The sequence below is a fragment of the Pinus tabuliformis genome, chromosome 1_2 (assembly GCF_031772625.1).
Source record: "Pinus tabuliformis cultivar Carrire ecotype Pingquan chromosome 1_2, CPIR1, whole genome shotgun sequence".
Classification (NCBI taxonomy): domain Eukaryota; kingdom Viridiplantae; phylum Streptophyta; class Pinopsida; order Pinales; family Pinaceae; genus Pinus; species Pinus tabuliformis.
In genome coordinates, this window is record NC_142298.1 from 515664883 (window position 1) to 515736971 (window position 72089).

Below are 72089 nucleotides of genomic sequence, written 5' to 3' on the forward strand. Positions count from 1 at the left end.
AGTCAAGTATCTAGCCCAAGATTGGATTATGATGTAGGTTTTCTACCACATGAATCTTGAGGGTCATCGTTGGGAATATCGGTAAGCAATAAGATGGGTTGAGATGTGCTCCCCTATATCACCTATTTCTCGATATGGAGTCAAATATATTTATCTCCCCCCCCCCCCCCCCATGAAATTTTGGGTTGATATGTACTCCCTGATGTTGTTTTGGATTGAGATGTGCTCTTTGACGATGTATGTAGAAATTAGGTTGTATATTTACAACTTCTCATGAAGTTTTAATCAAAATCACAAGAAACAAACCTACTCTACTTCTCTACAGAAGTTAATTCACAATTTAGAACAAAAATCTTAGACATGCAATAAGAAATAACACACATGAAAATAGTATTTTTCTCGAGGAAATAAAACTGCTAAAAACCCCAATGCCTACTTTCATTAATATGATGAATAGAGATGTATTACAATTTCTTTGCCCAACTGAGCACACCCTGCAATAGCATAACCTATCTCTATGCTCACTGAGAATATCTGACCCAGATTTAGTCAATTTCATCCTTTGCTTGAGCCCCTATTTTCTTGCGCAATTCCTAAGGAAAGAAGCCCCTATTAATTAGGAATTTCCTCCAAAATGCTTACACAATTCCTTAGGGTTGATCACTTGAACTCATGCAACACTTGTACACTCAACTTGTTTACAACCACTGGTTAACTACCTTGGAAACTCCACCATAACTCGCAAACTTGTATTATTTGCACGCATGAGCTAATTATTAGTTGATTGATTAGTTAACTAGATGATATATGAGTTAGACTAATGCCCCACTATTTGACTGACCACCAACTAGTTCTATTAACAATCATAACTGCTTTAACTAATTATAATTGAAATTAGCTCAACCTCTAAAATCTAGGAATTACTACATACAAATGAACTTCATGCCCGTAACTCGAATTAACTAAGCTAGACTCCCATTTTTTAGGAATCAACACAAGAAAATTAAACTTCAACTCATTAACTCGAACTGAGTGACAAGAGCCATGTCACCTCAGTGAACTCCTCCAAGTTGTCTGTTGATGTGGAATTTCAAATTTCCTCAATTTGATTAATGCAAAATCAAAATTGAGACTTTATTGTTGCATTTTCAATAATTCCTCTTAGAAAGAAAGTGATTATCAACCCACCCTATCCTGCACCTGTAGAATGTACTTCATGCAACACCTCTCATTTTTTTTTTTGCTACTACTCCATCTTCAACTGATAAGCATACAAAAAAACAAATTGAACCAATTGTGTCTGCCACTGTTTACTAAGAAAATTGTGTTGCTTCTGACTCAACAATTAAGACTCCTACTCTGCTTTCAACACTCCTATGCACGCCTTGGTATCTGAATAACACTGATCCTCATTCTACTAAATATTGTGGGCCCTTGCAGCAAGGTAATGATCCACGAGGAAAATGCCTAAATGGACCCTGCCCAAATTTTTGCAATTCTGAGACTAGGGATTCACATCGCCCCACCTCACACTAGAGGTATGGTTTCATGTTCTCCCTCTGCCCACTTGGCTCAAACTATCCCCTTACTAGCATTGTTTTCTTTAGTGGATGTCTCCACACTTCCTCCTCTTTGCCTTTCCATTTATGGCTGCTCCATAACTTTCTGAGGCTCCTTCTTAGGCTGCATGTTGATAGGTCTAACATGCTCCCTCTCAACCACCATATATCTAGTATCTACCTTGCTCCTTAAGGATGTGCGTGCATCTTGTACCTCAAGTGCATACAAGGTCTTGACTCGAACCCCAATCTACTTCACCTGTCCCATGGATATATGTCTCAGGAATGCTTTCCCTTTGCTGAAGATCACATCGTAACCACGGTCTTCCAAAACTACAACAAAGATGAGATTTTTATTTAGGCTTGGAATGAACATGAAATCCTTGAGTCTGAGAGGGGATCCTGACTCCCTATGAAAGGTGACTATACCAATCTTGGTCATGTTGTACCTTCTGTTGTCTCCAAAATCAATGTTCATCTGGAGATATTTCTCCTCCAAGTCACTGAAAAATGATTTATTCCCCGTCATGTGGAATGAGGCACCACTGTCCAAGTACCACATGCTCCCCATCACTATTCTTGCCATGCATGTGATGACTATTAAGTCAAGATCGAACTGTGAAGCCAAAGCTTCACCTACTGCTACTACTGCAGGGTCCTTCTTACTTGCCTTCTTGTGTGGACACTTTGTGGCATAGTGCCCAAAATAATGACAATTGAAGCATTTAATTTTGGAGAAGTATTTATTTTTTCCCTCTTGGCTAGATTCAACCTCACCTTGGGACTTCTTTCCCTTGACCTTCATTCCTTTATTGACTAGAGTAAATTCCTCTTCCTCTTCTTTGGATGAGGTCCCATCTTTAGTATTCCACCTTATTTCCTCATGTACCAAATCACACCATAATTGCTCCCAATTCAGTAGTTTCTCCCTCTCATTCACCGAATATTGATAGTTATGCCAGCTCTTTGGAAGGCCCAGAAGGGCTAGGCTTACCAAGTCATCTTCAGGGACAATAACACCAACTCTTCCCAATTCATCACAACATTGTGTGAACTTTCTCATGTACTACGAATTTATGTTGTTCTTCTGAATCTTGATACTTCAAAGTTTACCCTTGAGTGTTAGATTCTTGTGGTCACTACTATTCTCAAAAAAATTGTTAATTGATTTCCACATCATGAATGAATTTATTTTCCATGGAGATTCGAGACAATATGATCTCGCACTCCCTCCAATATGATTATCCTCACCTTTGTTACATCTTTCTTCCACTGAGAATGGTTCTAGGCATCAGATGTTTGAGTTTTTGCAACATTTTTCTTTATGTACTCTAGAAACTCATTTTCATCCAATACTGCCTCCATGCGAACCTTCCATGCAATAAAATTAGAGGTGCCTTCCAAGGCATACTCTAGCCTTAGTCTGTTAAAGGCCATCTTCTCAGCTATTAAGAAATCCTTCTGCACTAGTCTCAAAAATCAAACCTCCTTATAACAACTTTGAATTCCTAATCTATTGTGAATCCTGATCTGATACCATGTAGAAATCAGGCTATATATTTGAAATTTCTCATGAAGTTTTAATAAAAATCACAAGACACAAACCTATTCTACTGCTCTGTGGAAGTTAATTCACAATTTAGAACAAAAATCTCACACATGCAATAAGAAATCACACACATGAAAATAGTATATTTCACGGGGAAAGTAAATTGTTAAATGTCCTAATTCCTTCTTGCATTAATATGATGAATAAAGATGTATTGCAATTTCTTTGCTCAACTGAGCACACACTGCAAGTGCATAACCTATCTCTCTTCTCACTAAGAAGCTCTAACCCATACTTAGTCAATTTCAAACTTTGATTGAGACCTTGTTTTATTGTGCAATTCCTGAGGAAATATTCCTCTATTAATTAGGAATCTCCTCCAAAATCCTTGTGCCATTCCTCAGGGTTGATCACCTGACCTCATGCAACACCTCTACACTCAACTAATTTAGAATTGTTGGTTAACTACCTTGGAAACTCCACCACAATTGGGAAACTCATATTCTTTGCATGCATGAGCTAATTATTAGTTGATTGATCAATTAACTAGATGATCTCTAAGTCAGACTAATGTTCCACTACTTAAATGACCACCAACCAGCTCTATTAACAATCTTAACTAGTTTAACTGATACAACTGAAATTAACTCAACCTAAGCTCCAAAAACTTAGAAATCACTACATACAACTGAACTTCATGCCCTTAACTCGTATTAATTAAGCTAGACTCATATTTTTTATGAATCAACACAAGAAAAATGAACTTAAACTCATTAAATCGAATTGAGTGTTCTTAACTGAGTGACAAGAGCCATGTCACCTTAGTTAACTCCTCCAAGTTGTCTGATGATGTGGAATTTCAAATTTCCTCAATTTGATTAAGGCAAAATCAAAATTATGACTTTCTTGCTGAATTTTCAACAATGTAGAGGGTGGTAGTGTTAGCTCCCCAATTATTCTTCTTCTTTAGATTTGAGAATGTTTCAACAGATAGAGTTGAGCATAGATGGGACATGTTATGATGATAGGATGACATGTTGATCGATGGTCAGATATTGACAGGTGGAATTCTCCTTAGTTGAGAGGGAGTGTTAAATTATGCAACTAGGGTCAAATTCCACTTTGTATAACTCATTTTATGGAGATGATGATTGCATTGAATTTCTCTTTTCAATAGGACCAAAATCAACCTAAAGATCATCAAATTTGGACAAGGGAAAGTGTACTTATGAAGAAATGCCTATATATGCACATTTGGACATATCGACCCTAATGGTAAATTGGTCACCCTTGGAAGCCTATAAATACAAGTGAACTCAAGCTTATTTGGATATCACCGAGGTCTGAGGCTGGGATGACATAAGAAGTTCGCAAAGGTCCAAAATTATAGAGTTTGAGGCTCACATATGTTTTTAGGGTTTTGGGTTACAGTCACTGGCTCATCCAGGACAAATTTGACCGTAGTCGTTGGCTTTCAGGCTCAAGGGAGTGACTAGAAACCTTTAGTCACTCACATAGCTCCTCCTCCATGTGACCTAAAAGTTTGACTAAAGTTTGACTGTTGACCGAAGTTAACTGTCGTTGACCACACATGGGAAAAGTTGTCTTTGATATATTTTGATGTTGGAAACTTATTTCTAAATTTTATTGGGTTATTTTGATGGATGATATTGTATTCGACTCATTGTACTCTCTGTTGAACATTTTATGACAATCTAATAAAAGAAGAAATTCAAAGGGCTTTCCCCCTTGTTGGTTTTTCCCCTATTGTTTGACCAAAACTAGTGTCTCTTGTTGATGTGTAGTTTGTCTCCTTTGTTATTGCATTTATTGTTCTATCTTCAATTAATGTTGATGATTGGAAAGACTAATTGTTATTGGAAATATTTCTAATTGAATTATTGAATTAGGCTAAAGTAATCGATACAACATAGAACAATATAAGAATTTAACAGTCATCATCTGATTGGACTGATAAGGTCAATTAAACATCATGCATTTGTGACCTCATCCATCCATGGAACTGATACAATTACCATTGAATTTCCCAAGAGATGTATGCCATTTAATAGTGTTAAATATCGCACAAATCTACATGCACAAGGCCATTGATTACTTTTTTCAATGGTGGATTTACTCCAAACATACTCACTGGATAATAAATTAAATATTTGGGTTTTTGTGCTAAAGTTTTTTCCCTTAATTAATACTGAAACTTCAACTGGCCATTACTTCTCAATCGGGAAAGGGATTTTCTGAGTAGGAGATATTGTTGGAAAGATAATAATTAGACCTACACAACCATGATATTTGTAGGATCTTTAGGATATCATAAATACATCAAAAACTCAAATAAATTCAAAAACGTTTAATTGCTCTTGATAATAACATGTAAGAGATCTAACTTTCATATTACTTCATAGAGAGTTACATTGCTTCTTTGGTTGTCATAGGTAGTATTTATAATGTCTCATACATTCGACATCAATGAGTTACATCTTGTTGTCATCATTGACAACACAATGCACAACAAAATAAAGTTCCAACTTCAAATTACATCAATTTTTTTTATATGCTACAACCTAAAAAAGGATTCAACCTTGTTTCTCTCTACAAGCACTAACTTGCTGATTTTTCAAGCACCAACATGAAGGAAATCCCAACTCCCTATTTATCAACATCAACTAAAAGGAGGCACCAAATATTGATTTGCTAAGCACCTATCTGCACATCCTTTGAGATCCCTCTTTCATATAATTTTCAAAATTATATTAAAAAGGATTTGCTGTCATATATTCATAGATAAATTATCATCTTTGCTCTTTCATTCACAACTCTCTCAAATGCAATCTATGTAATGTTTCTACTGTTTATATAGATTTAGAGTTGCATATATATTCATATGATTTCTTAATATTGGGTTTTTCAACTAGTTTACTTCAACTCTATTATTTAAATTAATTGTTGTCAACATCAATGGTCTGATTGTCTTTTCTTTTGCTTGAATTGGTTGCTCACCTCTATTTAAACTTCAGGCTCTTTAGTAAAATGATTATGCATTCCAATTTGTACTTCTTTCTTTATGTTGGGACACCAAATGTATAATTCTAAACTTATAGTGCTTGAGATCTTATTTTCTTGTGCAATTCCTGAGGAAATATGCCCCTATTAATTAGGAATTTCCTCCAAAATCCTTGTGCAATTCCTTAGGGTTGATCACCTGACCTCATGCAACACCTATACACTCAACTAGTTTCGAATTGTTGGTTAACTGACTTGGAAACTCCACCACAATTGGGCAGATCATATTCTTTGCATGCATGAGCTAATTATTAGTTGATTGATCATTTAACTAGATGATGTTTGAGTTAGACTGATGTCCTACTACTTAACTAACCACCAACCAATTCTATTAATAGTTATAACTAGTTTAACTAATTACAACTAAAATTAACTCAACGTGGGATCCTAAAATTTAGAAATCACCACATACAACTCAACTTCATGCCCTTAACTCAAATTAACTGAGCTAGACTCCTATTTTTTAGGAATCAACACAAGAAAAATAGACTTCAACTCATTAAATCGAATTGAGTGTTCTTAATTGAATGACAAGAGCCATGTCACCTCAATTAACTCCTCCAAGTTGTTCGCTGACGTGGAATTTCAAATTTGCTCAATTTGATTAAGGTAAAATCATAATTAAGACTTTCTTGCTGAATTTTCAACAATGTAGAGGGTGGTAATGTTAGCTCACCAATGATTCTTCTTCTTTAGATTAAATAATGTTTCATTAGATAGAGTTGAGCATTATGGGACATTTTATGATGATAGGATGACATGTTCATCTATGGTTAGATATTGACAGGTGGAATTCCCATTAGTTGAGAGGGAGTGTTAAATTATGCAACTAGGGTCAAATCCCACTTTGTACAACTCATTTTATGGAGATGGTGATTTCATTGAATTCCTCTTTTCGGTAGGACCAAAATCGACGTAAAGATCATCAAAATTGGACAAGGGAAAGTGTACTTCTGAAGAAACGCCCAGATATGCACATTTGGACAGGTCAGTCCTAATGGTAAATTGGTCACCTTTGGAAGCCTATAGATACAAGTGACCTCAACCTTATTTGGATATCACCAAGAATATTCTTCTCTTATTCATTGATTGGTTCTCATAGGTCTAAGGCCAGGACGACAAAATAAGTTCACAAAGGTCCAAAATTATAGGGTCTGAGGCTCTGTTGATGCCTCAAAAATCGCTGCAACAACATCGGGGATAACCACCTGGTCCGGACCTTAGTACAGCTCCTTTTCCGTTTGGAATAGTGGCTCCGACTAGGGATAATGGGACCAGTTTCCCAAAAGTGGATAAACGGGATGAATGGATGATTTATAAACTAGACTAACAGTGAGCGAATAACTAAAATATTAACAAAAATACATAGACTATGATCTATCCCGGGAACTTATTGAGCTTTAAAGTGCAGCGCTTGATGATCCATGTCTATAAACAGGCATATAGATGACTCTATTTAACGGACATAGACACTATTTCATTCATGATTACTATGCTTAAATAGTTAAGCAAAGCGATTGAAGTGATATTACCACACTTATCATTTATATCATTGACATATACATGATTAAAAGAAAGGCACATCATAAAACATCCAATAGTGGAATAAATGTAGATCTGCTGTTACAGCGCATGCATATAATCAATAATAGCAAGAATAATCACATAACAATTCATATGAAAGGAATGAATTCAGACATAGATAGAAATACCATATGAGCTGCTTGACACTCCCAATATCAATCGCTACTTGTAGTTCTTCCTTCAACGCAAAAACATTCTCAACAAAGACAATAGTGCACAATTGCATAAAAAGCTTCCTTGTCGAATTAAGAACAACTGGTCCAGTTTTATAAAAGAATATTTGACTGAAGCACAATAGTGCAAACTTCAGTCTTTTAAGTCTGGTACAAAACTTTACGACCCTTTCCAAAACAATGAAAGGGTCTATAAATACTAAATTAATCTAAATATCTATTAAACTGAAATCCTACTAAATCGGTATCAATAAATCTTGATCCTATTTTCCTCAGCGATCTGGCAATCGGCGGCATGATTCATCAAGTAGGCTGCTTGCCTTTAAATCTGAGCTGACTTATCGCAAGCATTGGCTCTACTTCAGGAGGTTTGTTGAGGCGCGAACTGAGCTAGGCGGCATAGGTGGCATCCTAAATATCGGTAATTATATACCCGATTGCATCTGTTAGGCACTTAAGGGCGGCTCTCTGTGTATGCGGCTTAATTAGGAAGAGCCAATATGCCTCCATGGTTAAACTGTTAATCCCAGCAATTAATCTCCCCTTTTCCTCTAAATCAGGATAACATGATTGCTCCAATGTGTTTGTTGTTGTCAGCTTTCCTGGTGTACATTGGGAAATCATATTTGATAAGTAGAGAGTGTTGTTAACTAGTTCAACTAGATTGCTAGAAGTTGATTTACATCTTGAAGCCTCACTCTCTGCTTTCAACATATGAGACTGCCATTCTGTGAAGAGTATATCCTTATGTGTTTCTAAGATCCTGGGCAAATTTGCTACTCTCCCTTGATCAAAATCTTGCCAGTCAAGAAATGCAGTTATGATCTCTTCGGCTTGATCCAATTCATTTCTGGCCTTCTCTACCTGTTGATTTATGGATGTTGTTAATTCACATAGTGGCTCTGCCTGAGCGATTTGTTGACAGAGGAGCTTAATTTTGGATATTAATGCAATGTTTATTTGTAATGCTTCTGCTCTGAATTCAGCCACTTGTGGAGCGCCCTTTATTTTTTCAAGCTACGATGACAATTGAGCAATTTGCTCATCCTTTGTTTTCATCATTTGCTCATTTGCTGCCCTTAATTGTGTCAATGCCTTTGATAATTCCTTCTGTTTCTGGATCGCGCTTTGGTCGATCCTTTGCTTTTCTGCCTGTAATTGCTGAGCTAGTTGACTGTTCACTTGCTGTTGTGTCAACAATTGTTGCTCTGCCTTCTGCTTTGTCTCAGCCAATTCTGCCTGTAATGAGAAAATTTCTTGATCCTTGGTTTTCAGTAGAAGACTTACCTCTGATGCCTTATCGATTGTCGCTGCCGAATAGGCTCCCGCATACTGTGACAGTTTAGTCAGGTCATCGGAGGGGTCAAATTCCTCCTTCCAAACCACGCTGCCCGTAACAGTTTGCTCTGGGAAAAGGGAAGGTTGATCAATCTTCCTTCTTTTCCTTTGTCGTTTTACCACTGCTTTATGCCTCGGGCTGTAGAAAACATCCAGGGGAGGAATATCTTCTACCTGGAGAATGATTTGGCCGGAGGGGTCTTTTGGTATTACCTCAACATCCTTAGAAATGGGTGGGCCGCTGGTTCCACTTAGAACCTGAGGTGAAGTGATGTCATGTGTATCGTTTGTCTTGGAAGTTTCTGTATCCTTGGAACATTCCAACCCACTGATGATAGAGTCAAATTGCTTCCATTCCTGGAGCAATTTAGGGTCAATACGAGTATCTATATTGACATCAATGGTGGTTTGCTTTTTCTTTTCGGCTTGGGACTCCTTCCGCACTTCTTCCTGCTCTTTCTTCTGTTGCTTCTCTTGTTCTTTCTTTTGCCTTTCCTCCTGTTCTTTCATTTGCTGTTCCTCTTTCTCTTTCCTCTGTCTCTCCTCCTGTGCTCTCTTCTGCCTTTCTTCTTTTTCTTTCCTTTGTCTCTCCTCCTGTGCTCTCTTCTGCCTTTCTTCTTTTTCTTTTCTCTGCCTTTCCTCCTGTTCCTTCTTATGATCCTTTGTTATAACCGGAGGTTCCTTTGACTGTTGCTGACCAGGCTCGCTTGATGATGTCGCTGGGGTGGTTGCTAGTAAATCTAGAGGCAGAGTTTGCAACCTCTGTTCTCTAAGTTTATTAAATTCAGTCAACCCTTCATCATTATATTTCGCTTTGGCGAATTCTTTAACCTGATATATTGACTCAGCTGAAGAGAACAGGTCGTCAAACATGTCTTCCTTATGGTCAAATCTTGTCAATTTGGCCTGTTCTAATGCATTATAGACAACTTTGTTTGGATCAAATGGCCTATTTGGGACAGTTGCCAGAGTTAAGGATTGAATCTTTGTGGCTTCCTTTTTTGCATGCTTGAGATCATGTAGAGTATAGACACCACACCTCAAGGGAAAAGAGGTCCAGCCCCTCTTCTTTTCTTTCTTGAGATTCTGTGTAACACTCTCAGCCATAATCTGGTAAGCGATTTCCCTTGCCAGCAGTTTATCAGGTATGTATAAAGGGAGGACATGGGGGTTGGCTTGGCTGCCGAAAACTCTTATGTAGGTAAATCTCTCCTCTCCAAACCATCTACCTAATGCGGTTAAATCAAATTCGGCTTGATAAGAAATCTTGGGAGCAGGTTTATCGAAAATGGAATAATAAATGGGCAACATAAAGCCATTACAGACTTGGTATAGATGATGTTTATAAGAAGATTTCCACAGTTTCTGATGATATATATGAATAGGCGTGGGGTCTTGTGCAATCCACCTCCAGCCGAGTACGGGGAATTTAGAGTTAAAACAGAGGGTATCTAGAATACAAGAACTGTAGTAAAATGGGGGAATTACCCTTTCAGAAATACGGGTCTTGCTTCTAAACTCAAGCACAGCTTGTGCTAATTTGTCAGAAAGGATAGTGGCCCAATCCATAATTATACTGTTGCATGCTGCTTCCATTAGAGGGACCATTTCTATGGTAAAATTAGCAGAGTCATGCAATCCCCATAATCTACACATCATTATTCCAGCATAGCAATAAGGAGAAGCTAGAGAATCAACTGAGTACTTACCGGAAGATTCATGTTTGTGCTTGGCCAGATTTTGTCTCCAATCTCGGATGGGTTCGGATTCAACTTCATTTTCATTTGCGAATTTCTCCAGGAACGCCTTATTATATATCTTCTCTGGCTTGGGAAAATGATACATTTGCCTTAGATCATCCGCCCTGAACGATCCGAAAATTCTTCCGTCTCTAGTGCTGAAAGTTCTATCCAAGATTGGGATTTCTTCAATCGCCCACCGCACTACGTCTGTGTATGGGAGAATTTTCTCCCTGGCCGCTATCCTGTGAAGGAAAGAGTCGGCTAAATCCTTGAGAGTACTCTCATACTTCCGAGTTGGATCCACAGTAGCTTCTACTATTGTCCTTGCTGGTTCTTCGGCTTCAATCAGGTTGTAGGTGCCTTGCCAAGTAACTCTGACGAGACCCGTACATGTAGTATCAGATATCAAGCCCTTCTTTTTGTCCACGACAGCTTGTCCTGCAGCTGGTGTAGCGGAAGCGCCTGTGGTCTTCTTGGATTTCTTCCCCATCTTGCTTGAGCTTTCTTTTATGGATGAATTATGCACAACGGCGAAAATAATCGTAACACAGAGATATGCTAATGAAAATCCAATATGGGAAAGATATATTGATCAAAGCGTGCTGAGAGATTAACTCTTAAAAATGGCTGCGGATACAATCGATGGGAAGATCTTACAATTACATTAAATGGCCGTTTAAAACCTGCCACCCCTTAAATGCTCATTATATCATTAATCGGCCGAATGACCTGTTTAAGCGTGCTGTGGATGTTTTGGCGGTTGAGCGCAGGTGAATGATTGCTTAAAAGATCAAGCTTTAAATATGAATGAATCATAATATCCCTCCATTTAACGGCTTTTTTGAAATCCGCGCTATATCGTAATCGGGCGTCGGGAACACTTAAATCCTTATGTTGACAATTTTGAAATCCTGATCGCCGATAGCGAAATCGCATCGCATCGGGGTGAATGGGCATAACAATGTGCATAAATAGTGTATCGTCGATTGCCGATTGTGATATCGCATCGCATCGGGGGTATGACCTGGGCGCCTTATTATTGTGCATGGGATACTGCCGATTGCCGATTGTGATATTCCATCGCGTCGGGGTGAAAGGGTTGGGGTGTTTTAAGACTGCGTAAAGATTATCGCCGATAACCGATCGCCGATTGCGCATCGCATCGGGGCTAATGGCATGGGGCACTTTAAAATGTGCATAGAGTATTGCCGATAGCCAATAGCGATATCACATCGACAGAGACCAATGTGCCACTTATTTGTGTTTTCTATGCCATTGCGATATGCGATATTGCGATCGCTTTATCGCAATGATAAAAGATTGTTTTATTTGACCAAAAATGGGTTTTTTAAAAGGTTTTATATAATGTATTCATTTGGTTTGCGGACCTTTTTCAAATAATGAAGTATTGATACCAACTAACTTCTAAAGGGGCCCATTTCATATAATAATTCTGTAAATAAACATGATATGAAATGGGGGGTTGTTGTAGGGCACAACAGGCTCACATATGTTTTTAAGGTTTTGGGTTATAGTTTCTCGCTCATCATAGGACAAATTTGACCATAGTCAATGGATTTTAGGTGCAAGGGAGTGACTAGAAACCTTCAGTCGCTCACATAGCTCCTCCTCCATGTGACCGAAAAGTTTCACTGAAGTTTGACTGTTGACCGAAGTTGACCGCAGTTGACCACAGATGGGGAAAGTTGTCTCTGATATATTTTGATGCTGGAAACTTATTTCTAAATTTTCTTGAGTTATTTTGCTGGATGTATTGTATTCGGCTCATTGTACTCTCTGTTGAACATTTTATGACAATCTAATAAAAGAATAATTTCAAAGGGCTTTCCCCCTTGTGGGGTTTTCCTTGGCCTTTGACCAAACTTGGTGTCTCTTGTTGATGTGTAGTTTGTCTCCTTTGTCATTGCATTTATTGTTCTATCTTCAATTAATGTTTATGATTGGAAACACTGATTTTTATTGGAAATATTGCTAATTGAAGTAATGAATTAGGCCAAAGTAATTGATATGACATGGAACAATATAATAATTTAATAGCCATCATTTGATTGGACTAATAAGGTTAATTAAACATCATGCATCTCTGACCTCATCCATCCATGGAATTGATATGAGTACCATTCAATTTCCCAAGAGATGCATTCCATTTAATAGTGTTAAATATTGCACAACTCTACATGCCCAATGCCATTGATTACTTTGTTCAATGGTGGATCTACTCCAAACATATCCACTATTTAATAAATTAAATAATTGGGGTTTTTGTGTTAAAGTTTATTCCCTTAATTAATACTGAAACTTCAACTGGCCATAACTTCTCAATCGAGAGTGGGTTTTCTTAGTAGGATATATTGTTGGAAAGGTATTAATTAGACCTACACAACCATGTTATTTGTAGGATCTTTAGGATATCATAAATACATAAAAAAAACTCAAATAAATTCGAAAATGTTTAACTGCTCTTGATAAGAACATGTAAGAGATCTAACTTTCATATTACTTCATAGAGAGGTATATTTCTTCTTTGGTCATCATAGGTATTATTTATAATGTCTCAATCATTTGAAATCAATGAGTCACATCTTGTTGTCATCATTGACAACACTATGTGCAACAAAATAAAGTTCCAACTTCAAATTACATCAAATTTTTTCATTGGCTACAACCTAAAAAAGGCTTCAACCTTGTTTCTCTCTACAAGCACCAACTTGCTGATTTTTCAAGAACCAACATGAAGGAAACCCCAATTACCTATTTATCGACACCAATTAAAAGGAGGCACAAAATACTTATTTTCTAAGCACCTACCTGCACATCCTTTCAGATCCCTCTTTCATATAATTTTCAAACTCATATAAAAAATGATTCTCTGTCATATATTCATAGATAAATTCTCATCTCTTCTCTTCCATTCAAAACTCTCTCAAATGCAATCTATGTAATGTTTCTACTGTTTATATAGATTTAGAGTTGCATATATATTCAGTTGATTTCTTAATATTGGGTTTTTCAACTAGTTTTACTTCAACTCTATTCTTTAAATTAATTATTGTCAACACCGATGCTCTGATTGTATTTTCTTTTGCTTGAGTTGGTTGCTCACCTCTATTTCAACTTCAGGCTCTCTACTGAATTGATTATGCATTCCAATTTGTAGTTCTTTATTTGTGTTGGGACACCAAATTTATAATTCTAAACTTATAGTCCTGGTTGCATGCCATTCTAATTTATTTTTGTTTTAGTTTTTTCATTGGAACACAAAATTTACTTTAATGTGTAGATCACAAAATTTCTAACTCCATATCCACTCATCAACTGGCTCCTATGTTTATGTGTCTAAAGTCACGAACCACAATCCTAACGTTTAATCTCTTTTGTAAATAATCTAGTTATTTGGGGATTTTGTTATATTTCACTTGTGCTAGATGCTTGGACCATCAGATACTCAAAATATCATCACTACACTTTTACCTTTCAACCCTCCTACAATATGAATAGGAGTTGTGACCTTGTTTTACTAGATAGGGGTTAAACTCAATTCACCCAAATCCAATATCCAAATGTTTTACTGTTTTTCACATTGTAAAGTTCCCATAGGCCCGGATTCTCAGATGCCTCTAGATGTTAGCTGCTTAAAGGTCCCACTACACAATCATCACATCTTAAAAATATCATTAACACAATTAAAAAATATAAAAAACAACCCTATAGCATGAATCCAAAGGATATGCCACATCATCAACTAATGTCATGCTTACATCATTGTGACTTCATCATGCCACATGAAATATTCTAAATGGTTCCACATGTCACTTAGCTTTGGCCCACTTGGTCACCTAATGAGGCCATTTTCACTTTCCACATGTCACTCTATCGATGTGCCACATCATCGCTATGCCATATTGCTTCCACCTATCACTTTTGCATTGATCCACGCTATATAAGTGTAGTGTCAAGGGCTAGCTAACATCCACTTCTCTATTATATAGAGGGGTCTTGAATACTGTGTTTTACGACAATTTCCTTTCTTAAGAGAAAAGTGATTAGCTCCTGAAATTCGTGTTATATTTTGGTGCCAAGATGTTTTCCCTCTTGTGGACTTTGTCTCTCATAATGCACCCTAAGCCTATGACTTGGCTTTGACCTCTATGATGGGACATGAAGTTTCACGCAACTAACAAGAATTTCTCCATCCCTCGCCTTTTTTCAATAGTGCCACTATGAACTGATTATTGAATTTCCATTGATTGCCTTCCTATAGTGCTTCTGTCTCCAATTCGTGCCCATCTTGCTAAGTGTTGGCTTGTTGGGGCCTGACCCAGGTTCAAATGTGATTTAGCCAAACAAATCCCGGTACTACAGGCCCTTTCAGAAATAGTCCGCGGAGCGCTGACTGAGGTCTCACCTGAGGTAGTATGGGAGGGTGTTAGAACCAGGTTTCCGTACCCTGGAGATGTTTGATGGTTTCAAGTGGTCCGCGGTTCAACCCTGCGTGCACGTCGCTATGCGCACTTACCCGTACCTCATAGCCTGAGATGCTGCCTATGTGCAGCCCTACTCAGGGGCCGAACAGTGTTCTTACCCAAGTCCTTACTAGCAACCCAATATTAGTTGACTAACTTAGCTTATTTGTATGCTTTTAGTTATACTTAACAATATTCACAATTCATACAAGTGCGCGTAGTAAATAAAAAGTATAATTGGAAATGATATCAAAGATGTAATACTCAAAACATATGCAAAAAATTGGTAAAAAAACCTTTCTTTATTAATCTCTTTTCTGGTTACAGACTCTACTCTACCCTGTGCACTCAGCGGTAGGGGTCCGCGCACTCAGCTGCGGACTCTACTAGGCCTCTGTGCACTTAGTTGCAAAGCCTCTTCCTACTACTACGACCCAAGACACACTTAGACACTTGCTCTGGGCTTCTATCTCATACTTCGCTCTTCCTTCCTTCACTATCTTTTACACTTAGAGCTTCGCTCTATTTATACAAACCTATGGTTCGCAGACCATGGGTAGGCCAACATTACATTCAACACTTAGGGTGGACAACACTATGACTCTAACATACACTTCACACATGCAATTCGCGGAGCTTTACAATAATATCACTCAAAACTCGAGCTTTGAGCCCCAAAACATGTTATGGGGGGATTCCATGCCCAATAGGCCCCCAACACAAACATCGTGACTCACCCTCGAGTCACTCTATCAACGCGGCGATCTTGGCGCAGAGTCCCTCCAACTGGTCTCGAATGGTCCTGATATCTGCAATGCACTGAGTTGCTGCTTACTGAACTTGTTGCATCTGTTCTTCTGAGCCCTCCATGTCTGAATTGTTCCTTACATCTGTATCGGCATCTACTGTGTATGTTTATAGTCTCGTGCCTTTATCCATCTCCTTGGAGCACGAAGACTATGCTTCAGCCGGCTAGTCAGATATCTAGCCCACTCGTGTAGGGCTTCAAATGACTGCCATTTACTTTGCCTGGGAAGGGTTCTACATTAAGTTTGACTAGCTGGATTGCGCCTCCTTCTGTGACCTCCTTAACCACGTATGGTCCCAACCATTACATTCTGAATTTTCCTGGAAATTTTTCAAACTTACTGTCGTACAGCAGAACTAAGTCATTTACCTTGAAGGTGCGAAACTTGATATGGCGGTCGTGCCAGGATTTTTCACGCTACTTTTGTACCTGTTGATGAAACCCAGCCAAAAACTGTTATTCCTCAAGTTCTTCCAATTGCGCAAGCCTTTCCTTCAAAGCTTCGAGGTCTGTCATCCTTGTGAGCATTACTATTTGCAAACTAGGTACGATATATTCCATTAGCATGATAGGTTCTACGCCATAAACTAACCGAAAAGGCGTCTGTCTCGTCAATTTCTTGCATGTTGTCCTGTAAGCCCATAGCACGACAGGTACGCACAGGTTCCAATTGTTTCGCTGCTCGTTGCACACTTTGGTCAGCGCAATCTCCAATATTTTGTTGAAAGCTTTTACAGTCCCATTGGCTTATGGGTGGTACGGTGTACTCTTCTGATGATATACCTGGAACTCTTCGGTGAGCGCGTTGATGGTTTCATTCAGGAAGTGTGTTCCGCGATCACTCATTAAGATTTTCAGACAGCCAAATCGGGTCAACACATTTTTGAACAAAAACTTCGCAGCCGTAGTGGCAGGGCAATCTTTTACTGGTTGTGCTTCCACCCATCACATCAGATACTCCATTGCGGTGATGATGTAGCGCACACCCATCTTTCCCTGAGGTTTGATTGGTCCCAAAAACTCGATTGCCCATTTTTCGAACGGCTGCAGTGTCATTTGTGGATTTAATGGCATCTCGTCTCTCCGCGATGGTTTTCCAGTCCTTTGACATAGATCACAGGCCTTACAGTGCGCTTTCGAATCTTGGTGTAGGGTTGGCCACCACAGCCATGTACGGAGAATCTTTTGTGCAGTTGCTCGTCCTGCATAGTGTCCTCCTAAAATTCCCCCATGTTCTTCCGCGAGGATTTGACTTTGTTCAAATTCAAGTACGTATCTTTGCAATATCTCATCATTTCCCATTTTGTATAGGTGCCCCGCGATGACAGAAAAATCCTCCGCACGCACCACCAATTCCTTCTTCTGTTGGACAGAGTATTCCTTTGGCATGGTCCTTATGGTTAAAAAGTGGATTTTATCTTTGAATTTTCCATCCGCGACACGCATAGCAAAAAGTTGAGCGTCAGGTAGTCCCTCCTCCAATTAAGTGGGTTCCTCGCCCATCTCAATGCACGACAAGTGATTTGGTCCGGCGTTCAGTCATCCCGGCTTTACTATGACCTCAAAATCATATTCATGGAACAATAAGAGCCACATGCATATGTGCCCCCCCAACATAGGCTTATTGACCAGGTATTTCAACGCGGTATGGTCGGTATACATCTTGAAATGTCCTCCGAGCAAATAGTGTCGGCATTTTTGGAGTGTGTACACCATCGCCAACCCCTTGTGCTCGGTGGTGGAATACTTCTTCTCTGCTTTGGACAACCTTCAGCTTGCAAACGCGATAGGGTGATCCAAGCCTTCCCCACCCTCCTGTGTGAGGACTGCTCCCAACGCCATACACGACGTGTCAACGTGGACATGAAACTCCACATCCTATTTTGAGAAGACCAGGATTGGAGCGGAGGCCAATTTCCCCTTCAGGGCATCCAAACTTTTCATGCAATTGTCATTCCAACAAAACGTAACATCTTTTTTCAATAGTTTTTCCATCGGTGCGGTGATTTGGGCATAGATTTTGATAAACTTTCTGTAGTACCCGGTGTGTCCCAAGGTAGCACACAACTATTTAACACTTCGTGGTGCTTCCAAATTTAGAATTACTGCAATCTTCGTAGGGTCCACCATCAATCCCTATTTGCAGACCACATGTCCTAACAGGTTTCCAAAGGGAACGAGGAATGTGCACTTCTTAAGGTTCAGCGCAATCTGGTGTCGTCAGCAAGTATCTAGCATCAAGTGTAAGCTTGCTACATGGTGCTTAACTAATCCGAAGACAGTCCAATCATCCAGATAGACCTCCAAGAACTTGTGGATGTATTCTTTGAACGCAGCAACAACGATGCACGAAAATATGGCTGGTGCGTTCTTCAATCCAAACGGCATAACAGTGTATTGAAAGCAACCCCATTCCATTGTGAAGGTCATTTTGCTCCTGTCTTCCGACACGATCTTGATCTGATGGTACCCTGAGAACCCATCCGTGAACGAGTATGCTTCCTAGCCGCCAACATTTTCCAATACTTCATCTGTGAACGGTGTCAGGAATGGGTCATGTACACAGGTGTCGTTCAACTTCCTGAGGTCCACGCATATTCTTATTTCGCCCTTCTGCTTCTTCTCTTGCACTACCATAGGACTCACCCAGTCAAATTCTTCTACTGGCTCAATAATTCCGGCTGCAAGCATTTTGTCTAATTCTACACGGACCTTTTCCTTATATTTCGGATTCAAGCAGTAAGGTCTTTGCTTAACCGGCTTCGCATCGGGTTTTAGGGTGATCTTCATCATCCCTAAGTCACCAACGATCCCTTTTAAATCCGTAATTTTGGTTGGGAATAAGTCTTGGTATTCGCGGAGTAACTTAGCGACCTTATCCATAATAGCATCATCCCAATAGTCTCCAAGTGTTGCATACTTTGGTTCCGCCTCCGTTCCAATGTTTACCTACTTCGTTTTTAGCGGCGTGGTGATGTCAGGATCCTCAATCAATGGTCCTCAAACCTCGCGACAGCCTTCTGTTTCTAGAATGTTAATATTCTGGGGTCCTCATCATCCTCCTCAACATTTACATTGTAACACTCCAGCGTGCAGCTCAGTTGTGTCGCCCATTCCGGCTGAAGCACTCCTATTGGTTCCTGGGGTATTTTGAAGATAACGGCTTTTACCACTTGTAGTGCATCATCAATTGTATCCCACCAACGATATTCAAACGTGAAAGTTAACAGAAATCCATCGTGCAAGATATCCCATTCGCTCGTACCATGGCGGAGCTCTGTCTCAATATACAAATTAATGGGTATGACATCCAGGGTATGATAGAACAAATGCACCCATTCAGGTTGTGGCTCTTCCCCGTAGACCTTGGTCCATTTCGCGAGGTGTGTGCGTGGATCATCCCATCCATAATACTTTTCTACTAGCCGCATCTACAGTTTCCCAAATTGTAAGTGCATAATATTTCTGTATTCACACCAGTCCCCGAAACTTTGTTGATGCGTACCCCACCACCTTGCAGGTGTAGCGCGCAGTGCCCATTTCAGAGCATCAAACCGTTGTTGTTCTGATACTTCTTTTTCAAATTTGTTCAGGAATTCATCCACTGCTGTCAACCCGTCATACATGGGTAGATCTCTCACCTTCGTTGTTACGCAGTGCAATGATCTTACCATCATGTTACAATTGAGCATGGTTACCTCGTGTAACCGGTTCGACCATCGTTCTGTTTCCTCATCTAAATCTGATGTGCAGGAGGTTTCGCGCTCCCACGAAATCCTGTCATCGCCTGCAAGATTTACCTAATGTTTTTCTCGAGCAGTTATCTTGTAGATACAGTCTAGCTCGTCATCACTCTCGTTGTCGTGCACTGGCTCTGTGTAGCACGATCCTTTGGCAGGGTCTAAAGGTACCACTACGCGCAGTGACTTTTTCTCAAAAATCATTCTGTGCTTCTTTAGATTTATCAATCCATTCATATCATTGGCCCAATATATTCCCAGTAGCACAGGATAGGGATTCTTGTCATCAACAATCTCTATCACTTCAAAATCTGCAAGTGTGCTTGCACCTTTGATGTCTACCGTTATTCCTTGCAATCTTCCCATCAGTAGGATCTCCTGCTAGTTCACCATTTGCAATTGAATAGGGGACCATTGCAACGCGGGCCTACCCATACACTCCCATGTCTGCTTTGGAAGTACATTTGCATCCGATCCTAGATCCAGAATTACTTGATCCATTTCATACTCCTCGATTTGCACAGTCAATCTCATTTCCCTTCCTGTTTGCGATGTGTGCTTTCCAAGCTTTCGGACTACACGCGGTTCTCCCGACCCAGCGCACCTAGTGATAAGTTCCTGTAGTTCCTTCGCCACTTTGCTGTCTCGCAACAACTTCATACATGTCTCCAGAAAGGTAGTGATCATTGAAGGATCCATCTTCGACTCTAGTTGATCCTTACTACCTGAAGTGGAGGCCTCCGTGAAGCTCTTCTTAGCTTCCATGAATGTCTCCTTCGCGCACCCCAAATCAAATTCAGGTTCCTTTGTAGGAGCCTTGCGAACCCACACACTTTCTTCAGGTTGCTTACCTTTTTCATCTCCTGTCATGATACCGCTTCTGAGCACTATGTTTACATTCGGGTCCTCTTCGCGTCGTTCAAACCTCATCATTTTCATATTTGAGTCGGGGGAGGCTGGAGTATACCTTTATCGCGCAAACTCGCTATCAGTGTAGGGCAGTCCTCCGTCTCATGATCAAACTAAGTACAATATAAACATGATGCTCTCATCGATTTGTACAGTCGCGGACATAATGCCCTGACCCTCCGCAATTGTAACAAATCAGCTATCAATGACCCCTTCTTGGTCCCATTCCACCTCGACCTCGTCTGTACCCCTAAAATCTAGCACGCGCCATTCCTGCATTTGGATCAAGGGCTCGCATTTTGGTCTGCACTCTGTAGGTAGGAGTCCGATCCATCATCAGTTCATAACTTATGCAGGTGCGCTCATCATGGCCTGCCAACCTGCAGAAATTATAGAACAATTGTTGGGACGTCTGCGTATACTTCTATAATTGGTGACAGTTATCTGTAGCGTGCTTTCCTCCTATTTCAAAAATCAAGCACCATAATGCAGGTGTCTTGCTCGGTCCTGCTTGTGCCTCTGGTCTTAATGGCATCGGCCCTCCTCCCTCCAAGTAGTTCGCAAAGACTGGAAAATGGTCGTTGTCATGCCCCTGGCCTTTGCATTTTATGCACCATACCTCCTTGCGTGTTTTTGGGCGAGTTGTCCTATCCTGTTTCAAACTCTGCATTTCCAGACACAAATTTTGCAATTGCACGTAGATTTTTTGGACTCCCATGCCAGGATCTTGTATTGGGGTCTCATGTAGCCTCATTGCAATCTCCAAAGCCTCAGCCTGGGTGAATAACTTCCGTTGCGACAAAGTCGTCCTCAAATGTGTCGTTAGTAACACTACAAACCATGAGCAGTGTTGTCCTTCCGTCAAGGTCATGTTGGCTTCATGAATCATACTCTTCAGTCTCTGATCCAGATCCCATGGGGTCTCACCTAGAAGCATCGCGATTTCCTTAAACCCGATAATCGATTGTGTCTCCGACTTTGGCCTGCTAAATTCTCTGTTCAGCACAGCCTGGATATCTGCAATCCCCGCGTTAGGATGGTCATTAGAATGATTAATCTACCATGTTAGTGCGTGATCCTGCAACGCACTTAACAATGTTTCCTTCTTAATATTTTCATCCATGACACCTTGTGCTTCCCATACAACTTTTACCACGAATCAAAATTGGTTTGGATCTTAGTTCCCTACTCCTCTGAATGCCGGAAATTTTATCGCGCTCACCATATTGAATTGTGGTGGTGGCGGAGGTGGTGTGGGTGGAGATGGAGGTGAAGATGGTGACACTGGTGGTGGTGTAGGTGGAGGTGGTATGCGTGGAATTCGCTACCTTATCAGATGGATCGCGCTTCTCGGAGAAAATTTCATGAGCTCTTCCTCACTTTCCTACCGAGGTGAAATCAAGGGGCTATTTGCTATCTCTACACTACCTTCGTTTCTATAGATCCTCCCACTTCGCGTAGCCCCAAACATCAATTTATTCGCATAACCCACTTTTGACACAATAGCAATTTAATCCAAGTGTTCAACGATTTAATGTACTTACCTCGCGGTCCCTTGAGGAAGCGTCATTTCACCTTGTTGTAGTTGACGGTCGTATCTACCGCGAACTCGGTGATAAACCCTCCTATAATTCAATCGAGCCAAAGGATCCTAGTGCACGCGACCTTATCTTCCAATGCTTCTAGTCTGCGCACCAATTCTGGAGTCCACACAGTCGGTTTGTCGAGCCTACAGCTTCCCTGACTGTCTGTTAGCTTTGCGATCCACTCGTACAATTCAGAGGGGAAGGATGAAAAGAAAATTTTGTGGATTTCCATATATAAGTAGCACTCCAACCTTCCTTTAATACTCACATATTCCTGTTTTCCTGTGCCGCGAACTCGTGAATCTTTCTGTCTAACCACCCTTCAATTTCTTTCTTTGTTGGATTCCAGTGACACGACATCAGACATCCCTTATGCAGATCCTGATCCCGGCAATGGAACCATTTGTTGGCTTGTTAGGGCTTGGCCTAGGTTCAGAGGTGATTTAGCCAAACAAATCCTGGTACCACTGGCCCTTTCAGCAAAGTCCGCAAAGCGCGGACCGTGGTCTCAAACGAAGTAGTATGGGAGGGTGCTAGAACCAGGTTTCCACACCTTGGAGATGTCTTATGGTTTCAAGTGGTCTACGGTTCGACCCTGCGCTCACGTTGCTACGCGCAGTTACCCATACCTCACAGCCTGAGATGCTGCCTTCGCGCAACCCTACTCGAGGGCCGAACAGTGTTATTACCCAAGTCCTTACTAGCAACCCGATATCAGTTGACTAACATAGCTTATTTGTATGCTTTCAGTTATACTTAACAATATTCACAATTCATACAAGTGCACACAGTAAATAAACAATATAATTGCAAATGATATCAAACATGTAACACTCAGAATAGATGCACATAATTGGTAACCAAACCTTTCTTTATTAATCTCTTTTCCGGTTACAGACTCTACTCTACCCTGCGCACTCAGCTGCAAGGGTCCGCGCACTCAACTGCAAACTCTACTAGGCCTCTGCGGACTCAGATGCAGAGCCTCTTCCTACTACTACGACCCAAGACACACTTAGACACTTGCTTTTGGCTTCTATCTCATACTTCGCTCTTCCTTCCTTCACTATCTTTTACACTTAGAGCTTCGCTCTATTCTGCAGACCATTTGTAGGCCTACATTACATTCAATACTTAGGGCAGACAAACCTATGACTCTAACATACACTTCGTGCTCGCAATTCGCAGAGCTTTACAATAATATCACTCAAAACTTGGGCTTTGAGCCCCAAAACATGCTGTGGGGGAATTCTATGCCCAACACTAAGTTCTTATAACCTTTTCAACTAGAAATTTGAATGCCATGATGATCTATCTCACCTACTGAGTTTTCATGCCAACTATCATACCATGTCAACAACATGCCACATGTCACCTTATGAGTGGTGCCATGTGTCACTTGGATTTGGCTAACTTGGGTATTTGAAAATTCCAAATCTACATGCCACATGTCACCTACCACATCATGCCATGAGTCATCATGCTGACATGTATTTCCAATTAGCTACCACATCATCTGGTCTTGAACAATATCCTTCTTCCATTTCTCACTGTGTCATATCGTCAGGTATAGAAGGAAGCATGTGGGCCTAATAGTTTTTCATTTATTTCCTTTGCTATATAAAAGGGTAATTAGATGCAAAATTACAACATCTTCTTCTGAAGAGAAATTTCACCATCCCATAGAGTCTGTTAAGTGCACATATGCACCCATGGTTAAGCTCTCCAACCAACACCTTTCATGATAGTATGTGAAATTCATTTTTAGTTAACCAAAAAAATTTTGTCTGGTAGAGTCTATTTGATGTATGGGCCTTCTGTCAATTCACACCTTCCATAGCACAACATATGTTACTTAATAGGGAATTTTTCATTCTGTGGAGTCTATTTGTTGTCTGCACCTTCTTTAATTTTTGGAGTCCATTAATTCTCGGGAAAATTCCCATACCATGATTTCTATCAACCATGGCTCTCATTAACATCTTTTGCAACCAAGAACTCTACGGTGTGACATCAAATTACAAGTCAGTTAATGGAAAGAAAATGTGCCTTATGTAAGCCTGTGTGGAACCATGCAGTGCGAAACCCTGCCAAACTTCAAACTATCATAACTCCCTCCTTATCCCTAGGGAGTTGTTTTAAGTGCCATATATCGTTGGAAAGATCTCTTATAGGGATATACAACTGTGTGATTTTCAAGAGCACTTGAGCTAATGATCTTTAAATAAAATTCCTTCAAACACTTTGACATCAATTACAACACTTTTCTCAATGTTTTATTAAAGGTAAAATTCACTCAAAAAATTCATTTTTTGACCTCTTCTTTCACTATAGTATAGAACTAACCAATACTCAAGAACTATATCATTGTACTAGGTATCATCTAAGCACTACAAAACTCTCTTAAGCTTTAGGACTAATTTAATACGAGTTGATGGGTTTCAAAAGAGTTTTCAAGGGTTGGGATGGAACCAACAAAAGTGCATCAATTTCTTATGTTCTCTACCAAAATCATGGGATGGTGTGGTTATTTTCATATCTTGTTTCCTTAAATGTGAGTTATAAATCTAGAGGAAGATTTAAATATCTAGGAAATTTCATAAGGGTATGTTGGAGATGTGGAAAAGAAGGGCACTACAAGAAAGAATGTAGATCTGAAATTCTTGAGAAAGGGAAGGTGTCCAAAGATTCTCCTTTTGCAAAACAAATAAATCTTCTTAGATGAAGGAAGGGATGTGTACATGGATTTTTCAAGCGCACATGTAAATCATGAGGCATGACTAATCAAATGAGGTGCATCTTTTCGTGTGACTCCTCATTGTGAGAATTTTTGCAAGTATAAAAGATTCAATCATGGTGATGTTTTCTTAGGGGAGAGCTTGGTATGTATAATTATAATATGAGAAATATTCAAGTTTAATCTAATCAGTGCTAGGATTATAACATTCCTTGGTATTCTACACATCCCAAGATTGGCTAGAAATTTACTTTGTGTAAGCAAGATGAGTGATGCATGTATAAATTTAATAGTGTTTGAAAAGGATACCTATAAGATGGTTCAATGAGAAATGATATTAGTGAGGGGAGTTTAGATTGGAATTCTGTATAAGCTACAAGGATCCAACATTAGTGATGGGTGCATTAGTTTCATTAATTATTGTTTCTTAGAGTGGAGTGGAAAAAGGGGAAAACTCCTACAACTTCTAGAGGGAAGACTATGTTATGGCATCAAAGGTTCGAAGATAGACATAATGACATTTGAGTTATATGCAATAATGGTATGGTAGAAGGTTTGTCTAATATTTGTCCTGATTTTGATCTTTGTAAGCATTTTTTATATTGGAAGCAGAATGGGGTAAGATTATCTTCTAGCTCAACAAGGTCAAAGGGAATATTATAGTTGGTGCATAGTGATGTGTTTGGACATGTGTCAATTGTATCACTAGGTAAATTTGTGTATATGTCTCATTTATAGATGGATTCTTGAGGAATACATAGATTTGTTTCCTTAGGAACAAATCTAAAGTGTTTGAAAATTTCCGATTTTAAGGCTATTGTGGAAAATCTAGTAAAGAATAATTTTAAGGTGTTGAGGAGAGGTAATGGTGGATAAATATGTGAAATGAATTTTTAGAATTATATAATAAGTGTGGTATAGAAAGGCATAATATTACTCCATACAAACCTCAATATCAAGTTGTAGAAAGGATGAACATGATGTTAATGGAGAAATCAATGAACATTCTTAGTGGTGTCGAGTTAGGATAGGAATTCTAGGTAGAGATAATGGACAATACATGTTATATAGTTTATAGATCAACATCTTAAGCGTTGGATTACAAGAATACACATGAGGCATGGACTAGTAAGAAACCTTCTCTTAAACATCTTAAGGTATTTGATTGTGATGCTAACATACACCTTCCAAAGGATAATAGTAGTAAGGTACATATGAAAGTTTAAAATTGTACCTTTATTAGATATAAAGGTAGTATGAAAACTTGTAAGATTTGGAAGCTAGAAACTAAGGAGATGTGTTTAGTTCACATGTGGTATGTAGAGAAACAAATATGATATCTAATACGAAGTGCTACCAAGGAAGAAAGAACTAGAAATGATAGAGTTTGAATTAAAGGATGATGATAATAATAATAGTATTATATCCACCTGGAGGGATCACTTCCCACTTGTTTATTAGTAGAGCCTAACCCCAAGGGCATCCAAAATAATTGACCTAGCAACCTCCCATTAGCGAAGTGCTTTTAGGCAACATGAACTCAACCAATTAAGCTAACCCTCCAAGCTTGCGAATGCCCATATTATTAATAATACTAATATTAATAATAACATTATAATATGAATGGTTATATATAATAATATGATTGCATAATAATATTAATAATATCTTTTTTTTATAATTAACTCTTTATTGTTAATATTATTAACGATTTTATTATTATTTTTATTATTATTTTTTATTTTTTTTTATATTATTAATATTAATGTTGGAAACACTTAATATTAGCATTAATACGATTACTTAAATAATATTAATAACATAGATAATAATAATAATAATATATCATTAATAATAATAGCTCTGTGTTACAATATTATTATATCTCATTATTACATTAATATTGTTAATGTTATGTATCAATCTTAAAATAATATCATATTATTAATATTAGGTTGTCCTATTATTAGTCCCTGCCGGGGACTATATGCGATCGATCGATCGCTGACCCTTCGTTGACCGAGGTGATTTTTCGATATATTAACAATATAACCTAAGTCGAACTAAGGTTTTGGGGCTGGAAAGGTTTTGGGGTCTTATTGCGGGCTTCGCGTCGTTCGAGGTGAAGGCCACGTGGTCCCGCGACTCCCATGCGGACGGCATGTACTGTGGTGGTCTTATCGGCGGACAGCTGTCCCTCCTCGAGATCCTGGAAAGTTACTCGGCTTGGGTTTTACCCTGTTCGCGCCCTTTGGGTTATTATTGTTACTTGGTTGTTTAGCTCTGCAGTCTCTGCGATTTTTCCTTTGTATTTGTTGTATTGTCTGCGGTGAAAACAGAATGCGGTTCCTGCCTGCTCGGTTAACTGTATAGCAAACGTTTGGTTGCGGTCTTGTATGGCTCGATTGTCTGGTGTCGCTTTGGTAAGTTCGGCTACTGTATTGTTTAGATGTTTGTTCCTCTGTCGTTTGGCGTTTTCCAGTGGCGTTGATGTTTGTTACAGTATTGTCTGAGCATTATAAGTTAATGGCATTCTGGTTAAATACTGAGGGTTTCTCTTACCTGCATGGGTTTTATGGAAATTTCCGTAAATGTCGGTTTCGACCACCATGTGGCTTGGGTTTTACCCTGTTCGCGCCCTTTGGGTTATTATTGTTACTTGGTTGTTTAGTTCTACAGTCTCTGCGATTTTTCCTTTGTATTTGTTGTATTGTCTGCGGTGAAAACACAATGCGGTTCCTATCTGCTTGGTTAACTGTATAGAAAACGTTTGGTTGCGGTTCTGTTGTTCCAGGTCTGGCTTGTATGGCTCGACTGTCTGGTGTCGCTTTCGTAAGTTCGGCTAATATATTGTTTATATGTTTGTTCCTCTGTCGTTTGGCGTTTTCCAGTGGCGTTGATGTTTGTCATAGTATTGTCTGAGCATTATAAGTTAATGGCATTCTGGTTAAATACTGAGGGTTTCTCTTACCTGCATGGGTTTTATGGAAATTTCCGTAAATGTTGGTTTCGACCACCATGTGACTTCCTTATCATTTGGGCCGAGACGACCTGGGTAAAGCTATGGTTCTTGGTACAGATTGAGCGGCACGTGGTCCCGCGACTCCCAAGTGGACGGCATGTACTGTGGTGGTCTTATCGGCGGACAACTGTCCCTGCTCGAGATCCTGGAAAGTTAGTCGGCTTGGGTTTTACGTTGTTCACGCCCTTTGGGTTATTATTGTTACTTGGTTGTTTAGCTCTGCAATCTCTGCGATTTTTCCTTTGTATTTGTTGTATTGTCTGTGGTGAAAACAAAATGCGGTTCCTGCCTGCTCAGTTAACTGTATAGCAAATGTTTGGTTGCGGTTCTGTTGTTCCAGGTCCGGCTTGTATGCCTTGACTGTCTAGTGTCGCTTTGGTAAGTTCGGCTACTGTATTGTTTAGATGTTTGTTCCTCTGTCGTTTGGCGTTTTCCAGTGGCGTTGATGTTTGTCACAGTATTGTCCCTTCGTTTCCCTCAAGAGTCCATGGTTATTTGAGCATTATAAGTTAATGGCATTCTGGTTAAATACTGGGGGTTTCTCTTACCTGCATGGCTTTTATGGAAATTTACGTAAATGTCGGTTTCGACCACCATGTGACTTCCTTATCATTTGGGCCGAGACGACTTGGGTGAAGCTGTGATTCTTGGTACAGATTGGCGGCAGTCTTTTGTAGTTTGAACTGTTTTTGCACATGAAGATCTAAATAAATTGGGGTTTTTGAACTGTTTGAACTGTTTGTGCCGCATATTGGGTTTTTAATGGAATCTATTGTGGTTTGGAGAAAGAAATAAAGACCTGCAACTATTTATGTATGTATGTGCCACATATTGGCTCTTTTTATTATTAATGGAATGTATTGTTATTAATGGAATGTGTTATGGTTTGGGGAAAGGAGCACTGTTTGCCTGGTACTGCTCTATTAAATTCAAGGGTCTGGTTTCATGAGTTGTGAGGCTTGAGCGGACTGCTTCGGCTTCGTTGCAGGTACGACGTTATTCTACTAATTTCTTTTTATCAATTTTTCTATTAATTGCTTTTTGTCAATTTGTTAGGCTTTTAATTTTTGCATTGTGTAGGTTTATGGTCCAGTTACTCTAGGTTTATAGTCGAGTTACTCCATCATCCCTGCCGAGGACTATATGCGATCGATCGATCGCTGACCATTGGTTGGCCGACGTGATTTTTCATTATATTAACAATATAACCTAAGTCGAACCAAAGTTTTGGGGGTGGAAAGGTTTTGGGGTCTTATTGCGGGCTTCGCATCGACCTGCAAGTATTTATGTATGTGCCGCATATTGCCTTTTTATTAATGGAATGTATTATGGTTTGGAGAAAGGAATAAAGACCTGCAAGTATTTTTCCAGGGGCTTGTCAAGACTTCGTTAACCAATTTCGTCATTTGCAGATTTTCTCATGGTACTCGTACAGGCTGTGTTGTGCATGAATATGGTCTAGACGAGAAGGAATTCGAACCCTGGGCTTCGTTGCAGGTACGGCATTATTCTACTAATTGCTTTTTGTCAATTTTTCTATTAATTGCTTTTTGTCAATTTGTTAGGCTTTTAATTTTTGCATTGTGTAGGTTTATGGTCCAGTTACTCTAGGTTTATACTCGAGTTACTGCGTGATTGTTTTAAAAAATATAGATATTTAAGCTGTATTGGCTCATTTATATTTTTTCTCTCATTCAATTATATTGGAATTCAAATCTGGAATTGTTGTTGTTTATTCTATGTTTACATTAATATTAATATTAATATTATTAATTATTATAATCATAACAATAATATTATTTGAGATGATCCCAACAAATAGAAGTTGGGTAATGCATCCAACTAGCTCTGTATAATGATGTATCAAGACATTTTGTCCATTTAAACTTTAGATTAAAATGTCATGTTAGCTAGTTATAACCAGATTGGTTTTGATATGATGTTCAACTACCTTATTCTCCTCAGAGAGAAAAAATAATTTTATTATGAAAACAAAATTACATTTACTATATATGTTTCTGCATTTCACAAATATCCTTAAGCATAGGAAGTGATAAAAGTATTGCTGGGAACATATCTTGCTTCATAAACAGTTTTCAAAAATGTCAATATGACAGCCCTATCATAGTCATTCTAACATATATCAGAGCTTTGAAGCCAGTTTTGTCTCATAAGAAATTAGCTCCTAGATATGTCCATAAACAGTCCCATAAAAAAATATACATATAGAGATATCCTTAAGCATAGGAAGTGATAAAAGTATGGCTGAGAAGATATCTTGCTTCATAAACAGTTTTCAAAAATGTCAATATGACAGCCCTATCATGGTCATTCTGACATATATCGTAGGTTTGAAACCAGTTTTGTCTCATAAAAAATTAGCTCCTAGATATGTTCATAAACACTGCCATAAAAAAATATACATATGGATATTCACATTTAAACAGTCCCATGATTATATGAAAACTGTGTCAAGACATTGCATGAGCTGCCCTTCCACTTTCTCTTGAATGATCCAAGCTCGTGCTACGAAGTGTAATCTAGCTTTTGACAGTCCATGAGTTTCCATGTTTCTGTCTTAAAGTTATGCTGCATTTGTTCATTTTGTCTTTCCATTGCTTCCTTTTGTTAACTTGCACAAATATTCTTAAAATTATGCTCCATTTTTTCATTATGTCTTTGCATTGTTTCCATTTCCAATTTCTTTGTTATTTATAAATATGGCTTCTTGCTAGAAATTTGATATTTGTTTAGCAACATAATGCAATAGCCTATTTTTTTAATATACATACATTTTGTTCAAAACAATCATGTTCAGTTTTTGCTAACTTCATCAATATTTTTTGCAAAGCTGTACAAGACAATTGCAAAAGGCAACTCTGGTAAGAAATTGCAAATCATGGAAGAAATAATAGATGTTGACAATTACAAATTCAGATTGCAATGCATTTTGCCTGAGAACATTGATATTGTATTAAAAAGAAATGGTCTTTTTAGACTAAATGCATTTTCATATACTGTAGGAGATTGTCTATTTGACTCATTCGAAATGCTTCTACATTTTCATTATACTTCAAATGAATTGCGAAATGGGTTAATAGACCACTTCCTTTTTTGCTTAAACAACAATGACGTTGAAGCAATACAATCATATCAGTATGAACTAGCAATTGACTTCCTATACGAGTTACATGGTGTTAATGATATTGGTACATATCTTCATAAAATGCGTTATTCTGCATCTACAAATATAAAGGAGTCTGACCGAGGTTTATGGGGTGATACCTTTTGCATACGTTGGTTAGCTAAATGGCTAGATATATCAATTGCAGTTTGGTCATTGACAAGAAAAACAAGATATTTGCTCTTTAATCAACATGAAAATGCAATTCCATATTGCATTCTCTTTCATGATGCAAATCCTGTTAGTGGTCATTATGAACCATTGGTTTACCAAAAGTTTCCAATTTTCATTTGCAACCAGTCTAATATCTACCTGTCACCTATTTGCAAAGATATTGAAAGCCATTGGATGCACATTGCAAATAATATGCTTTTAAATGGACTAACAATTGCAAAGCAAGTGACATCTAATTGTGGTGACAGTCTCTTTAATGCAATTTGCTATTTAGTAGCAACAGAATTCAATGCAGAGTGTTTGCGACTTTACATTGTGCAATCTTTTTGCAATGCACTTATGCATAAGAATCAAGAGGCATTGCATTGTTTAGAGCAATACCTAGTAGTTGATGTGATACACTATACAATGAATAGCAACTGGAAACAATATCTGATAAATATGGCAATGCCATATGAAAAAGGGCAACTGGAAGGCGAACCATTTTGTCTACAATGGATATCTGTGATATTCAAAGTCAATATCCAAGTATGGTCCTCTGTTGCTAATAACTTTGTCAATTACAATTCCGCTTATTCGAGATGCAATGATATTGTTAACATCTTGTCATTCATGACAAATACATCACATATTCACTACCACGCAATGATACAAGAATATGTTCACAATTCTCAACAACTGCACATGGAAGCAAATGACGTTTGTAATCAATTGCGTCATAAGCATATAGTAGAAAAAGAGCAATGTATATCTCAATTACATTTTAGCAATAATATTGCATTTGAGATAGCATGTCATTTAGATCAAATGCAACCAACTAAGGATTGTAGGTTGAATTATCACAAGCTAAAGCAATTCATACGCACAAAACGCAAATGCAATGACAAATGCAAAAAACCATTTTCTAATAAGAAGTCAAGAATTACAAGCAAGAAAAATGCAATACAAATTTATATGGAAAAAGTCAAAGACACGCCTAGGAATACATGTGCAGTTTGCAACAAATTGCATTTTGCAAAAAATATTAGATTCTTCACTATAGATTTGCAAGAAAAGCATATGAATTTGACGTTGAACAATAGGACCTTTAGCAATGAAAACATATGTGTTTCTTGCAAGAAAGCGCTCGAGAATGGAAAGCTACCACAATTTGCAACACCTGAACAAATAAGACGTAACATTTCATTGCCAGCTGTAAATATACTTTCAGACCTAGAAGAAAGACTTGTGTCATTGAGAATTGCATTTGCACAAATCAGACAATGGGGACATAGACGATTACAAATTGGCTTAATAGGATCAATTATCAATGAACCAGTTCATATGGACATTGTGCAAAAAGCATTGCCACAATATCTAAATGATACAATGACAATTGCAGTTGCATTGAAAAGACGATTGCAATACAAAAATGCATACCAAACAAGTAAAGTACGTCCAATTATTGTCATGAAAGCATTGAACGAACTATGTTCTAGAAGTATTTATAAAGCTAGCAACATTTGTATAAATGAGAATTGGGCCCATGTTTTACAAGAGAATAATGAATACATTGTACAAAATTCAAACAGTGACAATGAAAGTGATACAGATAGTGATGCAAATAATGAAACACCTATTGAAACATTGGTGCATGGATTAATAGAATCACAACGCATCTACGATTTGCAAGACAAGATTATTGAATTGGCACCTGCTGAAGGACAACGACCATTAGGCATTTTCAAAGACAAATATGCAGAAGAAATGAACTTTCCAACATTATTTTATGGCAATGCACGTGATCATGACATCAGAAATAGGTTTAGTTACCAAAAAATTGTACAATGGGAATTGTTACAAGCAAGTGGTGACTTCCAATATCATACAACAAATTTGTTTTTCAAGACAATGCGAATAATAATTGATAAAGTGCTTTCTTGCATATGGGTACGAATAAGAAAAGGACAAACAATGTAAACTTTGAAACGGGAACTGATACTGTTACCCGTTTTGTAGAGGTGGCAAAAAAATGACCCGATTTTCAAAAGTGGTGATGCAGAATACACATGTTTTTTTTAGAACATGGTTTTTGGAACTTTAAATTTTTCATGTGCATTAAGTTTTAGAATGGTAGTGAATGGTAGTGATTTTCATCCTGATTTTAAAAAGTGAGTATTCTGCATCACACCCTTTTTTTAAAAGACCTATTTTTTGACTTTAAATTTTCTAGTGTGTGAAATGTAAAAAATTATTTTCTAAATTTGATAGTTTTTGAAGTGGTCATTTTATTCATATTTTCTTGTTCTCTATCTTAATTTTTTTTTTTTTTTGTGGGGTTTTTATTGTTTTGCGTTTTTAAATTAGAAAGTCGATAGTTTGAATTTTAGATAATCTACATATTTATACATCCTTAATTAATTTTTCAATCCACATGAAATAATTGTTTCTAAAAAACAACATTTTTTAACAATGGACATAAAAATAACCATTTTTAACATAAATATAACAAAAAAACTAAACGTTTTGATAATTTTTTGCTAGAATTAACATGTCAAAATCACAATTTTTATACAAAAATATTAACTAAAAATGGTCAAATAATAGTTTTTTTTTTATGAATTTCATGTCAAAAAAATAATAATAACAACTTTTTTTTTTCAAAAAATAATAATTAACTTAAAAATCAATGCGAAAATCACAGTTGTGCTCTCCCCCGCCCACCCCTCCACCGCCACCGTCCACGCCCACCCCTCCACCGCCATCGCCCCCTCCCCGCCCACCCCGCCCACCCATCCCCCTCCACCGCCACCGCCACTACCCCCCCGCCCACCCTGCCCACACCCTCCCCGCCCCCCTTCCACCGCCACCCCGCCCACCCCTCCACCGCCACCGCCCACTCCCTGGTCCCCCCGCCCACCCCGGCCACCCCTCCACCGCCACCGCCCCCTCCCCGCCCACCGCCACCGCCCCCTGCCCACCCACCCCCCGCCACCGCCCCCTCCCCGGCCCCCCCGCCCACCCCTCCCCGCCCACCCATCCCCGCCCACCCATCCCCCACCACCGCCCCCTCCCGGCCCCCCTACCCACCCCTCCACCGCCACCGCCCCCTCCCTGGCCACCCCTCCCCCTCCCCCTCCCCCGCCCCCTCCGCGGCAGCGGCACCCCCGGGCCGCCTCGCCCCGCCCGACCGGCAGTGGGTCGATTCTGGGAATCGACCCGCCACCGGTTGGGCGGGGCGGGGCGGCCGGGGGGTGGCGCTGCACGGATCTAGAACACATCTACCCAAATCTTCAAGTAATTTCGAATCAAGCAATGAATACTTTATTCTCCCACCTTCACATGCAATTGTTTTATTTCTAGACGCACGTTAGGAGGGACAATGTTGAAAATGGATGCACCTTTTTTAAGCGTTGATCTAGTCTATATACTCGTCACACTTCATTTTATCCCATTCTCTTCTCTTAAACTTCTCTTTTCATTCCTTTTTTTCTAGTTTGTTTCCTCCTATTTGAATTCTCTCATGCATCCCCCTAGCAACTTCCCCTGAATCCTTCTTCTTATTCCAAGAATGGAGGTGAGACACCTCTTTAGTCTTCCTAGTCAGAATTTGCCTCCAAAATTTCTTAGGAGCTAGCTTAGAGAGGTGTAAGAGATTCCCTTGTCTTTGACGAATGTATTGCCTCTTTTTCCTTTTAGTTAGGGCTTTATACATTTTTATCTTGTCCATTTTAAGAGATTCATCAACAACTTCCTTAATTGCTCTCCTCGCACTTTTACACTCTTTGTCATACCATGGATTGGTTTTGCTATTTCTTTTGTTATTTGATATAGGAAAAATAATTTGCAAATTTTGATAACTAATTCTCTAAATCCCTTTCCAAGACTAACACTTGAAAAATCAATTAGGTAACAAACATGCTATTAGATAGAACTATTTGTTTCTTTATTTCACCAAACCAAATTGAAAAAATAATTTTATAAATTAAAAATCAATAATACAATCTTAGAAGCAGTTTAAACCTATTATTATAATCATGATGTGAAATTGAATAGCTAGATTCTTAGCACATCTAATATTCTCTTTTATTCTGCTATCAATGATATCATATTTTCCAACGTTTGATACATTGTGCAAGGCCTATCTATATAAAAGGATCATGAAATACAAAAAATGGAGAACCTTTTCCCACGAGCATGTGTGTGCTTGACACAATAATACTTGCAACAACAAATATTCAATAAGATGCAGACACTTTTAAATTGGTTGTAATTTGGAGAACCTGATCTTTTTTCAACCTTTTGAACTCATTTCTGTATCAGCCATAGCCAATATTATGCTTTGACTTCCTTAAAATTTTCAATGGTTAGAAGAATAAATTACTGATTAGCAGAAATAGTAAGATATGTACAATTTTGGTTTTGTTAATATCACAGTTATGAGATCAAATTACATGTTATAAGTTTAGAAATTTAATTTAAGACATCATTAAATCATTATCCAATATAGCATACAACATTTAACCTTATAAATAGTGTTTTATTAGCACAGGGTCCACATTAAATATATTATTTACTTCTTCCAAATCATCTGGGGAGGGTTTCAAATGGTCTGCCTTCCATACGCTACATGCAGAAAATACATTCCAAATAAGATTTAATTTTATAAATAGTGTTTTTGTTACTACAGGGTCCACATTAAATATATTACTTACTTTTTTAAATCGTTATACATCTTTACAAAAAAAAAGGCAGTGACATCATTACCATGCAACTCTTGTGTTATAAAGAATACGAAATTCAAATATAAAAGTGTTTATGAATATCAAATATAAAAAATTATATATATCGTATAATTTTTTATTATACATTTTTATACTTTGAAATTCGCATATTTTATACTTGATTTTGTGTGTATTTCATTGACTTGGTTTTTCGTAGGAAACCATAATCATTTTCTTATGCATAGACCGGATTTCATTCCCCATTAGAATTGGGAACATGCTGACATCAAAGACTCTTGCTCATAATGAAAATATTTCTACCTAGATTTGAAGCAAGTCAATGAAATACACACAAAATCACCAAGGGAAGAAGAATTTTCCCGCACAACCGAAAAACTAGATTTCATCTTCTGGTTTCTTGGTTTCTTGAAATGCAAATATTTTTGGAAACAGTGCCTGGCAAAAAATATTGACATGGGTTCTTTGTTTTGAATCCAGATTCTTAGTCATTGTAGATGGAGTTGTTGGAGTATACTCGCTTCTACAAGGGTTAAGATGCTTTGTGAGTCTGTATAGGCAAAATATACTATTGAACAAGTCATTGGCATGGGCAATATTTTGTTGTGATCAGGTAATATCAGCTGAAAATCTTAAACATTCAACATTATATTAATTATTGTTAGAAATTTCAGGAGAATTGTGTATTGGATCTGTAATGTGCTTAACTTTTCAGATGGTTACTCCATCTATATCTGGTTTTTGATAATGGATAGAGTAACCATCCAAAATTTGACAAATTAATATTATAACTAAAATACTTAAAGTGAAAAATTCTCTAAATTTTTTTATTGTTGTTTTCATTAATGACATTGGGTGGTATTCTGTTTTCTTATTATGAAGTTTATGCAATGAGCAGGCCGTGGCTTATGTTATATTCGCTGCAGCAGCATCTACTGCACAAGCAGCGTATATTTCAGAGCAGGGGCTGGAAGAATTTGGGTGGCTCAATACATGCATGTTTTTGGGGGCATATTGTTTCAAAACTGGAGCGGGAATGATTAACGCATTTTTAGCAGCTCTGTGCATGGTATTTGTGTCTGGCATGTCTCTGTTTCATCTTTTCAGGTTATATGGCGGAAAGCGAGCAAACGACCAAGTAATGATCAGTGAAGAAGAGGGGCAGAGTACTCAAACTAGTTGAATGGAATTTAAAATGCTTACTATATATGACAATTTGTTCAAATAGCCCAATACCCCACCTGCAGTTTCAGGGTACCGTTATGAATATTGCAGCTTTCAATACATTGGCCGTTGCGCCTCCTTGAGTGTTAATTTAGTTGTGTCATGATGATATTATCATCTCATGTTTCAGTTATAATTGTACTTCAAAATTTTAGTTATGATTGTATTTTTAGATTTTTACAATATATATTATAGAGGTTATTCTAATACAAATGATTAAGATTCGTGAACTAGAGCTCACAAGCTCTGAAGCCGGTACGGGTCGATTCCCGGAATCGACCCGCCGCCAGTCGGGCGGGGCGGGGCGGCGCGGGGGTGCCGCTGCGCACCCCCGCGCCGCCCCGCCCCGCCCGACCGGCGGCGGGTCGATTCCGGGAATCGACCCATACGGCTTCGGAGCTTGTGAGCTCTAGTTCACCAGAATTACTGTAAACGGTGGGAGACTCTGAAACTAAAAAGTACTCATCTCGTGATGCTCCAAGCAAATTATGTACTCATCTCGTGATGCTCCAAGCAAAAGATGTTGGTGGCCGAACGTTCAACTCATCTGGATTCTGAAAGTAATCTGCAACATTTTGGTGCCAATGTTTGCACAGCTGAATCTGCCTCAATCTCTGTTAATACTCATGCCGGCACTCAACGCGGTATTTTGCATGAGGATTCGCAGATGAATCTCAGCTTGGACTTATCACTTTAAGCTAATTCCATGCAACATTATATGCTAGACTGCAATTAATCTTTATACAATATTAATACCTCAAGCATTAATACGCTTTGTAATATTAGAGAGATAAACGTGACAGTAATATTGCAAGCTCCTGTATGGTAACTTTGTCAGCGTTCGGCCGACATGACTATAAATGCGCTTTGGAGTTTACCTCACAAGATCTCAATTCGTCTGGATGGCTGTCTGTCTTCTTATTCTTTACTATTTCTTTTGAATCAGTGGTAGTAATAGTTTTGTCAATGTCAGTAGCAATAGTTTTGTCCATGCCAGTAGCAATGGTTTGGTCGATACTATTTGACCTCAATTTATTTTCAAAATTTGAGAATATTCTAAAATCAGATTGACCAATAATACTATACACATCCGATGAAATATTGCTATTATATAATTCATCGATTGTAAATACGTTAGTTTCAACAAAGAACCTACTTATATCCTCGTCAGGCTCTGGCTCTGCTCTAGAATCAACCCTCTCGAGGCTAAATTCCTGTGTCTCTCTTGGATACATTAGTTGTACCAGGAAATACAACTAACAATAATTTTTCCAAGGGTATCGAAAAATGTCAGAGCTGCCCGATAGCTAGGAGTAGCTACAAATACAACTTAGGCTGCAATGATATCACGCAAACTGCTCATACGACCATGAAATCCTATGCAATGCAAACTGGTAAAATAAGAGAGCAAACTAATAATAATAATTTGCAAAAGATCAAGCAGAAAGGGAGGAGGTGTTTATTGTCCAAATGATCAGAAGATGACTACACTAAAGTCTGCATAAATAAATGAATTATAGTGATGCATGTTTTAGAGAAGCATCCATTTCTTATTTATATGAAAAAACTTTTTATATGAAAAGTGTGATTGCATTTATGAAAAACTTGATTTAATTTATGCATCATGCCCTGAGATTTCCCTGAGAAATCAACACACGCCGTAGGAGGTTCTCCACTTGACCAAGCACTACATTTATATTTGTGGTCATCTTCATAGAGATCAACACTCGGACAAACATTATGGACTGTTCTAGAAATATGAACTGCTGAAAGTCATCATTCTTAAAGAAGTAAAACATAAGATCAATGTTGATAGCATGTCATAATTACCTTCAAAGACACAAGTTAAAATTTATTACAAAATAATTTTTAACTTTCATATCTTCGAGGCTCTAACTTTATTTTATCCGTCAATGGTTGCGACCTATTGATTTAGTAGTTATTCGTATATTATTATTCATAGGAAAGCATAGAAGAAAACAAATACTAAACAATGCGAATATAATACAATTCATTTAGTCCGCATTGTTCACCAGAAGATGAAATCTAGTTTTTCGGTTGTGCGGGAAAATTCTTCTTCCCTTGGTGATTTTGTGTGTATTTCATTGACTTGCTTCAAATCTAGGTAGAAATATTTTCATTATGAGCAAGAGTCTTTGATGTCAGCATGTTCCCAATTCTAATGGGGAATGAAATCCGGTCTATGCATAAGAAAATGATTATGGTTTCCTATGAAAAACCAAGTCAATGAAATACACACAAAATCAAGTATAAAATATGCGAATTTCAAAGTATAAAAATGTATAATAAAAAATTATACGATATATATAATTTTTTATATTTGATATTCATAAACACTTTTATATTTGAATTTCGTATTCTTTATAACACAAGAGTTGCATGGTAATGATGTCACTGCCTTTTTTTTTGTAAAGATGTATAACGATTTAAAAAAGTAAGTAATATATTTAATGTGGACCCTGTAGTAACAAAAACACTATTTATAAAATTAAATCTTATTTGGAATGTATTTTCTGCATGTAGCGTATGGAAGGCAGACCATTTGAAACCCTCCCCAGATGATTTGGAAGAAGTAAATAATATATTTAATGTGGACCCTGTGCTAATAAAACACTATTTATAAGGTTAAATGTTGTATGCTATATTGGATAATGATTTAATGATGTCTTAAATTAAATTTCTAAACTTATAACATGTAATTTGATCTCATAACTGTGATATTAACAAAACCAAAATTGTACATATCTTACTATTTCTGCTAATCAGTAATTTATTCTTCTAACCATTGAAAATTTTAAGGAAGTCAAAGCATAATATTGGCTATGGCTGATACAGAAATGAGTTCAAAAGGTTGAAAAAAGATCAGGTTCTCCAAATTACAACCAATTTAAAAGTGTCTGCATCTTATTGAATATTTGTTGTTGCAAGTATTATTGTGTCAAGCACACACATGCTCGTGGGAAAAGGTTCTCCATTTTTTGTATTTCATGATCCTTTTATATAGATAGGCCTTGCACAATGTATCAAACGTTGGAAAATATGATATCATTGATAGCAGAATAAAAGAGAATATTAGATGTGCTAAGAATCTAGCTATTCAATTTCACATCATGATTATAATAATAGGTTTAAACTGCTTCTAAGATTGTATTATTGATTTTTAATTTATAAAATTATTTTTTCAATTTGGTTTGGTGAAATAAAGAAACAAATAGTTCTATCTAATAGCATGTTTGTTACCTAATTGATTTTTCAAGTGTTAGTCTTGGAAAGGGATTTAGAGAATTAGTTATCAAATTTTGCAAATTACTTTTCCTATATCAAATAATAAAAGAAATAGAAAAACCAATCCATGGTATGACAAAGAGTGTAAAAGTGCGAGGAGAGCAATTAAGGAAGCTGTTGATGAATCTCTTAAAATGGACAAGATAAAAATATATAAAGCCCTAACTAAAAGGAAAAAGAGGCAATACATTCGTCAAAGACAAGGGAATCTCTTACACCTCTCTAAGCTAGCTCCTAAGAAATTTTGGAGGCAAATTCTGACTAGGAAGACTAAAGAGGTGTCTCACCTCCATTCTTGGAATAAGAAGAAGGATTCAGGGGAAGTTGCTAGGGGGATGCATGAGAGAATTCAAATAGGAGGATTCTCATAGATATGATTGCGCTTAGTTAAAAAACAACCGTGCATATTCATTGAACCCTTATGCTTTGGAACAATACAAATATTAGGATTGGATAAGTTCTTTAGTGATGCATACGCCCTTTGGTTGGAAGTCCTCACATGTATAGTGTATTTCAAGACCATATTACACTTCATGGACTCTTAAAGACTATTATAATATATTGTATTTTATTATATGATACTGTGAAGGATGCCTCTTAGGTTAGCAATGGTCCAAGTAGCATGTTTTTGAAAAATTAATTGTATATATTAAATTTGTTATTTATTATGTGAATGTTTGAGCAACGATATCTATATTTGGTTGAGCTCTATTATTTTGTCTGTACTCCAATTATATATAGTTAGCATTATAGTTTTGATGAAAATTTTAAGGTGACGTTAGGTTGCCTTCGCATCCCCGACTACAGGTTTCGAGGGTGGACGTCAGCTTGTATGTGCAATACAACGGACAGAGAGACAGTATGCGACAGAGAGACTCGGCAAAGTGAAAAGACGCAGACATTCTCCATTGACGTGCAGCTTGAGTTTTACCAATTCCACGCATCAAATGACGATCCACATTACCAATTCCACGCAGCGGCACCCCGGGCCGCCCCGCCCTGCCGGACCGGCGGCGAGTCGATTCCAGTATCAACACTTTCGTTCTGAAGCTATATTTTGCAGGAAAATTTCGTAGAAATTTCGTAGTCACTGCCATTTTTAAAATAGCCGCAAAATTGACACCTAAAAAAATAAATCATTATTCCAGTATCAACACTTTTGTTCTGAAGCTATATTTTGCAGGAAAATTTCGTAGAAAATTTTGTAGTCACTGCCATTTTTAAAACAACCGCAAAATTGACACCTAAAAAAAAAAACATCGTTCCAGTATACACACTTTTCGTTTTGAGCACTGTTTTTGTGGTTTTTTTGGGGTTTTTGGGCCAGAGTTCCCGTTTTGAGTTTATAGTTCCCGTTTCAAAGTTTACATTGTTGACAACTAAAAGGCAGGAAAATATTAGCAAACGATGTCAAGTATCGAGCAAATTTGGAAAAGTTATTGAAGTCTGACATTGGATACATAGATTTCAAAAACATTCGCATATCTTCTGACCATTTGGAACAAATTAGGAAAAACATATTTTCAATGATATGACAACTAAGGCCTCCAACTTTCTTTGTGACATTCACAAGTGCAGAACATCGATGGAAACCATTAGTAGATACACTCGTCACATTGTTTAGAAATAAAGCAAATAAAAATGCTATTGATATATTAGAGGATGATGACATTGACTACCTTATAAGAAAATATCCAGTCACATGTAGCCAATACTACAGACATAGAATTAATGCTATAAAGCGATTGATATCTCAAGATACTACATTCTTTGGAAAAATATCTGATTACTATTTCGTAACAGAATTCCAAAATAGAGGAATTGAACATGAACATGGACTGTTATGGATAGAGAATGCTCCAATATATGGAAAAGAAAGCAATTCAGAAATTGAGAAGTTTCTTGACAATTACATCACTTGTAATACAGATCATTTGGAGCCAGATGTTGCTAAATTGCATAAACATCACCATACAAAAAGTTGTAAGAAGCGAAAAAATTCAAATTGCAGATACAACTTCCCCATGCCACCAATGAAATCAACAATGATCATTGAACCAACCAATGTAGAAAATAAAAAAATCGTAGAGAAATCAATATCGTTTTTTGCATTCTTGGAGCAAACAAACTACAATGATTCAATAACACATGACAATTTCCTCCTAGAAATAGGGCTATTATAAAATGAGTACATAGAACTATTACAACATAAAATAAAGCAACCAACAATTTTCCTGAAACGAAAACCTTCTCACATTTGGAATAAAAGTTTTGCAAAGGCTATGCCTAGTTTATGGAATGCAAATACAGATGCACAATTTGTGCTAAATGCATATGCTACAACGTCATATTGTAGTTCATATATGACCAAAATTGACAAGTCTGTGACAAATGCATTTAGAAGAATACACAAAGAGCATCAGAAAGATGAAATTGATGTTATGCAAATGGTTCGTAAACTTGGAAATACATTACTCAATCTACAGCAAATGTCAGCTCAACAAGCAGTGCATATAGCACTTTCATTGCCATTGAGTTGTAGTTCAAGGGAATGTATATTTGTAAACACGTCTCCAGTTGATGAACGCACATTTATGCTTAAACCGCCTATTCTTTTGAAACAAGAACCTGATGATTCAGAAGATGTTATGTGCCATTCCATTGTTGACTACTACATTGGACGACCAAGTTCCATTAGAAAAATCTGCCTTGCAGACTTTGTATCAAATTACAAGAAAGATGGCAGACCCATATCTAAAAGGAAAAAACCAAATGTTATACGATTTGTCAAATATAACAAACACAATGATATTGAAAACTTTTGTCGAGAGAAATTATTGTTATATATGCCATTTGAAAATTGTGAAGATACATTGAAACAAGAATTGCCTACATGGCTCTCTGCATATACATTACATGAAAAAACAATTCAAGTCAATGAAGCCAAATTTACATATAACATCAATCCAACATGGGGTGATTTAGAGACTGCAACAAATGAGCAAATTATTTCTTTGAATGCTAACCAAATGAATATGCAAAACCAAGAGAACAATTCCCATTATGAGGAATATGATTTGCAATCGGACTTGCAATTTCCAAAACAATTTGAAATGAAGAAAAAAATCAATCTTGGATTTCAAATTACTGCCCATCCATTTTTAATGGAGAACAATGAATATTACAAACTTAGAAGAATCTTGAACAAAGAGCAACAAGCAACTGTGTTATGAAACTAGCTCAAGAAAAGATAGAAAAGATAGATCAACGCCTTAGAATTCAGCCTCTTCGAGGGGGCAACCTCCTTTACATTACATAAATGAACAATTCTTGGATGATACAAATGACAAAACCTCCTTTCTATATATAGGAGTCTAAGGAGTCACAATATAATCCAGCCGACCTAACAATAATAATATAAAGCCACAAAAATAACAATAGAGGGATTCTATGGGGCACAGAAATAACAATATGGGGGTAATAGGGGCACAACAATATAAATAAGGGGTATAACTACAATAGTAATGGGGTAATCACTAGTATTATAGGGACCCAACATGCCCCTCTCCTTCAAAAAAGTGTTGTCCTCAACGCTTGAGTAGTTCTGGATACTTCTGCATAAAATTCTCATCCTCCCATGTGGAATCTTCAGCGGATAAGTTCTTCCACTTGATAAGATACTCTGAAATTGATCGATTTCGTAGCTGTCGAGTTCTTGTTTCTGTGACTGCTTCCGGTTCCAATATAATTTTTCCTTCCTCGTCAAGTTCTGGCAATATTGTTTGAATTGGGAGCTTGTCACCTATAACCTTCTTTAAACATGAAACATGGAAAACTGGGTGCAATCGAGAAGCTGCAGGAAGCTCCAATTTGTATGCCATAGTACCAATCTTTTGCAACACCTTGTACGGACCATAATACTTTGGTGATAATTTATTATCCTTCTTAGCTTGCTTTAGGGACATTTGCTTATATGGTTGTAGCCGTAGGAATACCCAATCACCTACATCAAAACTTCTTTCACTGCGATGTTGATCTGCCTGTTGTTTCATTCTATTTTGTGCCAACACGAGGTTATCCTTTAAGAGTTGGAGGACTTGTTGTTGATGTTCGATGTGATGTTCCACTGCCTGAACCTTAGAATTTTCTCTTAAATATGATGTGATGGATGGTGGTTGATACCCATAAAGTGCCATAAATGGGGTCATTTTTGTTGCTGTATGGAAGGAAGTGTTATACCACCATTCAGCCAGAGGCAACCATTTGACCCATTGTGTCTGTTTATCAGATACAAAGCAACGAAGATATCCTTCCAAACATTTGTTTACTATCTCAGTTTGCCCATCAGATTGAGGATGATAAGATGAGCTATGAGCTAACTGAGTACCAAGACAAGAAAATAATTCTGTCCAAAAATTTCCAGTGAAAATGGGATCTCTGTCACTTACAATAATCTTTGGGTTTCCATGTAGCTTTTGAACTGTTTCCATAAATGCAGTAGAAACTGTACTGGCTTTAAATGGATGTGATAATGCACAAAAGTGTGCATACTTGGTAAGTCTGTCAACTACCACCATGATGACACTCTTTCCCTCAGACTTGGGTAAACCTGTGATAAAATCCATTGAAACCTCCTCCCAACGTTGGCTTGGAATGGATAAAGGTTGTAATAGACCCGGTGTCTTAATTGTTTCAACTTTATTTTGTTGGCAAACCAAACATTCCGCCACAAACTTTTGAATATCTGATTTAAGGCCATCCCAAAAAAATTCCTTCTTAACCCTGTGGTAAGTTTTTAAAAATCCTGAGTGCCCTCCTAAGGGAGAAGTGTGCAATTCCATAAGAATCTTTTGTTTTAGCTGGGAATTCTTACAGAGGTATAAGCGATCTTTGTACCATAACGAATCATTTTGCCAGCTAAATGTATCAGAAGTACTGGAATCTTGTTGTAGCTTTCGAATAAGTGCCCACACTTCTTCGTCATTCTTCCATTCCTCCCTTGCTTCGTTTATCCAATCTGGTTGGATAATAGAAATGGCACACAACAATGCTTCCACATCCTCATCCTTTCTTGAGAGTGCATCTGCCACCACATTTTGCTTCCCTTTTTTGTAGATGATTTCAAAGTCATAACCCAACATCTTTGTGACCCACTTTTGTTGCTCTTCAGAGGATAATCTTTGTTCTAAAAAGTATTTAAGGCTATCATGATCCGTTTTTACCTTGAAGTGTCTTCCCATTAGGTAGGGTCGCCATTTCTTAAGTGCATGGAGTATTGCCAACATTTCCTTCTCATAAATAGCTTTGCTTAAAAACTTTCCCTTGATTGGACGACTTTCAAAAGCAATGGGTCTTTCATCTTGCATTAGAACAGCACCAATTCCATTTCCTGAAGCATCACATTCCACAATAAAGGTTTTTGTGAAGTCCGGTGTAGCTAAGACCGGTGCTTGGCACATTGCCTCTTTAAGATGTTCAAAGGCCTTTGTTGCTTCCGGAGTCCATGAAAATGAATCTTTCTTCAATAATGTTGTTAGAGGTGCTGCTATTCTCCCATAATTCTTAACAAACTTGCGATAATACCCTGTCAACCCAAGAAATCCTCGCAGATGCTTTATGGATGTGGGGATTTTCCATTCCTTAATGGCTTTAATTTTGCTAGGGTCTACCTTAACTCCTTCATGAGATACAATATGACCCAAATATTCCACCTCCTGGACTCCAAAGAAACATTTGGATCTTTTTGCATATAATTGTTTCTCCTCCAATAGTTGTAGCACCCTGTCAACATGTTCAACATGATCCTTCCAAGACTTGCTGTAGATTAGTATATCATCAAAAAATACTAACACAAATTTTCTAAGGAATGGTTTGAAAATTGAATTCATCAAACCTTGAAATGTTGAAGGTGCATTGGTAAGGCCAAAAGGCATGACCAAAAATTCATAATGACCCTCATGAGTTCTAAATGCCGTTTTTGGAATGTCTTCAATCTTCATTCTGATTTGATGATATCCCGAACGAAGATCCAACTTGGTGAAGTAAATTGATCCATGCAATTCATCCAGTAATTCATCAATAACAGGAATGGGGAACTTATCTTTAATAGTGAGCTTGTTGAGCTCCCTATAATCCGGACACATGCGCCATGATCCATCCTTCTTGTGCACCAATACTACTGGAGCTGAGAAAGAACTTTGACTCGGTTGAATTATACCAGCCTCTAGCATTTCTGCAACCATACGTTCAATTTCACTTTTTTGGACATAGGGATATCTGTACGGCCTGATGTTTGGAGGAACACTTCCTGGAATCAGATGAATAGCATGATCATGATCACGCATAGGTGGGAGACCTTTGGGAGTCTCAAATACCTTGGAATGATTGTCCAGGACTTTTTGGAGATCTGGAGAAATAGATGATTCCAATGTGGAAACATCTAGCGAACATAATTGTGCAATTACACCTCTTTGCTCCTTTTTTAGAAGCTTTGTCATGCCATTAGAGCTGATTATCTTTCCTGGTTTCCCTGCAATACCCCTTAATTCAACTTCCTTTCCTTCCATAGAAAATTTGATGAAAAGTTCTTGAAAATTAAAAGCTATTGTACCCAAGGATTGTAGCCATTGGACTCCTAGTACAACATCAGCACCTCCCATTGGAATGGAAAGCATTGGGCTAGTCAATACATATTCTCCCATGGATAGCTTGATATTATGGCACTTTCCAGAGCAATTTATTGTTCCTCCATTTGCAATCATCACTTGACACTCTGGTGCTGGATATAGGAAGCAATTCAATTCTTTTGCTACCCTACAATGAATAAAATTGTGGGTGCTTCCTGAATCAATCAACACTATTACCTTTTTCTTCTTGATTTGTCCTTCTATCTTGATGGTTTGAGGAGTGGTAATTCCCGCCAATGCATTACAAGATATGGTCGGATTTATTTGTTCTTCATCTAGGCTTTGTTCCTGGAGTATATCTTCTTCTTTTGACCTTTCTTGCTCCTTTTCTTCTTCCTCTTCACAATCTATGTAGAATAATTTCTTCTCAGCACACTTATGACCTTTAGTGTATTTGCTATCACAACTGTAACAAAGCCCTTTTGCTCTTTTTTCTTCCAATTGTTGTGGTGTCAACCTTATAGGTTGTGGAAGACTAGGGGCAACAACACTTCCGTCTTTATAGTTGTGAGTGGTATGCTTCCTGGTTGCCATAATTTTGCTTTCCATTTTTCTTGCTAACCTGAATGCCTTCTCTAATGAATCAGGTTCCCAAAGGCGAACATCATGTTGGATATTATCCTTTAAAGACCCTATGAACACATCAATCCTATGCTCCTCTGGAATATCTTTTACCCTTATGTTCAATTTTTGGAACTCCTCAATGTGCTCCATTACTGAACCCTTTTGTTTGAGACTTATCAATTGGCTAAAAAAAGTGTTGCTTTTTGTATCTTCATAATGTGCTATCAATTCTTCCGTAAAAATTGCCCAAGTGATAAATTGTTTACGAGAGCAAAGCCATTGATACCATACAAACTGATTTGGTTCCAAATATACAGTTGCCATACGTACCTTTTGTGTGTTTTGCACATTATTGAGATCGAAGAATTGCTCCATCTGTAATATCCATGTGGCGGGATCCTTGCCATCAAACTTCCTCATATCGATTTTTGGAATATGGTGATTCTTCGATCCAACATTAGCATCTATGGAATCATGATTAACATTTCTTTTGTTCTCATCATGAGTTTCCTTTACTACCTTTTCACCATTAGTGACCCTTTCTTGTAGCAACTTCTTCAATTCTTCCATGTCTGTCTTCAAGTCTATCTTCAAATCTGCCATCGAATCCTCCATCTTAGCTTCCATGCCCTTTATCTTAGATTCCATGCCATTTATCTTAGATTCCACGCCACTTATCTTAGCTTCTGTTAGCTTTTGTGAGCGTGACATTTGTTGCACTTGTTCTTGTAATTTTGATATATCATGTAGCATTTCTTCCTCTTCTTCATGAGTCATGCTAGAGCTTTCAGGTTCCTTACTAGGTGTTTGCATTTTCTTTCCTCGGGGCATCAGTTACCGATAATAATGCTTTACTATGCCCTTTGAATTCCGTTAAACCAAGCTTACACAAAAAAAAAAAAAAAAAACTACACACCTTTTTTCACTTTATAGAAGCCTGATATTGAATCTGATGTATCTCTGTAATTTCGGATCATCCAGTTCTGAAATTTCTACCTGTAGTAGCCTTCTGCGTCCTCTTTCCAATGCCACAAGTCTGAGCCAAATTGGATTCTCCAAGGAAGAGTTATGTGAAATCTCCCACAGTGACTTGCTTTTAGACTGGTTCAGTAGAGCGAACTTGTACGACGTGCCACGAGTCACTGTTTCAACCTTTGAATCTGAATCACACACCCAAGAAACTAAATTATGTTCTCTTTCTGTAACTTCTTACGAAATTTCAATCCGATCCCCGGAGAGAAAGTTATGACGATTTTCCCCAGGTCACCTGTTTTGAATGTAATTCAGGAGTCTGCAAAAAGACCAACTTCCTCAGATCATATCTCCACAAATATCAAGCAAAAAGCTCTGAAATTCGTACCCAAGGTTCAGCACGATTTCTTCTCAAATGGGTTTTTTTTGCGACTTCTGAAACGTCACAGAAAAAAATTTATAGTGAAAATTCCACGATGACCTGTTTGGAGCAGCGAAACCCTAGAATCCAAAGCTCTGATACCAAATGTTATGAAACCAGCTCAATAAATGATAGAAAAGATAGATCAACACCTTAGAATTCAGCCTCTTCGAGGGGGAAACCTCCTTTACATTACATAAATGAACAATTCTTGGATGATACAAATGACAAAACCTCCTTTCTATATATAGGAGTCTAAGGAGTCACAATATAATCCAGCCGACCTAACAATAATAATATAAAGCCACAAGAATAACAATAGAGGGATTCTATGGGGCACAGAAATAACAATATGGGGGTAATAGGGGCACAACAATATAAATAAGGGGTATAACTACAATAGTAATGGGGTAATCACTAGTATTATAGGGACCCAACAAATTGTAAAAGACATTGCAATTAAAAAAAAAAAAAACCCCAAGGAACCAATTTACCTTTTTATTACAGGTGGAGCAGGTGTAGGTAAAACGCTCACAGCAAAAGCAATTTTCCAAATGCTTATACGAATTTATGATTCACAAAACACAATTGATCCTATGAAACCAAAAGGTCTAATATTAGCATACACAGGAAAAGCTGCATATAATGCAGGTGGAACAACAATCCATTCTGCATTGCTAATGCCTTTTAACAAGTCTCAACTGTTCTCATTGAGCAAAGAAGTATTGGACAACTTATCAAAGCTATATAAAGAATTGCAAGTAGCTTTCATAGATGAGATCTCGATGATTGGAAGTCGGTTCTTATATTCTATTGACAATAGACTCAGAAACATAAAACATGTCCAAACGAAATACTTTGGGAACATTGACATGATATTTTGTGGTGATTTCTATCAAGCACAACCTATTCAAGACTCTCTTATTTTTGAACAACCAACAATTAACAATCAAACAATAACACATGATTTCTGGAAGGATAATGTCAAGTGCTTCCAATTGCATATGACGATGCGACAAACAAATAAGAGATTCATATCAGTGTTAAATAGAATGTGAACAAATTGTCAAACATCTGACGATATAACATACATGAATACAAGTTGCATGCGCCCTGTACCAAATGATCCAACATTTCCCTATTTATTTTACGAAAACAAAGATGTTGCAATGCATAACAAGAAAATGTTGATGCTGATGCCTGGAAAAGAAATTTTAATTAATGCAATTGACGAAAATGAGGAGAATAACGACAATTTCCCAACTCATCAACATACGGCTACTTTGCCTCCGCACCTTTTGATAAAGTTGAACATGTTAGTTGAAATGTATGCTTGCAATTATGATGCACCAGATGGGCTAGTGAATGGTGCAGATGGAATAGTTAAAGCATATACCCATACAAATAAGGTCGATGTTCTATGGATTAAGTTCCATGACCCTAATATTGGTCATCGACAATCTAGAAAACTAGCTCATTTGTATAGTTCAGAGATAGCAGATGATTGGACACCAATATTGCGAATATCAAAAGCAATGCCTATGACATCAAAGATGGCCCCATTGAAAATACGAAAACAATTTCCAATTCAACTTGCATGTGCATGCACAATACATAGATCACAAGGCTTAACCTTGGATAGGCTTGCATTCGACCCTACTAGAGTACAAGTGCATGGCCTAGTATACACAGCACTATCACATGTCAGAAACATAGAATCATTGTATTTGCTTAATCCTCTTAAACATAATAATTTCAAGGTCAAACAAAAAGTAAATTGTGAAATGCAACGTTTGCAAACCACTGCAAAATGGCAATTAGAATATGAATCTTCATCAATACAATCATTGCAATCCATCTTTATTCTTTCATTGAACACTCGCAATCTTCATGCGCATCTTACTGACATTTGCAATGACCATGACACAATGTAATCTGATATCTTGTGCTTACAAGAAACACATATGTTGTTGTGTATGGAAAATGAATACTTCAAAATTTTCAATTGCATCTCAAGTTGCATTAAGCATGGAGTAATGATATTGATAAAGAAAAATATCATTATCCTTGAACATACCCATTTTGAAGACTGCTTTGTAGAAGCATTGCTCACAAAAATAAAAGTTCACACATTGCAAATTGCAATACTCAATATATATGCATCGCCACATGCAAACCTAAACAATATCCTCAATGTCATTGCAAAAGCTTTATACCACTTAGATCTAAACAATATCATAGTTATATTAGGCGACTTCAATATTGATATGGTACATTGCAATCAAAAAACAAAGCAGCTAGAAACCTACATGCAAAACTACAATCTTCATTTCGTAGTTGACAAAACTAATAGCATGCACAAATCATTGATTGACCATGTTTGGGCAAATCTAGCTAATATAAAATATAGAATTTTCGTATTGAGATACATATTGGTCTGACCATGATACAATATCTCTTGTCCTTCAGCTATGATATACACATGAAACGGTTTACAAAATTCCAAATTTTGACATTTTTGCAATACCTCATTGGTTTTACCATATCTATTTTACTAAAGCATACTACAATATCCTTTTTGTACTAAACGAAGTGATAACAGCATACATACTATGCATTCTATTGTACATTTACATATATGGCGTTCTGTATTAATCAATGCAACTTATGCCAAAGACAGCCTTTTCAATTGACCAACACAAGTATCCTATCATAAATTTGCAGATATGACCTGATCTATTTATGGATCCAGATTCTGCTAGTAAAACGCTTTTCAATTGAACAGAACGACCAAGAAAAAAGAACAACAACATGCAACATAAACAAACAGAGTATATTCTTTTTGCCTTTCCTTTCCTATGGATCTTCTGTTCTTGTTCAAGTTTTACTTTTATATGTTCTTTTGACTTGCACTAAATATGTCTTACTATTCTATAACATAGCATAAATCTTGAAAAAGGAAATGAAATAATTGAAGAAATAGAATGCGTAAGCCAATTATAAAGTGCAACCCAACCACTTGTTTTGCAAAGGTATGTCTATGAGAACTACACAAATATGCTAATTTGTATTTAGAATATTAATCTTTACTATATATGCATTCTATTTTTATTTTTACATATGTATGGTTCTATGGTTTTAATGTTCTTGTTCACTTTTTACTTCTAATTTTCACTAAATATATGTTACTATTCTATAACATAGCCTAAATCTTCAAAGACGAAAAGAAACAATTGAAGAAATAGAATGCATAACCCAATTAGAAAGGGCAAGCCAACCACTTGTTTTGCAAAGGTATGTCTATGAAAACTATACAAATATGCTAATTTGTATTTAGAATAATAATGTTCACTAAGGTATGTCTATGACAACTATACAAATATGCCAATTTGTATTTAGAATATTAATGTTTACTATATATGCATTCTATCTTTACATATGTATGGTTCTATGGTTTTAATGTTCCTTGTTAACTGTTTACTTCTATATGCTCTTTCAAATTGAACTAAATATATGTTGCTATTCTATAACATAGCATAAATCCTGAAAAAGGAAAACAAGCAACTGAAGAAATAGAGCGCATAACCCAATTAGAAAAGGCAAACCAACCACTTGGTTTGAAAAGGTATGTATGACAACTATACAAATATGCCATTTTCTATTTAAAATATTAATGTTTACTATATATATCTTCTCTTTTTACATATCTATATTTAAATGTATATATATCAGATTAATGTTTACTATATATATCTTCTCTTTTTACATATCTATATTTTCTTGCACCATTTTGCCCCTTTGTTGTATACTAAGACAATGGCAATCTCATAATTGTCTACATCCTCAGCACTATGGAATATTTTGAGACAATGTTTGTATTAGATCTCGTTGAAAAGCAGGCACTCCAAACCTTATTTCAGAAGTTTATGACTTTGTAGCCTCATGGTTTTGATCTCTCCTTCTGCATTGTCATGTTTAGCTAGTTAGCGTGAATGTGAAGTTTGATGGCAGATACAGTTTTGTAACCAGTAATAGGATTGCATGTGATAAAGTACCTTTGAACAGCTTGATCTTATTTTGAAATTTTGTTGTCTAATTAGCAGTGCTGCTGCACTGACTTCTAAAATGATGCACACAACAGCTGCCAATATTAGAATATTACCAAGAGAAGACCTTCCTCGGTGTGCTTTCGAAACTGATCAGTTGGTTCAGGTATATACAATACTCAGTTTCTAATAAATTGTTTTTGCAAATTAAAAGAGATCTCGTCAAGATTGGAAAGCTGGAACAAGCCATGTTAGAGATCTGTTTTACTCTTATACAACTTTAGTCAATCAAATACTATTTTTAATGTTAAACAAGCTTTTGACACATTGTACATGATATAAGGATTGCAAAAGAAGCTTTAGTTCACATAACTCATTAAGATGTTTTGTCTCAAATATGTCCTCTCTTCAATTTACAATGTTATCATTTTATTCTAACTAACTATTTGTTATACAGATTACAAAATGCAAGAACATGCTGGCCTTCACGTCCAGAACAAATGCAAAAGTAATATGAATATGTTTCTTCATATTATTCTCTTACTGTAATACAAGTATTTGACTTGCAATTTTGACTCATTTACAAAGAACATGTAACGCAACAGTTGACGAAAAAAGGCTACAAAGTCTTTATGCATCTGTGTTGTATCTCAAATGGAACGCATTTTGCATCATGCTTCAACCTTGACAACCAGAGATTGTCTTTCCACCTTTTTTATTTATATTTTTGCTCCATCTTAAAAACTACCATGTTTGGTTTAAATTATATCATTGAATACAGTAAATGCAACATCAGATGAGCAATAATTTTGTATCTACAGCTGCTCAATGCAAACACCAAAGATTCCATAGATTGATTAAACATGTACTTATTATCCACTCAAGTTAAATGACAAATTGTATATTGAATCGCCTACTCATTTCTGTTTCTTCCTATGTTATGGCTGAATGCTATGTTAGTTTTTGTTTCTTGCATAGTGTAGCTAACGATTCAGGAAAGAAAGCTAGAAAGTCTTTATACATGTCTATTTGTACTGTTTCTGTTTCTGTCTTGTATTTGAGATCGAACGCATTCTGCAACATGCTTTAAGCTAGACTTTATAAATAGCAGCAAACTATATGGACTTTAAAATGAATATATGTTGTTTGAAAATGGAATTATGGCATAATGCATTTGGTATTATTACTACCTCCCTGTGACTATATGGGATCGATCAATTGCTGGTCGTTGCTTGACGGACATGATTTTTCATTATAATAGCATTATAACCTAAGTCGAACAAAAGTTTTGCAATGGAAAGGTTTTGTTTTATTTCACGTAAGTTTCTGTTTACTGTTACCTCAACAATTTGCTTAAATTTTTTGCATGTTTCTAAATACATCTGATTCAAAGTCAAACGTAGAGTTATATTTTCGAAACAAATGCTACAGGGTAACTTCTTTGCATAAAATCTGCTAACACTAACAAGAAAGAATTTATCCCAGAGACCATCTGAATATGCCATATATCTGAAGAGTGCTGACATGGTTTGCAATTTACAATCTGAAGAATGGTCACATGGTTTCCAATCTACAAAGGATGAAGCACACAATGTCCGATATACATTTCTGGTAGCTTCCACTCATTCCATTGGTATTCTTGCTCGCACTCAATGCTGGATTTCAAAGCAGTAAGTTTACCTCAACCCATTTCATTTTTTATATGATTTGAAGTGCACTTCACACACAGTGTCGTGTATGGAGAAGCTACCTTTGGAGTACTTCGGCAAGGGGACTTAAAGGTTTTTATGAAACCCGTGCCTAAAATTTCTAGTCAGTTGTTTGCATTTTCTTGCACCATTTTTCCCCTTTATTGTATACTAAGACAATGCCAATCTCATAATTGCCTACATCCTCAGCACTGTGTAATATTTTCAGCAATGTTTCTATTAGATCTCATTCAAAATCACGCGCTGCAAGCCTTGTTCCAGAAGTTTATGAGTTTGTAGCCTCACAGTTTTGATCTCTCCTTCTGCATTGTCATGTTTAGCTAGTCAGCGTGAATCTGAAGTTTGATGGCAGATACAGTTCTGTAACCAGTAATAGGATTGCATATGATAAAGTACCTTTCAGCAGCTTGATCTTATTTTGAAATTATGTTGTCTAATTCGTAGGGGTGCTGCAGTGACTTCTGATATGAGGCACACAACAACTGCCAATATTAGAATATTACAAAGAGAAGACCTTCCTCGGTGTGCTTTCGAAACTGATCAGTTGGTTCAGGTATATACAATACTCACTTTCTAATAAATTGTTTTTGCAAATCAAAACAGATCTCGTCAACATTGCAAAGCTGCAACAAGCCATGTTAGGCATGTGTTTTAGTCTTATACAGCTTTAGTCAATCAAATACTCTTTTTAATCTTAAACAAGCTTTTGGCACATTGTACGTGATATAAGGGTTACACAACAAGCTTTAGTTCACATAACTTCAACACTGGCCGAAAATTTAAACCATGAAAAGTCCAGTTATTCCTTTCTCCAAACTATAGAGTTAACCGAGCAGGCAGGAACCGCATTGTGTTTTCACCGCAGACAATACAACAAATACAAAGGAAAAATCGCAGAGACTGCAGAGCTAAACAACCAAGTAACAATAATAACCCAAAGGGCGCGAACAGCGTAAAACCCAAGCCGAGTAACTTTCCAGGATCTCGAGGAGGGACAGTTGTCCGCCGATAAGACCACCACAGTACATGTCGTAACCCAAGTTGATTGTAAATCAATCTGAATTTATTACCAAATCAATTGTATACTGTCTGATTCATACGAGTGTTACACATCCGCTTGGGAGTCGCGGGACCACGTGCCCTTCACCTCGAACGATGTGAAGCCCACAATAACACCCCAAAACCTTTCCACCCCCAAAAGGACTCCCATCTGTACCGCAGTAACATCAAACACTCAGCCAAAGCCTGCCATTCACCTCGAACAATGCGAAACCCGCAATAAGACCCCAAAACCTTTCCACCCCAAAACTTTGGTTCAACTTAGGTTATAATCGCTTGGTTCAATGTATCATGTTTCAATTTTAGAATTTTAGCAAATGACAGTTTCTGTCATTTTCAGAATTTTGTTGTGGATCAATTTTTGACAGGACCTGTTCTGTATATTTAAAATTGTTGCCACATACTGGTTCCTGTATACCTTATGACTTTTCTATTTTGAATATTCTTTTGCCCCAATGAAATACATAAATACTTGCAGGTCTTTATTTCTTTCTCTAAACCACAATACATTCCATTAAAAACCCAATATGCGGCACAAACAGTTCAAACAGTTCAAAAACCCCAATTTATTTAGATCTTCATGTGCAAAAACAGTTCAAACTACAAAAGACTACCGCTCAATCTGTACCAAGAATCACAGCTTCACCCAGGTCGTCTCGGCCCAAATGATAAGGAAGTCACATGGTGGTCGAAACCGACATTTACGGAAATTTCCATAAAACCCATGCAGGTAAGAGAAACCCTCAGTATCACGGAAAAGCTTATAACAACAATGTGTTAAATGGCTAGTGATTGAAGCTCGATTGTTGATACCTGCACGTATTCATAATTTTAAGTCAAAGATACAGGCTATTTAAGTCTATGATACTGAAAATTGACCATTATGGTTTGAGTGGCACTACAGCTACAGACATTATCAGCTAACCAAAATAGTGCATCTTCTCTTCAACAAATTGAACCCAAGTTCAAAGGAACATTGGATAGTCTTGTTACCATTGTTCAAAGACAAGGCTGGAAGCAGATGTTTTCTGGGCTAAGTATTAATTACGTAAAGGTAAACTTCATAATCTCGTTGCATAAAAGTAATTTATTGCTGCATGTATTTTAAATTTCAGCATCAGCCACACAATTATTGATTTGATTGACTCCTATTTGATTCGCTAGCCAGCATTTCGTGATTCTCTGTTGTCAATGTGGCCTATTAATGTTATGCATATGCTATGGCATACAGTATAGCTAGATAATTTTTTGAAATAGAAGGATGCCTGAGCTCAGGTTTGAGCTTTTCATTTTTTATGGTGATGCCAATGGTTACATGACATTTTGGGTTTTTATTTTCTATAGAAGGGAATTAAATAGTTTAGCAAAACTGACATTTGATTAGTAATAATTGCCATTCTGGTCTCGGCAGGTTGTACCTTCAGTGGCAATTGGCTTTACTACATACGATGCAATGAAATCCCTGCTTGCAGTTCCATCTCGAGAAAGAGGGAGTTCCATCTCGAGAAAGAGCACATAGTGGAAAATATGGTTGAGAGAGACAATGCCGGGTATGGTTGCATTTTGTTGCCTCGAAAGCTTTATGCATATGTGATGGCTTATCTGATATACCTTGCTATGAAGACCCTTTATTTACTGATCATGTTTTCTTTGTATGGACAGATTTCTCATGCCAAAGTTAATCTTCTTGAAGTTAGACCAGGAACATCTGAAGCACTGGTTCAAATTTCAGGCACTCCACAGCAAACAAGTGCACCCATTTTGTATGCAGTTCTTGATTTCCCTCCGACATTTTCCAACATTTGCCAACAATTCCTCTACTGTCCCTCTGTTCCTACTATTTGATTTTGATTTCTTAGAATAAAAGCAGATTCCTTCCTGCAATTAAATTTCTATTTAAGATAATTAAGCATAAATCTGTCTGCAAACACCAACCCCTGTAGTGCTAACTATATGCTTTGTTTCAAAATTCAGTCAAATCGCGATATAAACAGTATTGGCAATTTCTCTGAGTTTGAGGAGCCAATTCTTCGTCAAGGGAGTTCTGCCAGATTTGGAAGGTACACAAGATTTGCAAAACTTTGTCGATTGCCTCTATCATGCGGGTTTTGCTGATCACCATTTCTCTACTAATGTCCCTGGCATTGTATATCACCTTTGGCAGTGTCAGAGCAGCTGGTGAGCTTATCGCAAAAACTGCAGTTGAAGTTGTAATATCTGAACGCACAGTTGCAGCCATTCTAGGACTTCAACTGAAATTTTTGAAACATGGAGACTTGGAATGAAGTGTTGTCATTGCTGACAAAATGACATTGTACTGACAGAATGACAAAATGTTACAGCACAAAATTTGACATTGTACTGACACAATACTTCTTTATCCAGCCTATAAAGTGTCATTTCTTTGACTTGACATAAATTTATTTTGCAACAAAAATGACAGAACGATTTTGATAAACATGAACTGCATTATATTTTGAATTTGCATTCTACTGCCACTGCTTATGCTCCAAAACCAATGTTCTCTGTGTAAAAAATATATATTTTTATATATATTCAATATATTATTACACAATGTATTAGCTTATCAGTTTAAATTATAAATTATATTTTTTAATTCGAATACTATGATATTGCAGAAAGCAAGAGTATAGAACACCAAAAGCTAATGAATTTTTTCTTGGAGATCATGATCAATTTACATTTCAACTCGTAAAGTTTAAATGTTTTTTTAATTTTAATTTTTAATTTATAAAATAAACTTATCAAAATTATTTTATTATTGTACTTAGATGCTATATTTACTAACCCAAAACTATAAAAAAGGCCAAAAGTCATGTCCTTTTGCATCACAACAAATTGTTAATTAAATGCAACAAATTACTAATTAGAAATTAGATGCAGGGTTTATTTTCTTTGCTAATTAGTAATTGCACAAATTTAAAGTTCACACTAAAGTTATGATAAACAATATTTTTAAATAAATATATCTTTTGTTCTTTTGACCATGGAATAATTCCTCAATCATTGATATGTAATCTTTCAATCATGGGTTCAAGACTCCATAACTATAATTTTTAAATGCTTAAGTTCTTCTTTGACCTTCGAGAATGATCTATGTAAATATTGAACACTCTCCACCACGAATTTAATTAACAAATTTATATTCATAATAATGTTTATTTGGTCATTATCAATTTATGAATATTTCCATAATATTCAAATGTAAAAAAGTAAGAAAATTATATGTTTTGTGCACCATGGTTATTAAAATACATAACTTACTTTAACACCTTCCCATTATTTTAATATGTTTTGTGCACCATGGTTATTACAATACATAATTCACTTTAACACTTTCCAATTCTTCGTACATTATAATTCATTATTATGCATTTAAATATATTTTATACCTCGTGCTTATTAAAATACATAACTTACTTTAACACTCTCTAATTCTTCATACATTATAATGCATTATATTACCTTTTATAGTTTTTTTCCCTCAAGTTTTCTATGATTCACTGTTAAATTTTATTATATTTTAATTATTAATCTAAGCGTTTTTTAAATCATGAAACATTGGAAAATTATATCTAAAACTAATCTTACTTTAAGAAATACAAACTCAACATTAGAAGCATTTATCAGTTCAATGACATTTATGACAATTCTTACTTAACAAAGTCAAAGCTCATTATATTTCACTCTTCGCATAAAGTCAAAAAGTTCATACACCAACTGGCCATCCAATTCATTAAATCTTAATACAAATAAGCATGCCTACAACACACTAGTAATGCAAACCAGCTCTCATGATAACGCAAATTAAATCTCATAATAATAACTGACCAAATTGTTCTGTTAACCGGCAGGGACTAGAGCCACAACAGTGGCTCCTTGTTATTAATATTAATACATATACTAATTATTTTATTAATATGTCATTTTTTATATTTTTATAATAATATATAAAAATACTAAAATAATATACTAATAAAACAATTTAATACATATAACTGCAGCCCATGAGTTACCATTAACCCAAGGGGGGAAACCTTACCATGTTTTCTGCGACACTTAACAAAATCCACAACCAGGGGAATGTGACTCAACATACTTTTCATAATCCAATACACCTTGGGAATGTTAAGAGGCATACGCTTGATAATCCAACGCACACGTTTAACACACTTTTGAGAAGCCAAGTTTCTCATTTCTTATTAATCTTCGATGTGATGAGTACATTTGACAACAATACTGTTAAATATCAATTATACTTGCCCCACATTAGATTTAAGAGAAATGAGGTATGAGTGTTGAGACAGGGTGAGCCTTGATGACACTTGCAAAACTCTTTTCTTCTGCTTCTTTTTCTCTCAGCATGGATCTTGAACTCTTTTCAATAGTGGTTGGCTTATATCCTAACCCAATTTTTTCGTAGCATGGTATTCAAATGTTTAGTGTTGTTTCAAAAATTTGTTGGACATTTTTCTTCTCAAATTCCATTTTTAGTGAAATTATCTCTACTTCCAAATTTTCTTTCAATTTAGCATTTTCTTCCAACTAGTTTTTGAGTGTTTCTTCTATCATTTTGGCGTCCTCTACTTAGACTTTCAATCTAATGATGGTATTCTCTAATTCTTTAGACTTTTTGTTGAAATTCTTTGAATGTTCTTTTAGTTCACTTAGCTCTTTCTCCAATGCCTTGACATTCTTCCTTTCTAATTTTAGATCTTTTAAAGTGTTGACCAGTTCTCTCTCAAGATCTGTTTCTCCTTCGACTTCATCATTCCCAATCACAATAAAAAACACTCTTTCTAAGTCACTTTTGAAATGTATTTTTTTTAATAGAGACTTTTCTTGGATATTTTTCATTTACTATGTTTCTTGTTTCCCTTTTGATTTTTCTTTTCCTTCTTAGGAGTTTATTCTTCTTCATCACTATCTAAACATCTTCCATAAGGACATTTCCAAGAAAAATGACCAATTTCACCATAATTAAAACATTTCCAAGGAAGCTTACATTTTTACTTTCCAATTCGACTTCCTCACAAAGTTGGTTATTTCTTCATCTAAAACATCACTATAGCTACAAATGGACCTAGACTTTGAATGTTTTCTTGTTCTTCCTTGTTTTCTTTTATACCTTGAAAGTTTTTTCTCTTTTAGATGGATTTTCCTATTCTCTTCTCATGTTCTAAGATGTAAGTATACCATGCAACTTATCCATGTTTAGCATGGAAATATTTGGTCTTTCTTCTAGAACTAATACCATATAATCAAATCTCATTGGAAGAGATCTTAGAACCTTTTAAACAATTTCTTTTTTCTCCATTGGTTCTCCCAATCCTTGCAAAGAATTTGCTAGGGAGTAGACTATAATATTTTCATCTTCCATCATTTTTTTGCTACTCAAATTTCCCTTTGAAGATTTGAAGTTTGGCCACTTTGAATTTCTAATCTCCTTCATATAAGCTTTGAAACTTGTCCCAAACCTCTCTTGCAAATTTGTAATACATTACTTTAACACAAACTAAACATGTTAGGCCATTTAAATAATATTCTTAAATTTTGCATTGTTTTCATTCAGTTTCTTACCAACATTATCTACTAGAGAAGCAAGATGTTATATGTAACCACTTACTACAAAGTGCCAAACATAAAATCCTTGTGCTTGCACATATGCTTTCATCCTTCCACTCCAAAATGCATGGTTATGTTCATCAAACAATGGAATATTAGTTTTGGTGAAATCCATGATGTCCCTTCCAATGGTTAAACTGTTGCGAAGGAACTTTCTCTAATACCGATTGTTGGAAACACTGAGGGAGGTGGATCATTATTTCAATAATAATTAAATTTATACCCATTAACCATATATCATTCATTAATCTATCATAAAGGAAGTAACATCAATACCATCAAAAGAATACACACATGACACAAATATTTTTAGGTGGAAACTCTTATGGGAGAACGCTTTTAGTATATGTCTTGAAGAATTACATTAACAAGAAGCTATAACTTCTAAGATTCCCCACAATCACTAGAAGGAAGATCCAACCCTTGGTTTTATCGAACCCAACTGAAAGGATGTGCCAACACCCCGGTTTTACTAGCTCCAAATGGAAGATGCTCGAACACCCTGCTAGCATCAAATTGTTCCCATAGTGATGAAACTAGTGTCAATTTGAATATTAAGGAGTGCGTTGACGGTCCTGGAAATCCATCAACGAAGGGGATATCTTCGATGTGAAGTCCCAATTAAACCTCACACCATTTGGAATAGGATCCCCATCCATAGTATTAACCCGATTGCCATATATTCTTATGGATTTTCCTTGGCTCTAATTGTAAGCAAAAGAGAGGAGTGAAAACATGCCTTCGAAAAGCAAGGGGGTGTGTCTGGTGAGTGTCCGGTTGTATGTGTGCCAAATTTATTTTATTGTGGAGGGGGAAGAGAAGTGAGTCTCTAAGGGAGAGGTAATAGTACCACCCTAGTAGAGACAAACATAAACACGAAGAATCCATTCAACATCCAGTGAAATAGTCCACAAAGATGTGACGGTCATTACAACCATCACAACAAGAAAGATTTGTTTAGTATTGAATGGAATAGTCCACAAGGATGCAACAATGATAATTACTATTACACCACATTCTCAACATGCTAAGTACCAAAATAATCGAAATAGTTCAACCACTTTAGCACAAATTGAAGCAAACATGAATTACAAACATTCATAGAATAGTCTTACAAATATTCATAATCCATGCATGAAGAACATGCTATCCATAAGGCTTCTGATTTTAAGTAAAATTTCCAAGACAAATGTATACAATGAACACCACTAGCTCCAATAGTGGAGTGTTGGAACCACTCCTTGCTCCCCAAAAGAACTAGTCTGTCTCTCTAATGCCTTGCGGAAGGAGCCAAGGTGAAAAGTCCTATGCTCATACAATGAGGGTGTATATATAAAGAATATGTGATGCTTCACCTTCCTTGTCACTCTTTGACTACCCCCGTGATTTTTTGACTGCTTATGACTTTTCGACTTTACATGACTTTTCATATTCTAAATGTGTCCTTTAGGCTTCCACTTTACAATACATTTTCCAATATGGAATTACATAATCCACAAATGATGTGGCACATCATGACTCATGATAGGACATGACATGACACTGATGACATGGATTGCACGATGATGTGGCAGTGCCAAGTTGTCCTTATTGCTACTTCTTTCTTTTTGTCTTCAATAAGAGCTGTGTCTAATGCTTCATATTCATGAGAGATATGATTTGTTCTTCATATCTACCGTCCAAATGGTTGTAAATCAGATGGAGTCTTCATGCGGTCCTAGTCTTTTGTCTTCTGTTGTAGCCCAATGCTCCTCCATCCTCTTATCTGATGACCTTCTTATCTCTTCAACTCCACATGTGTCTTCTAGAAGGTCCTCCTTCTCCATATCCTTCTTCGTCATCTTGCCATAACATGATAAATTTCCTGGATTTGAAATCCGCTCATGAGAAGATGACATCAATATGAGAAACCCCTAGTCTAAGATGTTGCATGATAATCCATTGACTAAGATGGAACTCTGTGGCAGGATGAGGGAGAGGCTCAGTGACTACACCACTGCGCAACTTAGGTAGTCAAGGGTTAAGCTTGAGCCTTGAGATTTCACAATGGTTCAAGATTGGATTGAGCAAAAAGAATGCATAGTTTGGGAGCTCAAGGAGTCAGACTGAGGGATTGAACATTGATTTTCTCATTGCACAGTTCTGAAATTTAAAGGAACCTAGGTGATTGCGCGATTGCGTAGTTTAAGAACTTAGCGCTAAGCCTTGAGCATTGACACTGCTAATGTGCATTTTAGGCTAGATTTGTAGGCAGATTGTGTAGTTTTGAGGCTAAGTGAGTTAGTTTATAGGGTTTTGCATTGTTTCTATCAATTGCACATTTTTGGGAGGAAGAGAAAACCTGGTGATTACGTATTTGCGCAGTTCAAGAGCTCAGGGTTTGGTCTTGAGCTCAGAGACTCTGCAATGCATAGTTGGGCCAGGCTTGAGGGATGAAATGCACAATTTTAAAGGCCAAGGTCAGGGCTTGAGCACTGAAGCTTCACAATGCACAATAATGGAAGGCAGGAACTGCGCATTGCATAGTGTCAAGAGGCACGGTTGCAACTTGAGGTTTGGGACTATGCAATTCACAGTTCAGGAAAGAGAGATGAGGCTAAGTTGTTGGGAGCTTTCCAAAATTTGGCTAAGTGTGGGATCAATTAAACTGATTTGAATAGTGATAGGACTTGAATTTGATCACACACTTAGAGTGTTTGATGACACACCATAGATCATGCGGAACACATTAACAACACACATCCCTCAGTATGACAACCTTCACGACACTAAAGATACACTTTGCGACGACCGTGACGACACTTGTGCGAAAATGTTTAAAACTTTGGAATTGAGTGCAACAGATGTTTACATGTTAGGGTCAACTCATTTACACAAATATAACCTCTTGAAACCACCAAAACAATCTTATGTACATTATGTGACACTTAACATGCTGGAAGACGATGATTGCTAAAGCATGAACGCCACTTGCAATATGTGAACAACATTGAAAGAAACACTTGCCAGAGTGAAGATAACATGAAAACAACACTAATTAGAGTAAAATAAAGAAAAAGTGACAGCCAAAAAAATTAAAATGACACTAGGAAAAACCAAGGTGCGCGAAAGCGACAGTTTTCAAAACTTCATCGAAATAGAAGTATAAATGCGGCAAGAAGTGAGAAATTGTCGATGTCAGTGCACAATGACTATCAACATGGATTGGACATCACATAGGCATAGTATTTGATGCACCATGCTATACTTGTTCAAGCTTGCATAAAATAATGTGCTCATGCACTTGTTACAAACTGAGCATGTGTGAGGCAAGTGACTTAGACACTTCTAATCCAAGAAGGGAGCTCAAAAGCATCAACTAACCAAGAAGTGACTACGAAATGGCCGATCACAAGATCAATAGTAGGATCCAAAATTCGGGTATAGGAAAAATTTTGGAGGGTGTTTGTCACAGTGACAATACTTGGCAACACACTGGTAGAACTCCAAATTCTCTGCCTTGGTAAATTATTTTGTGTAGGGTCTAGTTCTTCAGGGAGTATTGATTTATCATTAAGATGACCATGGCTTCCCCACTTACCTCGTGCATAAAGATAGTTCGCTTCACTCATTTACTCAATTAAACACAAACATAAGATCATTGATCACACAATGTTTCGAATCAGGATAGGGTAATGAAGTTCGTGAGCTTTAGATTTTCAATGTATATTTTTTCATCTCTGGTGTTTCTCCACTACCAGCAGGCATAGATAGTACCCCGACATAGTCACTACAGGAACAAAAACATTGCTTCGTTGTGAGAAAGCATAGACAGTACCCCAATGGAGTTGCTTGCTTCACCTCTCTATGCAGGAAGCCTTTCTCTTCTTTCACCTTTATTTATTTATTTATTTAAATAAGATTGTGCATTGGTACTTATTTATTTATGGGCAGAAGAGGGATCCCAAATTATTGAGAGCAAAGGAGGTTGTTCATTCAGAGAAGCATATAGAGACCATTGATTTAGGTTTGCTTGTTTATATTTTTCCCTTGTCCAACTCTACTTGATTGGATCAACTTGAAAACACTGAAACATAAGAACTCGAGTGTAGGGATGATGTTTCCAAAATAGACATGGATATCATGGTTAGACATAAGGATTTCTCAATGCAAGGATCGTATTTTTCGTTGGAACATCTGACGGGCCTCTAAATTAGATATAAATTAAGGCCCATGCCTCTAAATTAAAACATAAATTACGGCCTGTGACCATCCTTCAACACATTAAACCTCTCTTTTTGCATTAGATAATTTGTTTTTAACTTTAATATATTCATTAGGAAGGTTTATGAATAATTGAATATTTGTGCCTAATATTATTTATTTTTGTGGAATATTATGAGAATATTGGGCAGATTATGAAGAGTTGGAGGAGGAGATAATTTAGGGACTTGTTCCCTACTACTGTAGGATCAATAATTAATAATAAATCAACAAGATATTATCGAATTATGGCACAAATTGTGGAACTCCAATGATTGATAAAATCTAGGAATGTGCTCCATTAATCAAGGGACCAGATCCACTAATCAAGGGATTTTGGTGGGAAAAGATTCCTCCATTCATGGGGAATGATTCCTAATCATTTTGTATAAGTACCAAGTCGAATTTGCCTCTAGGGACAGTTTTTCATTAGTATTATTGTGGAGAGAGCTTGTATTTTTGCAGCTCCATTGTATTTTCTTGCAGGTATGTAATTCTATTGATGAAAATAATGAAGACTTGTGTCATGTTCAGCTTCTAAATCTTGTTCTCCTCCATAGGTCTCTGAGTTTCCTTGGGCTTTGCCATCCCAGGAACCTCAGAGCCCTTTTGTATCATTTTCTTTCATTCTTTTCACTTCTTCTTCACATGCATCTCTTGTTTTTAGTTCTCTCTATTTCTACATTTAGTATTAATGATTGCTTGTTGTAGGATTTAGTTAAATGGTTGATGTAAGTTATTTTGTAGGATCACAAGGATTATTTCATCCTTGGAAAAGCTTTGGAAGTTCATATAAATCATTGAGCTTCTTGGACTAGTCTTCTTATTCCCAAATCTAGATTGTTGGACCTCCTTTTTAGCAAAGAACAGTGAATTTCTGCTATTTTTTAGAGCACGCTAATGAGATTCAATTAAGTTGGTTACACTTGCATTAGATCACAAAAAAATTCTAGTTCATAACAAAAATTACCCCAGTGCATTTGCACTTGATTTTGTTAGGCATTTTTTAGATTTACTAACTCACTAGTTCTCAAATTTCTAGATTTTCCACTAGTAATGTTTTTTTATTTTTTTTTGCATGGGTTAACAGAGGTATTTTTGAGTGATTCCACTTGGAATAGGGACCTGAGACATCCTAGTTAATAAAAAAAAAATTCCCATCCAATTTGGATTTTATTTTCTTGGTCATTAAACCCTCACCAATTTCATCATTTCACAAGAAAATTTCTCCAAGCTTTTTGAGCAAATCCATCCATCTCCCAACTTTGGTTTTGAATTCTGAGTGATCCTATGAATTTTATCACTCCATTCCATCAACCAACCACCTTCCCTAAGCCTTCCATCACCTCCAACATCCATCGTGTTTCTCTCGGCTATACCTTGTAGGTTTTCAGGGGATCCTGTAGGTTTTTAGTACATCCTGTAGGTTTTCCTGTAGTGGCCTGTTTTGAGGCCGAATTGAGTGAAAACCTTAGGGAAGCCACAAAAGGCCACCTAAGGGTCTCCCAAGCCTTCCAACCATCCACCATCATCTCTAAGACACCTGCCACATCACCAAAGGAGATTAGATTTCACACTCTCACATGAAAAAAGACAAAAAGAAAAACATATTTATTTTAATCATTTACATGCGCAACAGTAGAAGGTTTGATGGTGTGAATCTGCATGCTTGGGATAGTAGGATTGCATACATGTTAACTTAGCATTCTTTTGAAGCAAATCCTCCAGCAGTTAATTAGAAAATGGTGTGTTTTAGCATTTGATTTTAGTCTCTTTCCTTGTACTGTCTTTCTTGCAATAGGTTAAGGTTACATTTCGAACATTTCATTTTCTACAATTAGTTTAGGATTTGGCTTCAGCACATGCACTCCATTACATCATGATAGCAAAGGAATGACACATTGTATGCCGCACATATAGTGGTGATACCTCATAAGTTTGTACGAACCCTGAGTTGATAATTAAAGTCGGTAGCCTTGGGAGTTGCAGAATTCTTGTTGCAATGCCGAGGCTCATCACTTTTTAGTGCCGTTTCCAGGGTGGTGTCAAAGTATGAATTGTTTTCTTCCCTAGTGATTCATTTCTTTTTACTTTTTGAAAAACAAAATATTTGCATTAGGAATATTTCATTTCAAAAATAGAAAAGTGCATTGCATTAGTGTTTTCATTCAATCATAAAAACAAAAAACCTCCAACGCCAACCCACCCCTCCATTTGATCACGTGGTGCAGTAAGAGCCACATCACCATTCACTTTTGCAGGAGAAGATGGGAAATAATGTAGAAGAAATGGATGGAGATGATGACAATGAGGAAGATCCTATTAGATTTCCCATTGAAGATACTAATATCAACGTGCATATGAAGAACATCCCTCCATCTTTTCATCCCAGATTTCATGGTCTAAGGTCAGAGGATCCATAAACCTTTCTCTCTGAATTTGAAATTGTTTGTAGATCTCATGTTTACTTCTTAAAAACTCAAAAACTGAGATTGTTTCCGGAAACATTGAAGGATAGAGCTCTTAAATGGTTCATGAGTCTACGGACTAATTCAATAATATCATGGAATGATATGAAAAAGATATTTATAGAAAGATATAAAGATCATGATCTTAAGGAAGAAATATTTAGAATCAATCAAAGAGAAGAGTGGGAGCCTTGAGGATCTAATAGAGAGGTTCATGTATAATGTTTAGAGGGAAAAACTACATCATTTAGGATCCGACACACTAAAAACCCTCTTACTTAGAGCAATTAGGGATGAATGGATTGATCTCCTTAATCTCATGAGTAGAGGTGATGTATATCAATTATCATTTGAGGAAATTTTTGAAACATGCAAACACATATCAAGAGGAAAATCAAGAGTAGGTAAATCAGCTTCAAGATCGGTAAGTCAAGCTAAATTTGGAAATTTGTTTGATGATTTTAAAATAGAAATTCTTAGCAATATAACAAAACAAGTAGAAATGTTAAGAATGAAAGATGAAGGAAAATAAAATGTTGATATTTGTGTTGCAGAACCACATGATGTTAAACATTGTCCATCATTACCAAGGTTGAAGGAAGTTTACCAAGAGGACAATGGAACAAGTCAATTGCCAATGCAGCTATGTTATGTAGCTCCAAGAGGACCATGGCAGCCTATTCAGCCTGATATGATGCAAGAGCCTAATTCACAATTTCAAGGTTATGCATATCCACCTCAAAGTAATTGGAACACACCCTTTCCTTAGCAACATTTTCCATCTCAACCACAAAACCAATCTTGGCAACAAGGTTGGCAAGGAACTTATGGGAGCCATCCACAACATCCTCAATATTTTCCTCAATATCCTCCATATCCAACTCCATGTTATCTCTACCATTCATCTCCACCACAACAACAACCACAACCACATCTATCTCAAATATCCACTCCACTTAACTACTTGTACCGCCATTTCCAAACCCACACATTGAAGTAGCTCAACCCACTTACAATTTTGAGGTACAACACTTCTAAACATATCCTCTTGAGATCAATGGTATTCACCATAGCTCAGGAAGAGTATTGCAAAAAGAGATTATCTTGATATCATTGAAGGACCACATCCAGAAGAAGAAGATTCAAATGACAAGACCAGAGAACCATGGGTTGCAATTGATGAAGAACAGACATCACAATCAAAGATTGAGAAATCTCCCTCATGGTTACCATCAAATCCTCCATGTATTTAAGAGAACAATCAGCAAAAAGAGGAAGATTTGAAGGTCACGATAGAAAAAGACATGAAGAATGATCCAAATCAGCAAGTGGACTAGGGGCATCACAACTATATTGAAATATGGTTCGAGACAGTCATTAAGTTGCATTAATACCCTCTTTTTCAATTGTGCTTGATATAATCAAAATCAAATCATTTGATCTCTCAAATTTAGGTACATGTCAAAGCATACATCTCAAGCCTACACATCAGTTTTTATGTCATATTGATGTGCACATGGCTCCATTGGAATTATTCTTATACTTGAAAGTGATTTTGTTTTTCAAGTAGGGTAGGGTAGAAAAAAAAATGAAAAATAAGAGAAAAAATAAAAATATCAGGTGGAAACCTCCTTTGAGGCAGTCAATGGGTTGGGAAAAAAAAAGAGAAAAAAGAAAAGATCCTAGGTGAAAACCTCCTTTGAGGTGCCTAGGAAAACCTACTAGTTGAAAACCTCATTGAGGCGGCTCATAGGACTAGAAGAAAAAAAGAGAAAAAAAATAAAAGAAATCCTTACTCCATGCATCTCTTTGATAAATGCATGTACTCTCCAAGATCTGCAAGCAACAAGAACAAGTTTGTACCAAAAGGAAAATTGGTCAAGCTTAGTGAAAAGAAGTCAAATTTTGACTTTCTCCTCCTTTGCTCAAATTCTCCAACAAGGCCAAGGCCATGCCATTCCATCACCCTCATCTATTTTCACCATCCACCCATAATTCTCAAGCTTCTCCCATTTAGTTTGTTTGCTATCCTAAAAAACTACAGTGTGCTCTGTTTTACTATAAGATACAAAAATACATAGAGCATAAATTTGTTTTTGCCATAACTTGAAAACCATGCATCCATTTGACAAGTTGTTTCTTGGGGAGACGAATATGGATTATGGTAACATGCCCAAGCAATTTCAGAAAACTCGAATGCATGGTTTCCAAGAAATCGGCCTCCATTACCGTCGTCGATTTTTAGTTTTTTTATGATATGTGCATCTATTGACCAAAATTTCTCTATGGGAAGGTGCATAATGATGATGGAAACATGCTAAGAAAGTTTAAGGTCAATCCAATCTACCATTTGGGAGATATCGACAAAACAAGTCGTTGTCGTTTAAACCTATAGGATTCCCTGAAATCCTACAGGATACAGAACAACACCTACAGGATTGGTAGTGAGCAGTTTTAAAGGGAAAAAACAGAGGTTGGCTTCATCAGAGTGTGATAAGGAGCACAATGAGGATTCATCAGCATCACCATCCAGTACCTGCACATCAAGGAACAACATCAGAGAAGAAAGAGGAAAACACATGCAACAAATACAAGCAAGGATTTCACTCTCCAACAAACAACATCTATAGGAAGGCCATCAGGTAGGTACAGGTATGAAATATTCTTGACCTCTTCTCTTGAGCATATTATAGTTAGAAATTTGTTGTCAATGCATGAGAGATGAGGTTTTATAAGCTAAGGATGGGTCAACAGTCTCAACCGCCTTCAACTAGTTAATTGCAGCTCACTCCTTCACTCATGCAATGTTGAAAAGTCAAATTATGAAGGGTGGTGATTTCAAGGAATGAGGACACAAGTTAAAAAAAGAAATTGTTGCAAATACCAAAGTCACCATAACACTCCAAGCCCTCCATCCACTTCATATTCACTACCTATTCATTATTCATCCATCCCATTTCATTCTTGAGAAAAAAGAATAAGAACATCCTCTCCATTTTCACAAACATACACTACTCCCTTTGAGCCCTAGTATCATCATCCAATCCCTCTTCATCATTTCACTCCCATATAGTTAGAAGACCCTAAAACAAGAGGAATGACCACTACATGAAGGCATAATGTTGCTACAAGAAGGAAGAAATGAACAAATTATGCTAAACCCCAAGATGCAAAAGATTAAGAGAGACCTAATCAAAATAGAAAAATTCCAAGGTCATTAGGCAATCATCTAGGCCACAAGAGAGAAGAAGAAGGCAACAAAAGGAAATGAGGCATTCACCCTGAAAACACAACTCAAACTGTAGTGATAAAAAGAGGGTTTCCAAGAGGTCTCTAATCTCTTTCTAGCAGTTTT

The 72089-nt window shown here is 37.0% G+C and overlaps 1 pseudogene; it reads left to right on the forward strand.

Annotated features, from left to right (window-relative positions):
* The first annotated feature begins 17067 nt into the window (after positions 1–17067).
* Positions 17068–37574, forward strand: LOC149206590 (CASP-like protein 2BC1 pseudogene; annotated as a pseudogene).
* The last annotated feature ends 34515 nt before the right edge of the window (positions 37575–72089 follow it).